This window comes from Pelophylax lessonae (assembly GCF_965119305.1).
Source record: "Pelophylax lessonae genome assembly, chromosome: 4".
In the NCBI taxonomy this organism is placed as follows: domain Eukaryota; kingdom Metazoa; phylum Chordata; class Amphibia; order Anura; family Ranidae; genus Pelophylax; species Pelophylax lessonae.
The window spans coordinates 141,990,359-142,062,447 of NC_138771.1; the positions used below are offsets into that span (position 1 = coordinate 141,990,359).

General features: G+C 41.2%; 1 protein-coding gene across 2 annotated transcripts; it reads left to right on the top strand.

Moving 5' to 3' along the window:
- The first annotated feature begins 811 nt into the window (after positions 1-811).
- CHRNB4 (cholinergic receptor nicotinic beta 4 subunit) lies at positions 812-56,209 on the top strand. 2 transcript variants are annotated; one of them, XM_082256592.1, is made up of 6 exons: positions 812-1,008; positions 19,362-19,507; positions 29,405-29,449; positions 29,958-30,067; positions 33,698-34,663; positions 55,855-56,209. In XM_082256592.1, exons 1-6 carry the CDS (start codon positions 957-959, stop codon positions 56,201-56,203), a joined length of 1,668 nt encoding a protein of 555 aa, XP_082112718.1. In that variant the 5' UTR covers positions 812-956; the 3' UTR covers positions 56,204-56,209. The 2 variants fall into 2 exon arrangements, with proteins under 2 accessions (XP_082112718.1, XP_082112719.1); XM_082256593.1 differs by having other exon boundaries at positions 33,698-34,652; positions 55,845-56,091.
- Positions 56,210-72,089: the final 15,880 nt, after the last annotated feature.

The following is a 72,089-nucleotide window of genomic DNA, read 5'->3' on the forward strand; positions in this document are numbered from 1 at the left end:
CCTCCTCGCCTTCCCCCCCGCTTCTGAGCGCTGCATTCCCCGCTCCAGGCAAACTTTACCAGCTCTTCTATTATCCACACTCAGGCTGCGTGTTGTTGGATGAGCATCCTCTGCCTTTCACCTGTCCCCGATCCTTCCAGCTCCTTGTCCACGACCCAGCCCTGAGCCCTGTCCCATACCCAGCCCTGTCCCAGACCCAGCCCTAAACCCTGTCCCAGACCCAGCCCTGAGCCCTGTCCCCAATCCATTCCAGCGCTCTGTCCCCGACCCATTCCAGTGCCCTGTCCCGACCCATTCCAGCGCCCTGTCCCCGACCCAGCCCTGAGCCCTGTCCCCAATCCATTCCAGCGCTCTGTCCCCAATCCATTCCAGCGCTCTGTCCCCGACCCATTTCAGCGCTCTGTCCCCAACCCATTCCAGCGCTCTGTCCCTGACCCATTCAAGCGTCCTGTCCTATACCCAGCCCTGAGCTCTGTCCCCGACCTATTCCAGTGCCTTGTTCCCGACCCGGCCCTGAGCCCTGTCCCCGACCCATTCCAGCGCCCTGTCCCAGACCCAGCCCTGAGCCCTGTCCCCAAACCTTTCCAGCGTCCTGTCCCCGACCTGTTCAAGCACCCTGTCCCCGACCCGTTTCAGTGTCCTGTCCCCGACATATTCTAGTGTCCCCGACCCATTCCAGAGCTCTGTCCCCAACCCATTCCCCGACTTGTTCCAGCGTCCTGCCCCTAACCCATTCCAGCGCCCTGTCCCCGGACCTGTACAGGAGCCTTGTCCCCAACGTGTACAGGAGCCTTGTCCCCAACCCATTCCAGCGCCCTGTCCCTAACCTGTAGTGAAGCCCTGTCCCCAACCCATTCCAGCGCCCTGTCCCTGACCCAGCCCTGAGCCCTGTCCCCGAACCTGCCCCTAGCTCCTCCAGTACATGAAGAGCACCCAGCCATCGCACAAGACATACCATGGGGGACCTGAGCTGTCTGCTTCTCCTCTCTGCCCTCTTCCTATGGGACTGTGAGTAAACCCTTCCTATATTCCATGTTCTGATTGTCGCACTGTGTAGGATATCATCTTGTATATATTCCTAAGTGCGTGGACAACGCTGGTTATACAGATCCCACACACACTCACACTGATACTTTTTATGTCTTTGAAATTTTATGACAAATGCATCATTTGTTGGTTTATATGCATGATCAGTTCAATTAGTTCAGCTTCATTTACAAAAATATAGACATATTATCTCCAGAGAAGTACAGACAAGGCACCGGATGGGGGTCAGTCATGCAGGAGAATATATTACAGGGCTTCTATTTATTGTTCTGTATAGTTAAGGTCATCTCAGTGCAATACTTTCCTTACAGGATGCCAAGAAAATGAATGTTGTGCTGTTGTATGTGGGTATTAAAGGATAAACACTTTATTTGCCACAATTATGTAATTAAAAAGAGCTATAATCTGATTATAAAAAAAAAAAAAAAAATCACACTGCTCTGTTATGACTGTAGTAATGTGTATCAATGTGCTGTGATGGGTTAAAAATGTTTTTTAGAAAATCTTTTGTTCAGTAGATTTACAAGTCAATGCCATCACAGAAGGTGTACTTATATGAATTTTCTATATGATCCAGATTCTGCTGTTTATAAACTGTATGTGTACACAAGTTTGCTGCTTGTCATAATGCATTGTCAGGTATATACAATATAGATGTCCATTTTCTATCATATACACCATGAAAGGTAATTTTGTGGATTTAATACACGTCCCTTACATGAAAGGTGTGATAATTACTTGACGTTATACACATACATATGTCATATAGTCAATTTAGACTTTAGGTTTGGTATCTGACAGATGCCAAATTTTAAGATTTATAGTCAGCTATGTCTGGAGCAAAGTCTTATGTAAATCAATCTGTATAAATTAGCATATAAATACAGTATACGCAATGTCAGACTTTAGTAAACTTTCTTATATAGAGGAATCCTTAAAAAATATTCAGGTCTTGGGGATCTTTTGCTAATACTTACTATATGTACAGCTCTCAAGACATTTGTGTGCACAGAAATTTGTAGTTCTAAGAATAAGGAATCAGGTGTACGTGGCGTATTTGATTCCCAGAGCTGTTGGACAATGGACATGACAAAAACATTTTTTAGTAGCAATAATTAAACAAGTAATAATGATGGTCAGAAAAGCTGATAGTGAAAGCTGCAGTGCTCCCTGACATTGGTGGTCAGTGAAGAAGTATCCCCCCCCCCCCCAATGGCTGTCAGTGGGAGGAATATTTATGTGGAAAGTGGAAATAATGCTCCTTATATTGGTGGCTATTGGAAATAATGTTCCTTACATTGGTGGTCAGCAGAAAGAATGTACCTTGCATTGGTGGTCAGTGAAAAGAATGTTCCTTACATTGGTGGATTGGTCAACTGAAAAAATGCTCCTTACATTGGTGGTCAACTGAAAGAAAGCTCCTTACATTGATGGTCAACCGAAAGAATGCTCCTTGCATTGACGATCAACTGAAAGAATGCTCTTCACATTGGTGGTCAGTGGAAAGAATGTTCCTTACATTGATGGTTAGTGGAAAGAATGTTCCCTACATTTGTGGTCAGTTGAAAGAATGTTCCTTACATTAGTGGTTAGTGGGAGGAATGTTCCTTACATTGGTAGTCAACGGAAAGAATGCTCCTTACATTGGTAGTCAACGGAAAGAATGCTCCTTACATTGGTGGTCAGTGGAAAGAATGTTTCTTACATTAGTGATCAGTGGAAAGAATGTTTCTTACATTGGTAGTTAGTGGAAAGAATGTTCTCTACATTTGTGGTCAGTTGAAAGAATGTTCCTTACATTAGTGGTCAGTGGGTGAAATGTTCCTTACATTGGTAGTCAACGGAATGAATGCTCTTTACACTGGTGGTCAGTGGAAAGAATGTTTCTTACATTAGTTGTCAGTGGAAAGAATGTTCATTGCATTAACCACTTAAGCCCCGGAGGATTTGGCTGCTCAAAGACCAGAGCCTATTTTGCGATTCGGCACTGCGTGATTTTAACGGACAATCGCGCGGTCGTGCGACGCTGTACCCAAATAAAATTGACTTCCTTTTTACCCCACAAACAGAGCTTTCTTTTGGTGGTATTTGATCACCTGTGCGATTTTTACCTTTTGCGCTATAAACAAAAAAAGAGCGAAACTTTTGAAAAAATAACAATATTTTTCACATTTTTTTTTATATTAAATTCCCCCCCAAAAAAATGTAAAAATCAAATTTTTTTTAACATTTTAGGCTAATTTGTGTTCTGCTACATATTGTTGGTAAAAAAAAATCACAATAAGCGTATTTTGATTGGTTTGCGCAAAAGCTATTGCGTTTACTAACTAGGGGAAAGATTTATGTCATTTTTATTGGGTTTTTTTAACGAGAAATGGCGGCGATCTGCGATTTTTTTGTGGGACTGCAACATTGCGGGGGACAGATCGGACCCTTGACTGACATTTTTGACACTTTTGGGGTACCAGTGACATTACTACAGTAATCAGTGCTATAAATATGCACTGTTACTGTAAAAATGACACTGGCAGGGAAGGGGGTTAACTTTATTAGAGATGCGGGAGTTAAGTGTGTTCCTAGGGGCATGCTTCTAACTGTAAAGGGGTGTGGCTTTTCATGTAACCACAGAGACATACGATTCTACATAGCAGGATCGTATGATCTCTGCTGTTACTCCAGGGAGAATGACAGGCGGCTTTGTTTACATCAGTCGCCTGCCTTTTTTCCCTCTCCACCGGGAGATCAGGAGTGACCGGCAGACATCGGACCCACCGGTCACGCGCGCGGGGATGCAAGGGAACGAGCGTGGGTAGGAGTGCGCCTCCGGCGGCGCGCGCTCGCCCCTTACAGGCTCCTGGGCTAGCGACGTAGTACTACGTCACTTTGCCCAGGAGGCGCTGACCGCCGCATTAAATGTACTTGCGGCGGTCGGCAAGTGGTTAATGGTCAGTGAGAGTAATGTCCCTTACATGGGTAGTCAGTGGAAAGAATGTTCCTTACAATAGTGGTTAGTGGAAAGGATATTCCTTACATTTATAGTCAGTGGCAGTAATGTCCCTTACCTGGGTAGTCAGTGGCAATAATGTCCCTTACCTGGGTAGTCAGTGCCAGTAATGTCCCTTACCTGGGTAGTCAGTGCCAGTAATGTCCCTTACCTGGGTAGTCAGTGGAAAGAATGTTTCTTACATTAGTGGTCAGTGGAAAGAATGTTCATTGCATTAATGGTCAGTGAGAGTAATGTCCCTTACATGGTTAGTCAGTGGAAAGAATGTTCCTTACAGTAGTGGTCAGTGGAAAGGATATTCCTTACATTTGTAGTCAGTGAGAGTAATGTCCCTTACCTGGGTAGTCAGTGGAAAGAATGTTTCTGACATTGATGGTACAATTAAAGGAGAAGTATGGCTCGTTTGGCTGTACTTCTCCTGTGGATCACAGGAGTGCAGTTCATTCTGCACTCTTGTGACCCCTTTTTAGCAGACAGCAGGCTAAAGTCCACTGTCGGCTGACGTCACAGAGCCGGTTCAGGCTCACGCAGCAGCACTCTGCTCGGAGAGCTGGGAGAATTAAAGGCGCCAGGGGACAGATGCAGCATCGCAATGATGCTGCATCCAGCTAGGTAAGTATGATTCTGGAAAAAAAGTTAACCCCATACTTCTCTTTTAAAGAATAAAGTACCTTTAATTTAAATATGATGTTATATGTTTATTGTTATAGGACTAACAAGCCTACCCATTATATATCTTTACTGTTTTTCAGTATTGTGTTGGTAAATATGAGAAGGTTAATATTGTGGTGTTTACCAACATAAGAGAGGACTCTTGCTTTAGAGCCCATTCACACTGCCGCGACTTGTCAGGCGACTTGTCAGCCTGACAAGTCGCGGTCGGTCGCGTTCCATTGAGTAATACAGGACCCGTTCTAATAGGAGCGACACAAGTCGCTCCGACTTAGAAAAAGGGTCCTGTACTACTTTGGGGCGCCCTCGGAGCGACTTGCATAGACTTCCATTATGTCAAGTCCCTGCAAGTCGTGCCGAAGTCGCGGTGCACAGCAGTGCACGCGACTTCACAGGTCGCCCCCCCGAAGTCGTGTCGCCTCAGTGTGAACAGGCTCTTACAGTCTACAAGACTAAACATAATAATAAAGTATAAGGTCCATTGATTAGGTCCATTGATTGCTCGGTCGCGGTCCATTGATTAGCACAGGACCCGTTCTAATAGGAGCGACACAAGTCGCTCCGACTTAGAAAAAGGGTCCTGTACTACTTTGGGGCGACCTGGAGGCGACTTGCATAGACTTCCATTATGTGAAGTCTCTGCAATTCGCGCTGAAGTCACGGTGCACAGCGGTGCACACGACTTCACAGGTCGCCACCCCAAAGAATGTTCTCTACATTTGTGGTCAGTTGAAAGAATGTTCCTTACATTAGTGGTCAGTGGGTGAAATGTTCCTTACATTGGTAGTCAACGGAATGAATGCTCTTTACACTGGTGGTCAGTGGAAAGAATGTTTCTTACATTAGTTGTCAGTGGAAAGAATGTTCATTGCATTAACCACTTAAGCCCCGGAGGATTTGGCTGCTCAAAGACCAGAGCCTATTTTGCGATTCGGCACTGCGTGATTTTAACGGACAATCGCGCGGTCGTGCGACGCTGTACCCAAATAAAATTGACTTCCTTTTTACCCCACAAACAGAGCTTTCTTTTGGTGGTATTTGATCACCTGTGCGATTTTTACCTTTTGCGCTATAAACAAAAAAAGAGCGAAACTTTTGAAAAAATAACAATATTTTTCACATTTTTTTTATATTAAATTCCCCCCCAAAAAAATGTAAAAATCTAATTTTTTTTAACATTTTAGGCTAATTTGTGTTCTGCTACATATTGTTGGTAAAAAAAAATCACAATAAGCGTATTTTGATTGGTTTGCGCAAAAGCTATTGCGTTTACTAACTAGGGGAAAGATTTATGTCATTTTTATTGGGTTTTTTTAACGAGAAATGGCGGCGATCTGCGATTTTTTTGTGGGACTGCAACATTGCGGGGGACAGATCGGACCCTTGACTGACATTTTTGACACTTTTGGGGTACCAGTGACATTACTACAGTAATCAGTGCTATAAATATGCACTGTTACTGTAAAAATGACACTGGCAGGGAAGGGGGTTAACTTTATTAGAGATGCGGGAGTTAAGTGTGTTCCTAGGGGCATGCTTCTAACTGTAAAGGGGTGTGGCTTTTCATGTAACCACAGAGACATACGATTCTACATAGCAGGATCGTATGATCTCTGCTGTTACTCCAGGGAGAATGACAGGCGGCTTTGTTTACATCAGTCGCCTGCCTTTTTTCCCTCTCCACCGGGAGATCAGGAGTGACCGGCAGACATCGGACCCACCGGTCACACGCGCGGGGATGCAAGGGAACGAGCGTGGGTAGGAGTGCGCCTCCGGCGGCGCGCGCTCGCCCCTTACAGGCTCCTGGGCTAGCGACGTAGTACTACGTCACTTTGCCCAGGAGGCGCTGACCGCCGCATTAAATGTACTTGCGGCGGTCGGCAAGTGGTTAATGGTCAGTGAGAGTAATGTCCCTTACATGGGTAGTCAGTGGAAAGAATGTTCCTTACAATAGTGGTTAGTGGAAAGGATATTCCTTACATTTATAGTCAGTGGCAGTAATGTCCCTTACCTGGGTAGTCAGTGGCAATAATGTCCCTTACCTGGGTAGTCAGTGCCAGTAATGTCCCTTACCTGGGTAGTCAGTGCCAGTAATGTCCCTTACCTGGGTAGTCAGTGGAAAGAATGTTTCTTACATTAGTGGTCAGTGGAAAGAATGTTCATTGCATTAATGGTCAGTGAGAGTAATGTCCCTTACATGGTTAGTCAGTGGAAAGAATGTTCCTTACAGTAGTGGTCAGTGGAAAGGATATTCCTTACATTTGTAGTCAGTGAGAGTAATGTCCCTTACCTGGGTAGTCAGTGGAAAGAATGTTTCTGACATTGATGGTACAATTAAAGGAGAAGTATGGCTCGTTTGGCTGTACTTCTCCTGTGGATCACAGGAGTGCAGTTCATTCTGCACTCTTGTGACCCCTTTTTAGCAGACAGCAGGCTAAAGTCCACTGTCGGCTGACGTCACAGAGCCGGTTCAGGCTCACGCAGCAGCACTCTGCTCGGAGAGCTGGGAGAATTAAAGGCGCCAGGGGACAGATGCAGCATCGCAATGATGCTGCATCCAGCTAGGTAAGTATGATTCTGGAAAAAAAGTTAACCCCATACTTCTCTTTTAAAGAATAAAGTACCTTTAATTTAAATATGATGTTATATGTTTATTGTTATAGGACTAACAAGCCTACCCATTATATATCTTTACTGTTTTTCAGTATTGTGTTGGTAAATATGAGAAGGTTAATATTGTGGTGTTTACCAACATAAGAGAGGACTCTTGCTTTAGAGCCCATTCACACTGCCGCGACTTGTCAGGCGACTTGTCAGCCTGACAAGTCGCGGTCGGTCGCGTTCCATTGAGTAATACAGGACCCGTTCTAATAGGAGCGACACAAGTCGCTCCGACTTAGAAAAAGGGTCCTGTACTACTTTGGGGCGCCCTCGGAGCGACTTGCATAGACTTCCATTATGTCAAGTCCCTGCAAGTCGTGCCGAAGTCGCGGTGCACAGCAGTGCACGCGACTTCACAGGTCGCCCCCCCGAAGTCGTGTCGCCTCAGTGTGAACAGGCTCTTACAGTCTACAAGACTAAACATAATAATAAAGTATAAGGTCCATTGATTAGGTCCATTGATTGCTCGGTCGCGGTCCATTGATTAGCACAGGACCCGTTCTAATAGGAGCGACACAAGTCGCTCCGACTTAGAAAAAGGGTCCTGTACTACTTTGGGGCGACCTGGAGGCGACTTGCATAGACTTCCATTATGTGAAGTCTCTGCAAGTCGCGCTGAAGTCGCGGTGCACAGCGGTGCACACGACTTCACAGGTCGCCCCCCCAAAGTCGTGTCGTGCTAGTCTGAATGGGCTCTTAACACACGTTTACCAACATGTAACAAAACACTTATCTGGGGTGAATTGCTTTCACTGGTCCATTCAGGGCTGACTAATTATGTTGCTAGATCAATCATGAAGAAAAGTTGGCACTAAAGCCCGCACCATCCTTCTGGCCGGCCCGCACAATCGCTGCGATCCGCCCCCCCCCCCCTGTGCCGCTGTGTCAGAAGGAGCCGATGGCTCCGTTCTGACACTGTGAATCTCCGAAAAGGGTGGACCCGAGGTGCAGAGCAGTGCGCCTCGAGCCCGCCCATTTGTGTGACAATAGCGAATGAAAATTCGCTACTGTCTCACGGATCCGCCTCCTCCTCGGCCAATGTCATTGGCCAAGGAGGAGGCGGGAGGCGGGACGCGGTAGGACTCGAAGAGACGAAGAGAGGAAGCTGCCCGCCGCTACAACAGGTAAGTCAAGTGCACTGGGGCTTGGCACGCTGTTCACTCTGCATTGTGGTCAATCCCTCCGCATTGAAAGGGGGCACACTGTGGGCACTCCGCATTGAAAGGGGGCATGCTCTGGGCACTCCGCATTGAAAGGCGGCACGCTCTGGGCACTCCGCATTGAAAGGGGGCCCACTCTGGGCACTCCGCATTGAAAGGGGGCACACTGTGGGCACTCCGCATTGAAAGGGGGCACGCTGTGGGCACTCTGCATTGAAAGGGGGCACGCTGTGGGCACTCCGCATTGAAAGGGGGCACGCTGTGGGCACTCCGCATTGAAAGGGGGCACGCTCTGGGCACTCTGCATTGAAAGGGGGCACGCTCTGGGCACTCCGCATTGAAAAGGGGTACGCTGTGGGCACTCCGCATTGAAAGGGGGCACGCTGTGGGCACTCCGCATTGAAAGGGGGCACGCTCTGGGCACTCCGCATTGAAAGGGGGCACGCTCTGGGCACTCCGCATTGAAAGGGGGCACGCTCCGGGCACTCCGCATTGAAAGGGGGCACGCTCTGGGCACTCCGCATTGAGGGGGGCACGCTCTGGGCACTCCGCATTGAAAGGGGGCACGCTCTGGGCACTCTGCATTGAAAGGGGGCACGCTCTGGGCACTCCGCATTGAAAGGGGGCACTCCGCATTGAAAGGGGGCACGCTGTGGGCACTCCGCATCGAAAGGGGGCACGCTGTGGGAACTCCGCATTGAAAGGGGGCACGCTCTGGGCACTCCGCATTGAAAGGGGGCACGTTGTGGTCACTCCGCATTGAAAGGGGGCACGCTGTGGTCACTCCGCATTGAAAGGGGGCACGCTGTGGTCACTCCGCATTGAAAGGGGGGCACGCTGTGGTCACTCCGCATTGAAAGGGGGCACGCTGTGGTCACTCCGCATTGAAAGGGGGCACGCTGTGGGCACTCCGCATTGAAAGGGGGCACGCTCTGGGCACTCCGCATTGAAAGGGGGCACGCTCTGGGCACTCCGCATTGAAAGGGGGCACGCTGTGGGCACTCCGCATTGAAAAGGGGTACGCTGTGGGCACTCCGCATTGAAAGGGGGCACGCTGTGGGCACTCCGCATTGAAAGGGGGCACGCTCTGGGCACTCCGCATTGAAAGGGGGCACGCTCTGGGCACTCCGCATTGAAAAGGGGCACGCTCTGGGCACTCCGCATTGAAAGGGGGCACGCTCTGGGCACTCCGCATTGAGGGGGGCACGCTCTGGGCACTCCGCATTGAAAGGGGGCACGCTCTGGGCACTCTGCATTGAAAGGGGGCACGCTCTGGGCACTCCGCATTGAAAGGGGGCACTCCGCATTGAAAGGGGGCACGCTGTGGGCACTCCGCATCGAAAGGGGGCACGCTGTGGGCACTCCGCATTGAAAGGGGGCACGCTCTGGGCACTCCGCATTAAAAGGGGGCACGTTGTGGTCACTCCGCATTGAAAGGGGGCACGCTGTGGTCACTCCGCATTGAAAGGGGGCACGCTGTGGTCACTCCGCATTGAAAGGGGGGCACGCTGTGGTCACTCCGCATTGAAAGGGGGCACGCTGTGGTCACTCCGCATTGAAAGGGGGCACTCTGTGGGCACTCCGCATTGAAAGGGGGCACGCTGTGGGCACTCCGCATTGAAAGGGGGCACGCTCTGGGCACTCCGCATTGAAAGGGGGCACGCTCTGGGCACTCCGCATTGAAAGGGGGCACGCTGTGGGCACTCCGCATTGAAAGGGGGCACGCTGTGGTCACTCCACATTGAAAGGGGGCACGCTGGGGTCACTCCGCATTGAAAGGGGGCACGCTGTGGTCACTCCACCATTGAAAGGGGGGCCCGCTGTGGTCACTCCGCATTGAAAGGGGGCACGCTGCGGGCACTCCGCATTGAAAGGGGGCACGCTCTGGGCACTCCGCATTGAAAGGGGGCACGCTGGGGTCACTCCGCATTGAAAGGGGGCACGCTGTGGTCACTCCGCATTGAAAGGGGGGCACGCTGTGGTCAGTCTGCATTGAAAGGGGGCATGCTGTGGTCTCTCTGCATTGAAAGGGGGGCACGCTGTGGTCAGTCTGCATTGAAAGGGGGCACACTATACCTTGATTACTGAAGGCCCCTTTCACACTTTTGTGACCTCAAAGTCACGCAATTTTTTACAGCGTTTTTTGCCGCAAAGCAATGCCTATTACATTTATGCATACATTTTGTACGGCCCCCGAATGATGTTACAAAAATCCAAATGGCCCTTGGCAGAAAAAAGGTTCCCCACCCCTGCACTAAAGGAACAGGAGGCTTTGTGTACAAAGTGATAGTCTAAAGAAAATTATAGTTTTTCATTTTTTTTTTTTAAATAGTACTGAAAATGTATAAAGTTCTTAGATTGTAAGCATCCTGAGGAAGTTTTCAAACCAAGGTGCCATGCTCACATTTTATTTATTTATGATAATTATTATATTATATAGTGCCAACAATTTACACAGTGCTTTACATATATTGTACATTGATATCAACCCCTTTCTTCAAGGAGCTTACAATCTAAGGTCTCTACACCACATGCATACATACACATACTAGGGCCAATTTACCCTCCAGAATGTCATTGGAGAGTGGGAGGAAGCATGGAAAACCTTAAGTATAACCGGGGACAAAACCTTTTTTTAAGTTTTGGATAGGAGGGAATGGGATTATAATGCCTGTGAGGTTTTCCTTGCTGTCTGTGATTCACCCTCTCTATTTGTCCTGTTTATCATTATCACTGAGAGTGAAAGTAAAAGAAAATCCTCAAGTTTTGGGTTGCCTCTAGAACAAAGGGGACACTAGTTTTGGTGATGCAGAGATTCCTTCTTTTTGCAGGGGATCACTCCTACTTCCTGTTATGGCCATGGGACAGGAAGTGAACGGAAACCTCCTCAAAGAGAAACAGATGGCAAAAAAAAAAAACCTGACAGTTATAACCCTTCTATACTCTAACCAAAATGAAAACAACAACAACTCCCATATGGAAGAAAAATATATTTCCAATATATTTAGGGAAATTTTTTTTAGAAATATATTGAATATGGCCAAAATTGTAGCATTTCAAATATATTTCCAATATATTTGGGGAAAATAAAAAAAATGTTTTTTTAAAATATATTTTAAATATATTTTTCTTCCATGTGGGCTTTGCCTTTAATTCTATTTTAATGCAGGTAGTGTTCTAGTTGAGATGTGAACTGATGACTCGAATGTGGCAAGGTAGAAGGGCTAACTACTAAACCACATATTAGCCATGTATATCAGTCCATGTCTTCAAGGAACTTACAATAAAAAGTTCTCACCTCATGCGTGAGGAAATAAAAAAATGTATTGGGTTTTCAATGTGAACAAATCTACATTTTACTAAGATTCATATAGCAAAAGTGAATTCCATTTATTCCTTTAGTAAATGAACCCCAGTATCTTGCTTCCATGTTCTCACGTGCCTAGGAAAGGGGGAAAATGACGGACTGCTAGAAAATAAATAAATAAAATGTTCTGCAGTCAGCCATTTATACTCATATTGGGGTCCCCTGCCCCTATGGTCTATCTACTGCCAACATCCCACAACTGGCCCTGCCTGTACAGCACACTTTCTTACTCAGTATCACAGCTCCACTCCAATATTCCTGGTTCCTCATTATGCAAACACTTTTATAGGACATGATCTCAGCGATAGGAAAGAGGTGGATAAGTGTAGATCATCATTGGGATGAAGTGGCATCATTTCCTTGGAAGGTTGAACTCAGGGCCATTTTAATAGCATCATGGGCCCCTGGGCAAAGTAATGCAAATTGGCCCCTACCATCCTGCCCCAATTTTTGCACCTACTCCTAAGGCATTAGGTATAAATAGTTAATATAATTAAATATACATATATTAGTACTTTCAATAGAATACATTTTTAACAATAAGAAAACATGCCATAAATCAAAATCTAATCAACACAAAGGGCACAATACAGAGGGAGATGTAGGTGGGTACAGTGCTGGGGGGGGGGGGGGGCAGTCCGGTGAGGGGCAGGAGAGAACCATTTAGAGGGTCAGGAAGGCACAGTACATGGGGGCAGGAGGGCACAGTACAGGGAATTATAAGGGCACAGTATGGGAGGGCAGGAGGGCATAGTATGGGGGAGGAGACCACAATATGAGGGAGGAGGGGGCAGGAAGCACAGTACAAGGGGCAGGAGAGCACAGTAGGAGGAGGTAGGATGATGCAGTATGGGAGGGGGGCAGGAGGGCACAATATAGGGGGCTGTAATGTATAATACAGTTACAATCGCCTCAAGCAGAGCAGCACAGGGAAGCTGCTGTCACAGATGTCAAGCATGATTTAATGCATGAATGTTATAGAGCCCCCATTCACATGGGGCCCCGGGGCAGTGCCCAGGGGTGCTCATGTATTAAGACAACCCTGGTTGGACATAATACTGTATATCCAATAATCTGCACGATGTATGGAAATTAAGGTGCTAATCTGCAGCATCAGAGCCCTAGCTCTTAAATACTTTGACTTTTAGATGTATTTATAGCTAGTATAATGAGCCTCACCGGACAGTGTCAGAGGATACTAGGGAAACACAGGGGAAAAACCACAAAAGCCATAAATATAGAGAGCAGCCAATGTACAGCACTCAATAGGATAAAAAGTCATGGAGAGTAAATCAATGTGTGAGATCAACAAATTATGGACGTCATTTATCATCTGATGGTGACGACTGTTTTATGTTGTGCCATGAGATTCAGCGTTCATTTCCTGTTCACGCTAGTGCAGATACTCCTGCATCTGCCATCAGGCTGCAATGCACAGCAATGGAAATCACACATCAGTTTTTTAAGAGTGCACTCCACTGCAGCACTAAGATGGGACTTTAGCACATTGCAACACATGCATCAAAACACAACAGTGTACATAGGCCCTCAGAATTGCGCCCCTACCCCCAAGATGTATTAGCATTGTGTCTCCCCTCAAATAAATTGAGCCATAACCTTCATGCCCACCCCCTAAAAATTCCCCCTCCTCCCTGTACAATCCCCCTCTTCCAACACAAATCCCCCCCGACAAATTTCTTCTCCTATCACAAATACCCCCCCAATCTTCCCTACTAGCACAAATCCCCTCACCCACAAAAAAATATTTCCCCTCTACCATATTACTTTTATAGCAAAAAAACACCAAATCCCCCCTCCTAGCACAAATCCTCTTCCCCCCCATCCCCCCTCCCAATACTACCCCCCCTCAAAATCCCCACTTCTTACCCCTTGCCACCCCCCTCCAAATTTCCCTTCTCAACACAAATCCCCTCCCCTCAATCTCCTTTTTGTTCCCCCCCCCCGCATTTCACATGATACCACAGTGCCCAGGGCAGCTGCCTCTCCTACCCACCTCTTGTCCCAGCCCTGGGTGGATGCAAACCACATACATTCCTTTTTCAAGACAAAATAATTAGGACTGATATATGGTTTAACATTAGGCAATTTATCAAAGTAGTTCACACAACAAATAAAATATAAGCAGAAATGAGCCGAGGTGAGTACAATTGAAATGTGAACCTGCAGTAAGCAACATCTGTGCTCCATACTTGCCCCATACCTGAAAGTACTGGGTATTTGTAGGGAGCCTGGCTCACAATCCTGGCAACAGGGAAGTGACATAAGGTTTAGGAAGGCACTTAATGATGCCTGCTGCTGGGCACTGTAATGCTTTGTTTGTTTTCTACATGACTACTTCAAAATAAATATGTCACCAAGAGTAGAGTGTGTAAAATCAGTATTAACTTTTTGTACTAAACTCATTTCAGGCACAGCCATTTTGAGCAACTATCTATTATTAATTATAAGTACCGTATATACTCGAGTATAAGCCGAGTTTTTCAGCATGTTTTTTCATGCTGAAAATGCACCCCTCGGCTTATACTCGAGTCACTGACTAGAGTGTCTTTTTAAAAATGGCGCCGCTCGGCGCCGACGTGTCACTGCGCATGTGCCGCATGCCCGGCAATAGCCGAACGTGTTCGGCTTTTCCCGAGCATCGGCGGCGCATTTGCGGTGACGTATGGCGGCGCCGGGTGGCGCGATTTTTAAATCGAAGACGGCGCCTCACCGACAGGTAAGTGAGACGCCTCCGCAGCCCCTGCATTTCCTCATGCAGTGCTGCGGGCATGGTACAGGACATTCTCCTGTACCATGCCCGCAGCACTGCATCTCCTGTGCCATGACTGTACATACTGTGCCATGCCTGTAATTACTGTGCCATGCCCATACCTACTGTGCCATGCCTATACCTACTGTGCCATGCCTGTACATACTGTGCCATGCCTGTACTTACTGTGCCATGCCTATGCCATCACCTGTGTTATGCCTGTACTTACTGTGCCATGCCTATACCATCACCTGTGCTATGCCTATACCATCACCTGTGCCATGCCTATACAATGCCTGTACCATGACCTGTGCCATTCCTGTACCATGACCTGTGACATGCCTGTTCCATGACCTGTGACATGCCTGTACCATGACCTGTGCCATGCCTATACCATCACCTGTGCCATGCCTGTACCATCACCAGTGCCCTGACCTGTGCCATGCCCTTACCATGACCTGTGCAATGCCTGTACTATGACCTGCGCCATCTCCTGCACCATGCCCACAGCCCCTGTTTTGTGTCTCATGGTGGTCCAGTTGGGTTCAGTAGCTGCTGCATTTCCCACCCTAGGCTTATACTTGAGTCAATAAGTTTTCCCACTTTTTTGTGCTAAAAGTAGGGGTTTCGGCTTATATTCGGGTCGGCTTATACTCGAGTATATACGGTAATCATTTATATTAGGATTTCAATCGGAGTGATTCTGAAAGCTGTTGGCTCTGTAGAGTTTGGGCTCTAAAGGCAAGAATTTAAACATTGGGTAGAACTGATTTTTCCACTGCATATTACTCAACATGAATTTAAAAGGTACATGTGATTTCTACTTTGCTTAAATCTGCCATACATGATTGATCAATTTTAATCTGAATCCTTACTATAGGCGTAACTAGAACCTTCAGAGGCCCGGTGCAAGAAACCATTAAGGGCCTCCCTAAACCCCGTTCGGGGACCTTCCCTCTGTGGCAGAACACAAGGGCCCAGTTGCAAGTGCGACCTTTGGGACCCTAGTGGTTCCGCCATTAATGTCGGTAGTTTTTTATTTTAGTTATTTAATTTTTGTATTTTTTTTTACCATTTTATTTATTTATTTATTTATTTTTTTTATTTCTTATTTTTTTTTACAGTTTTGTAGGGGCCCCTTTGAGGGGATTTGGTGAGATATCAGGGGTCTAAATAGACCTCTGATGTTTCACCTTTAAGACAGAGAATGGAGATTGAGGACGAAGCCCACAATCTCCATCTCTGAATGAATGAATGGACAGGAATTGTACAGAGCTTCCCCTCCATTCACAAACTGAAGCATACAAATACAGTTTATGCTGTGCCATTCAGAGACATCCCCCCTTTCACAGGGGGGACTGGAGAGCACATGGGGGGGGGGCACCAGGACCTGGACTGGAGGGGTGGCATGTAGAGAGACCAAGGGAGCAAGAGGAGGAGAAGAAGCAGTCTTTCAGCAGCTGCCAGAAGAAAATGAAGGGAATCAGTTTCTATATAGGCCACCCCTGCCAGCCCTCTGATCCAGGTGTACAGGGGAACCGCACAGGCCCCATGGAGCATGGGACCGGATCACAATTACCCATGGGATCCCTGTAGTTAGGCCCTTAATCCTCACCCTATGCAAATTATTTGTCTGTATGTTTGTGTGTATGGAGGACCACCCCTGAAATATATTGCAGTTTCTATATGCTATTTACTATATACTGTTCAGTCCATAAAGCAGCATTTTAAATAACAATGTGATTGTAAGCAGTTGGATTAATGGTGGCCATACACGCTTTGATAAAAGATCAATTTCATTTTTGATCCATCTCTCAATTTATAGCTGACAGCCCATTCAATGGATATAACACATACAGGGAGGTAGATTTAGATCAATAATTGGAAGACACAATTTTAAGATATTGATCACATGTTTTTTTTTCATCGGGCAATCTTCTAATCAATTGAAATCATGAACAAAGCATCTCAGTGCTGCTGAACAACGCAACACGATCGATAGTTTTCTGCCTATCTAATAGAGTCTAAATAGATCAGAAGGGAAGGTATGCCAGGTCGAATGTATACCAAATTGGACATTTTGATCAGATCATACATTAATCGGATAGTAAATCCAAAGTGTGTATCTTCTCAGTAGTTGGTTGCAGTAGTCTTATATATCTGTGTGTTACTGTAAAAATTGTAATTTATACTGTAATGTTGTAAGAAATGGTGATAAAAGTTTTTGTGTTAAACTCACAAGAATGTATGCTGGATTTATTGACATACATAAACACTGTAATAAAGTTAGAAAAGCATGTGACATTCATCACAATACTGACATCTAGTGGTATGTTTGATTTGGAAATGAATCTATTAGCTACGAATAACTGGAAGTCACAAGCTGCATTATCCAAACATACAGGCTAAATTTGGCATAGTCACTCTAGACAGCCAATTTTACTAAATGGAACTCTGGAAAATTTGTATAGCAGTCTTCCTTTTTCTTTTTTTATCATGGAAAAAACCTTGAAATAACTTGTAAGTGTTTAGGAAGCCCTTGCTAAAATTGTTTAGATCTATAGGTTACAGTACAATAAATGTTGTACTTCTTTTTGTTAAAAAAAATGATAAATGTGGAGTACACATTTTGTATTTGACACCCAGAGAGAATTTCTAACAATTCTCTACCTTATATGACATATAAGCTGTTTTTTTAGTATTTATTTTGACATAGAAGAATATTAATAATATCCAGTAAATGAAACACAGAGAGTGAAAACTGTAGCGTCCCATTAAGTTAGTATGAAAAAGAAAGGCGTGGATGCCATGTTCTTACATCGGTGGTCACTGTAGATGTACTGTAACACCCTTACATCCTGGTCATTCGAAAAGTGCTATATTACATAGTTGGTTGCTGTAGAAGTGCCACCCTTACTTTGAGGTCAGTGGAAAAGTATCATCTTATATTGTTGGATAGTGCAGAAGTACCACCCTTACTTTGGGTAAGTGGAAAAGTACAATCTTACATTGGTGATCAGTGTAGCGCTGCCACCCTTATTTTAGGGTTGATGGAAAAGAGCCATCTTATACTGGTGGTGTCACAGTCTAGGATCAGGCTTGAAGCCAATTGCTGTAACATTAGAGAGGTTCACAAGTAGTCAGCAGGAAATATACCAACAGATCCTCCTAGCAGATGACGCTGGTTCACCCAAGGTGCGGGTTCTAAGTATAAACCAGTATTTACCACAGCTCCTGATGGTGGAAATGGGTTTTGCTACATGCTAGTACCAGGTTGCAATGCTCAGGATCGGCCCACCAGGAGGTGAGCAAGCCAGGGTCCAGTAATAGATATAGCAGGCGGGGATTAAGCAGAAGTGTAGCCAGTAAACAAGTGAAAGGACAGTAAGTAGTAGCTGGATGGGTTTGACAGAAGCCTAGTCGATGAACAAGGGTCGATAACGAGTGGTAGTGAAGATAAAGACAGCAGCAGGTATGCAAGGAGCTAGATATCGGTTGGATAGAGCACAGTAGTCTGTCAAAAAGAGAGTGTAGAGGCATGGCCTAAATCAGCAAGTTCAAGGGAAGAGCAAAGGGTTCAAGGTTCACTAGAAACAAGAAACAAAGCAAGGCTGTCCAAGGAATCAGGCAGGGAGCTGTCCAGCATCCCTGGGGGCACAGCAAGCTGAGTCACAGCCAGACACTGCAGAGGACAGTGTAGAAGTGCCACCCTTACTTTGGGGTTGGCGTAAAGAAACCATTTTACATTGTTGGACAGTGTGTAGAAGTGCCAACCTTACTTTGGGGTCAGTTGAAAGTACCATATTACATTGGTGGTCAGTGTGGAATTTCCACCCTTTCTTTGGGGTCAGTGTAAAAGTGCACCTCTTGCACTGGTGGCCACTGCTTACTGCTCAAGGAACCCTAAGCAACCTCATGGAACCCTGGTTGAGAAAGGCTGCTCTTGAGGCATCCACTCCATTTTTAACCCCATACATTATCAGTGCTATAAACAGGGAGGTAAGGTCTGATCATTATCCTCTATAAGCCAGTCTGCTATAGTCACCCTACCTCAGTACAAGGCCCTGCTACTGTTAAGAGATATCTATTTCTGAAGTAAACACTGCACTGGAAGAAAAGAAACTGCAGAGGGTGCACCAGCCTAGGGCATTATCCCAGGAGTACTTTATTAAATGAGGGTTAAAAACATACCCATACGGAATCCAAAAATGGCATACATGTTTCAAGGTAATAACCCTCTTCCTCAGAGCCAAGTTTTTGGCTCTGATGAAGAGGATTTACCCTTGAATCACGTAAGCCATTTTTGGATCCTGGATGGCATCTCCTTGGTGTAAGACTACCCTGGGTTCCACTATCTACTGTGCGCCGAGATGGTGGCATAAACTATGTTTATAGTAAGTCACTGACCCAGAACCTTATATGTGTAGCAGATGTCCAATTACCTGATAAAAGGTTGTCCCAGAACAGTGCCCCCTCCTGGATAGTGGAGGAGAGACAGGGATGACAGGTCTGGAGCTTGCATTGTCAAGTAAATCCTAACAAGTTCCTTATAGACTAATAACTGGAAATGGTAAATTTTCTCATAAGATAAGCCTGCATAAGAGAACCATTTAATTTGGAGCTGTTATTTTTCATGACGTGACTGATATAATGTTTATGGCATGCACTCTCATTATCTAGATAGCAGAGCAGCAGATTCAGAAGAGAGACTGATGAACACCCTTTTGAGGGAAGACAGATATAATAAACTCATCCGTCCTGCTTATAACAATACACAGCTGGTCGTCATCCATCTCCAGTTGTCTCTGGCTCAGCTGATAAGTGTGGTAAGATGATTTTCAATTGTTAAAGAGCCACTTAAAATACATGTTGGTTTATGGAAAATCCTTTTTCACAGTATTCATGGATAAATGATAATTTAAAATATTCTGCATCCTAACAAAATGTAATCCCATACTTACAGCTGACAATTTTAATCCACAGAAAAAAGTCTCTTAGCTGGGCTTTGCTTGCCCCCAAGTCTCTCACTAGTTGTATGTATCACCAATGCAAAATCAGGTAAAAATAAATAAAAAGACTTAAAGCTGAACTCCAGGCACATTTATTTTAAATATATTCTTTAGTAGCTGCAAAGGATAAAAATCCACTTTGTTTTCACCAAATACCTTTACAAACCTAGTCATGATCTTGTATAAATAGCAGTGACACCATTACTGTACTGTACATAGCCTGTGCAGGGAGAAGAGCTGTAGGAGGGGCCTAGGGGGTCCACCTACTACAGGCTGCCTGCAGATAAGTACAGGAGGGGGTGGAGAAAAGACCAGTCATCCTGCATGAGAGAGCAGCACTGACCAGTCTTTATTGCAGGAAGCTCTTGAGGCAAAGTTTCACACTGGATTACTGCACAGATCTAGAATGAACAAAGTACACAAAGATTTAAGTAGGAATACAAACAGGTCTTGTATAAAAACAATATTTTCTTATAAGCTTTAATTGTCAAGTCTGTAGAAGGTGTATACCACCTTTAAGGAAACACGGGCAGTAATACTGCCAATGGGGGATATATCCCTCAATTTTAGAGACTAATATAGGAGTATGATAGAAAAATAGTCTTTTCCAGTGGTGATCAATATATGTGAATAAAATAAATGTAAAATTCAATAAATAAAGTCTTTTCAAGTGGTGATCAGGTGCAAAGTGCTTCATGCTCAATAAATAAAAGTTTGTGACTTTCGTGACGTAGATTCCTCTTTTCCTGTGGCTTGTGGTAGAAATAAATGACTTACCAGAATTGTTGGGTCCTATGTGCTGTATAGCACTAGGACCTACAGCGCTTGGAGGCGTTCAGGCCGCATTGGGGATCCCCTTTGTGGATGATCCTGGTGGGATACAGGTTAGGTTTCTCCCTACCCGATCTCGATCCTCAGGATATGGGGTTAAAAGAAAGGCTCCAGATAGTGTATAATCGTTTTAAAAGTTTATTCATCAAATATTCATAAAAATCGGAGGGAAGAAAGACTCAAACTCCAAGTTTGCAAGCAAAGAAACCGCTTACAAACACCTCCTAGCAGAGTGGCAAGCGGAGTGTTTCGGCTTGCGTTCCACGTGGTGCATAGCGTGCTGATGTGCGTTCCACAACCTTGACGCGTTTCGTCACTTCCTGTGATGTTTTCAAAAGGTAGGAAGGCACTGTGCACTGGCTAGTATTTATACAGAAGACACTGCTCATCACTCATCCCTACAATCCTACAATCATCCAATTAATCGTATGCAAATACGTTGTTATAGTAATGAGGACGCTATTTGAGCCAGATACTAGCAGTTGTTATTATTCATATTATATATCTATCGGTATATAATATGAATGATAACAACTGCTAGTATCTGGCTCAAATAGCGTCCTCATTACTATAACAATGTATTTTTATTGCTTTCTGTGCCCAGCTAGAAAGTATCAGCCTCTCTGTCTTGGAGACCATTCATTCTCCAATAGGGAAATCTGTTCCCCTTAAAACTACATTTCCATATTTTTGAAGAAATGTTGTCTTTCCATTGTGTCTCTGGAACAGGAAGTCAAGGGAACTTTCCCCAATGGAACATAGACAGCAATAAATAAGTAATCTGATAGTGGTTTTCCCCATTCCCTCTTCTATCCAAAACAATCTTGGTTTTAGATCTTGCATACTGCATACTTTAGGAGCACCTAAATCTCCATAGAATATTTTACCTTTGTTTGTTAACTAAAGATTTGATGTGGATAATTAAAGTGAACCTGTGCCCAAACTATGGCCATTAAAGTATTTGCATAATATTAACATGCAGTAAAAGAGCTTTTAGACAAGTACATCCCAAAATGAAAAAACTGTTTCTGTAACTTTTTAAAAAAAGTGTTATTTGGAGTTAGGCTTTAATTTGTTAGTCCAAATTAATGTTGGGTGAGCAGTTCGGACTTAGCATAAGTTTGGCAGGATGCACCTTGCATTCTAAGCCCTGGTTTGCTGAAGGACACAGTGAATAGCTGATTGTTAAGGAGCAGGCCAGGAAGCCAGCTGCTGTGTCCTTACCAACAGATGAGTCATCAGCTGTCAACGGGCTACCCCGCTGACTGCTAAATGAAAAAAAATAAAAAAAATGCGGCAAAACAAAAATGTTGAAAAAAAGTAGTGTGGTCCCCCAATCCATACCGGGCCCTTTGGGACCAGATAAGGGTCTGGTATGGATATTGGGGGGGACCCCATTCCAAAATGTAAAAAAAAAACCTCATAGGGTCCCCCCCAATATCTTTACCAGACCCTTATCTGGTCCCAAAAGGCCAGTATCGATTGGGGGGACCCCATGCCGTTTTTCTCAACATTTTTGTATTGCCGCATTTTTTTTCCTCTTAAAATCCACACCATACCCAAAGAGCATGGTATGGATTGGGGGGCAAACCATTTTTTAAAATATTTTTGCATTGCTGGCAATGACTTGCAGCCGGAAAAATCAATTTATATGTAATTTTCCTTCTTTATATATATGTCAGTTTTGCTACAGCAGGTTCTATACATGGTACAGATGCGCCACTTTACAGGCACACTAAGGGGACCCCCCCAGGCACTATATTTAAAGGAATTTTTAATTTTTATTTATTTATTTACATCAAGCATCATTAAAATCACTGCTCCTTTAAAAAAGTTCTTTTAAAAAAATAAATAAATAAATAAATTACATTGATACATGTCCCACAGGGTAGTACCCGGGGCCCCATACCCTTTTTAAGACCAATAACTTGCATATAAGCCTTCAAAATGGATTTTTAAAGTTTGGGTCCCATAGACTTTAATAGGGTTCGCAGCTCGGGTCCAAACGTTTTCATGTGCAGGAGTGCTGGTGCGAACCGAACCGGAGGGGCCCAACTCCAGTAAAATCTGTCTACGTTTACTAGTCCATTTATCCTCTCCTCAGGTTAAAAATTCAGCTTTGCAAGGGTGGCTTTGCAGCTCCTCCATAGATACAGTTGAGGAGTAGGTGTAGTCCTCCTAAAACAGAAAGTGTATTATTGGCCAGATCACTGGATAACAATAAAGGAAAAAAAAAGCCTGATAAAGTATAGAAAAGGAATGCAGCCACAAGATTTAAGGATTAACAAACTGCAACATATGACATTTTTGTTTATGGGCTTAGATACACGTGAATTTCTTCACAGTGTTTATAGATACAGAGATAAATGAGGGCTTATTTTTGTGATTTTACTGATTCTTTCGAAATAATTAAATGCTTTATTGTGCACAATCTAGGGACAGGTTAACTTCAAAGTAAGGGCAAATAATTCAGTATTCCAATGGTAACCAGTAAATGCTCTTCAAGTACCAGCAAAAGGGAAGAAGTCTAGAAAGCAGCAGAAGCTTTCCATTGGTATAGACTTCATTGGATCACACTGATCCAAGCGTAGTACCCATGATAAAAGAACTACTATAGGCAAAAGCAATGAAAGAGGTTGAAATGTAATTGAAATTATCACCCACTTATCTATGAATAGTTATTACTTACATCCTGAGACGGGCACTCTTTTACTAGTCCTACTAAGGTTTGAAAGTATGGCACCCTGAACTGTTGGGAGAGCACTGTATGAAGACTTTATGTCCTTGAACAGCATTGCCATTATGTTATTTAAATGGTTTTTATCTGGGAACAGACCTGAACTGATGTTATAATGCAATTGTGAGTTAACCTGGTTATGTTGGCTTCTAGTAAATGCTCCTCTCTGTGACAGATCATATCTGTTTGCTGCCATGTTTTCTGTTCTGCTGTTCTTTGTTGGCTGTCACTGATTGTTACATTCTTGGCTTCACAAGTGACAGAAATCATTTGGTAACTACATGAAGAATGCTTAAAATAGAGTTTCTGTGTCACTGAGACAAAACCCCTGCAGCTTTCTTATACAAAGTAACGGTTTCTGACATTTTCACCCAATTGGATGAAATTATCTGAAGGATGGGTTGAAGTGTATCGACTTTCTGAAAACTTACTTCTGTACGTCATTTTTATTCTCCTGTAATCATATACTCTCCAAAAATTACTAAATGCCCTTCATAATCTTGTATTCATTATGAGAGGATATTTCAGTTAAAAGAGAACTCTGCCTCCAGCAGGATAATGTTTTAAAGTAGAGCCAATACCTTTACCTCCATTGCTTGCAATAGAAGAAAAGGAATATGTATCCAAGTGCCATCCCTAAAACAGAAGTATGGCCAAAGCTTTTTTAGCAATACGTCTCTTCCGGGGCATAGGAGTGCACTTACTTAGGCTCTCTTGGGATCCAGAATTAGCTGACAGCGGGCTAAAGCCTTCATATCCTGTTCTGTTTGACACCTTTCATCTATAGGGACACAGACAGCTGGAAAAACTTAACACACATTATCATTCATTTATGGTTCTGTCTGAAACCTGCCAAATAGACAGGGAGGAGAGATCTCCCCAACAGGCACACAGACAATAAGAAGTCAACAGAGGTTCTGACCCAAAACTATAAAAAAAATTGTCTGTAGATGGTCTTTAAAGCTGTTTAGCTAAAAAAAAAAAAAATCCCTACAGCTTTATGCAAATCCCTCACCTGTAATGAAGGATGTCCCAGGTTGTGCAGGCAGCTGGATCCTGGATAATTCTCCATTGCGGGAATTTCGGTCCTCATCCTGTCTTTGAACTTCCGGCACTGCAATGGTTAACAGCTTCAGGTCTTTAGACAGAACAGCAGTAAAGATGGAGAGGTGTCCCCTCCTCCCTTCTCATCCATTGAGAAAACTTCATTCATTGATTGCTCTGCTTATAGCATTATCTGTGAATGGGTGTGATTCTGATCAGTCACAGGATTGTCTATAAACTGTGTAAGCAACAAAAGGACTTAGTGGAGGTGAAGAAATAAGGAGGCGTATTCCTGTTAACCACTTGCTCTCTGAAAGGTTTACCCCCCTTCATGACCAGTCCATTTTGTTTGCAATACGGCACTGCATTACTTTAACTGACAATTGCGTGGTCGTGCAATGCTGTACCCAAATAAAATGTATGTCCTTTTTTCCCACAAATGGAGCTTTCTTTTGGTGGTATTTAATCACCTCTGCTTTTCTTTATCTTTTGCATGATAAACAAAAAAGACTGAAAATTATAAAGAAAAAAAAACCAATATTTCTTAATTTCTGCTATAAAACATATCCAATAAAAAAAATGTAAAAAATCTATTTAGATGTATTTAAATCCTATTTAAATATTCATCAATTTAGGCCAATATATATATTCTGCTACATATTTTTGGTAAAAAAAATCCCCAATAAGTGTATATTGATTGGTTTGCACAAAAGTTATAGCGTCTACAAACTATGGAATAGATTTATGGAACTTTTATTTTTTTTTACTAGTAATGGTGGCATGGAAGGAGTTAACATCAGGGGCGATCAAAGGGTTAAATGCGTTCCTAGGGAGTGCTTGCTAACTGTGTGGGAGGTGGTTTTACTGTGGGAAGGCAGAGATCTGTGTTCCTGCTTTGTAGAAACACAGGATCACAGCATTTCCTTCTCACAGATCGGCGGTCTTGTTTACAAACGTAGATCGCCAGTCTGCCTGTCTCCCGAATGATCAGCGTGTCACGGTGGACATAGCATCCGCAGGACCTGTTGATTGGCTCCTGCTGTGTTCAATCACAGCGGGAGTGGGGTCGCTAGCGGCGTGCGTGCGTTCCCCAGACCCAGAAGTGCAGGATCACGTACAGGTATGTGATCCTGCTTAGGGGAGCCGCCTTGCCGATATATATATATATATATACTGTATATATATATATATATATATATATATATATATATACACAGTAAAAGGTCGGCAAGCAGTTTAACCATGTTTACTGCAGCTCTGCCTGAAGACCTAAAGTTTTTAATCATTGCAATGCCAGAGATTCAGAACAGAAAGAGGACAGGCATCCCCAGGATCCAGCTGCCTGCACAATGTGGGATACACTGCATTACAGGTAAATGATGCGACTAAAGCTGGTAAAAGGTAAAAAAAAAAAAAAGTCTCCTATTGGTATAACAATTAGTGTTGTCAAAAGTTATACAGATACATAATCTGCACAATCTGCAAACTTTCCATAGGAGGACTATGAATCCATTTATTGATTGGGGCGGCACAGTGGTGTCATTAGCACTTTTGCCAGCAGCAAAAGGGTCGTTGGTTCGAATCCCAACCACGACACTAGCTGCCTGGAGTTTGCATGTTCTCCCTGTGCCTGTATTGGTTTCCTCTGGGTCCTCCGCTTTCCTCCCACCCTCCAAAGACATGCTGCTAGGTTAATTGGATCCCATCTAAATTGGCCCTAGTATGTGTATGAATGTGAGTTAGGGACCTTAGATTGTAAGCTCCTTGAGGGTAGCGACTGATGTGAATGTACAATATATATGTAAATCGTTGCGTAAAATGACAGCGCTATATAAGTACCTGGAATAAAAAAGTAAATCCTTGATTACTGCACTGCTCTCAAACACAGATTACAGTATAGTGACTCCATTACAGGATACATGCATTAGGTTATCATTGCATCATTGTTACTTCTGTAACGATATCCACTGATTTATGTTCCCACTAATAAGAGAGCAGAGAGAGAACACTGTTAGTATAATGTAGAGATTTACAAGGTAGTCGGGGGAAATGTGCACTTCATAAAAACGGTGACGTGCTTTCAAATGTAATTATGAGGTCTATTTGATTCTGTGTGCATTACAGTCATTATTGAATTAAAGCACACAATGTTCTCTGGTTCTGCTCCGGCTACATGCAGCAGTGTAACGCTAAATCAGAATATTTTTGTACTACTGGTTTCTGTATAAGTGATATGGATACCATACCCAAATGTTATAGACCTTTCAGGAGAGTAGAAAATTATATTTAAAAAATTGTGTTTCGGAACTTTTGTGATAGCAAGTTAAAATTATGATTTTGATCCTTTAAAAAAATTAAAAATATATTCTGGCAAATGTGAGGAAATTAGAAATTTACGAAAAACAAGCACAATAATGGTATTATAAGGGGTTGATTTAATGTTCACTTTGCATGGGTATTTTCCCTTAGCTAGGTAATTGAGGTAAAGCTCTACTGACTACATCCAAATCACGGGAAAGCAAAAGACTTGATTGGAAAATTAAAAATTGAATTTTTACCACGTTCACTAAGCTAAGGGAACATTTTCTTGCACAGTGAACAGCCTGGTTGCCTCTAGTAAATCAACCTTTAAATGTGCTGGTGAAGATGTATCAAGCAACAGAATGAGGTGTCAATCTATCATGAATCCAGCTACCCCTTATTTATCATGATTGTGCCTGTAATTCTGGCCATATCTTGTAAATTTGTAACAGAATATCCAAATTGTAAGTCCCTGCCAGGCTGACACCTTTAGCTGGCAGAATACCTAAAGAGTCCTTGCATCACATTGGATGCAGATGCTGGTAGGTCAGCAATTTTTGAATGGGCTTCTTCAACAAAAGTGAATTGAACAAATTACTTTTGTCAAATGGGGTGCTACACTGCTTGAGTTTGGCTTAAATTTGAGCTGTTGTAAGGCCAGCTGCATTACGTGTTACTAAACCCAGGAGCCTGCATTCACTATATCTGGACTCCCACAGTACACAGAACATGGAAATACAAATGTTTTAGTAAATTCTGCTAAATACCTTTTCTCATCAGAAGTATATAGCAGTCTTGTGTCTTTTATTAGTGTCGGGTAAAGCCTGTAAGAGGAGTTTTCATTTTCCCCTAATGTCTTATGAGGCTACAGGACCCCTGACCCTCTGTCTGGATAGTGCTGATTGGCTCTATGCTGATCACATGCACTCTCCCAAGAAAAAACAAACTCTCTAGAAAAACACACCAAACTGAGCATGTGCAGAGTGTCCCCTAGCTGCTGTTCTATCAGGAGATGGTCTGGGGACTGTGGAAGAAGGGGGGGGGGGGATCAGAGAAGACAGGATTGGCCTTTATACTCAATGCGAAGGATTAACCCCTTCGGTTTCACAGTGAGTATAACAAGCATGCTTTACTGCATATACAGACTGATTTTACTGTTGTGGGTTTAGTAACATATTAAAGCCTCATTCACATGGGGGTACCTAACCATATGCCTGTACCTAACTGCACACCTATGCAAAGGACTGTCTTTGCCTGCACAGGATGCACAGGCACTCCTATTCATGTCTGTTGGGATGAATAGGCTGCATGGACACAGCTGCTGGTCCCAGGCTGACAGCTGTGAGGACATGCTCCTGCCAAACTGTCAAATAGGGAGCAGCAGCTGTGTCTGTGCAGCCACTTGTGTACCAACAGACATGAATAGGACTGCATGCACACAGATGCATGGAACACCTATGCATTTCACATGGGCAAAGACAGCCCTTTGCACCGGTGCAGGTAGGTACACCTATGTGAATGAGGCCTATAAGGACAATGTTTTATATTGGAACCACACACGGAACATTAGCACAGTCAGAGGTATGTGGAGCTCTAGCTCACTGTAAAAGCCTGTGTACATCTAGACTACATTCAAGCATGAGAGGTGTGGGGAGTTTTTGTTGCATTTTAGGTATGTTTTTGATGCATTAGCAGTCATTCCTATTAACAATGCTTTTTGTTCAAATCCATCCCAGAGATGCAGAAAGCAGCAACACACTAAACCACTAAGAGGTGTGATGACACCATTAATCAGCCCCAACCCATGAATGTTACTTCCTCAATATTATGAGGACAGCTATACACTAATGGCGTTTTAAAACTGGAAATGAGTAGGGTCCTACTTGCCCCTATGGTTATTAGTAATTATGGCTATGCTTTTTACAGCTGACTATTGTGCACTTAATACAAATCAATTTTTAGTGTACATTTCTAAATTTTTTTGCTCTATTGAAGGCGATTTACTAAAGGATTGTAGGCAGTAAAGTGAACTTTTACTGTGCAAGAGAATTTTCACATAGCCAGTGAATGTAGTAAAGTTCAGCTGATATCAGTCATCCAATTTTGTGCAAGCAGAAATCCTGTGGCCCCATTAACTTGAATATGCAAGCAGTATTGCTTCTGTACGCAATGGGAGGATAATTTTAGCCTGTGACATGCGAACCCCCCCTTGCTGAATTTGCAGCCTAATGGGGGAGTAGTTTGGGGGCCGTAAAAATGCACCTCAACTGTCTATTTTTACTGCCCCCCAACTGCAAGTGTAAACAAAGCCTTAGGCCCCTTTCACACTGTCCGTTCCGTCGGCGGACTCCGTTTTTCTCAGCGGGGGATCGATCCGCCAATCCCCCGCTGAGCAGGCAGATGGCAGCTCGGTCTCTGCTCTGTGTGCAGAGACGGAGCTGTCAGGTCCCCGTTGTCCTCTATGGGGGAATCGGATGAGATCTCATCTGATCCCAATCCGGGGAAAATAGGGTTTCCATCCGTCCCGATTTGACGGACAGGATCGGATCGGATGGCAGCGGGTGTCAGCGGAGATGTCTCCGCTGACATCCACTGCCCCATAGGGATGCATGGGGCATCCGTTCAGATCCGCCTAAAAAACTGACAGGCGGATCTGAACGGTCCGCATGTGTGAAAGGGGACTTAGTAGTAAAACTACCCCACTGTTCTGGTAATCATATAAATTACTGATTAACAAACATACAAGATGCAGCTTTTAATACCTGATGATGTATTTAGTTTGTGTATCTGCTTTGTTGTAGAATGAACGGGAACAAATTATGACAACTAATGTGTGGCTCAATCAGGCAAGTACAATTGATTTTCACATCGCACAGTATTTATATTTAGTTTATAAAAATTCATTCATCGGTTAACTCGATTTTAAAAACTTGCTTAACTGTTCTGCTTCTCGTAAATTGTGCCTATTTAAAGACAAAGGGAGATTTTTATTTTATTGTAAATACATCTAAATTAAAAGCACTTCTGACAGGTAAACTTCAAATGTGGCCATGCATGAAGAAACATAACATTTAATTCTTATTTTTGAACATAGGAAAGAAATATGTATAAAAACACAACATTCCTATGTAACATGTTTCAAATGTAAAAAGAGAAACTGATTGTGTCCAGAAAGTCCATGAGGAACATGGCTTGTTTGCGCTATTAATAGGGGCGTTAAGAAACAAAACTAAAAATTTAATGAAATGATTTCATTTTTTTTTTTTAAGAATAATGAATAGATTATTTTTCACACTGCTCAATACTCTTTAATCTCCATTTAAAAGTAAAATGCATTCTGTATTACATCTGAAGGAGTGGGTGGACTACCGACTGACCTGGAACCCAGCAGAATACGATGGCATAAGGAAACTTCGTATCCCATCACGAAAGATTTGGCTACCTGACCTCGTACTCTATAATAAGTAATTAATTTATTTTCTTTACTCATTTTATAAATGTGTCCAGTATGTATGATGATAAAGACCAATCTGCAATATGGTGTTTCTCCAAATGTTGGGACACGTTTCACTTAGAAACTAATGACAATCTTTAACACTACAGAATCTTACAGGTCACACCTTACACACTACAGAAGACACTAAAGTAACCAAGACCTTTGTTTTGATTTTTTAATTTTTTGTAGTAGAAGTTTATTAGGAAGTTTTTAGGTAGTGGGGTATAGTTTCTGGGAGAGAGATCTTACCTGCATGGTGGGCATTTGGGAAGGTCTACTGAGGTTATCTGTAAAAAAAGCTTCTAAACCAAAACGCTCATAAATTCCGCTAAACACGGCATTTAAAATGCTGACTACAAAGTAGTTTTTTTTTAGATTACAAGATTTCCAAGCAGGGAAGGCAGGCCATCGACAGGATACAACAAATCAAATAGAATCACTTTAAGGCTGGATACACACTATACAACTTTTGTTGTTTGATTTCCTTTAGATTTGCCTTCAACTATGTAGTGCAAGGGCCTCCATTATTGCATACAAATTGAAAGTGTTTAGGTGTGACCTCATAGTATATTGTTTTGGTAAATCTAAAGGAAAAAAATCTAAAGAAAATTGTATGGTGTGTATCCAGCTTAAGGGAAGGGAATGTTTCATAACTGTGGAGCAAGAATATATTTTGGGTGGGCATGAGAAATAGATAATGACTCATCACATTTCACAAATGCAACTTTCCAAACTGTAGCCTCTTAACTGGACAGTGATAAGCCAGAGAGAAGCTGAGCTATTAGGATGTTTGTACTACGTGTAGCAGTTTATTTTTTCAAGATCAGATTAAAGCAGTATTAAATGTTGCTAAATTTACGCAACAGTTTATCAATCCTTAAATGTGGTGGTTGCATTCATTTTTTTTTTAGGCTTTTTAAACTTTAATTTTATATGGTGATCCAGCCAATAACACATTTCCTGTCTTAAGGTGTCCCCATTCTGGATAGAGGGGCAATGGAAACACTATTTGGGCATTAGCATTGTCAGTCTGGGGAGAGGGTAGTTTATGATGTGCAAGCAGATTTAGATGGACTTAACTAACAAAGTGAAGCCAAACTCCAGTTAACACTTTTTGTATTTCAATCCTTTAACCTCCCTGGCGGTAACCCCGAGCGTGACTCGGGGTTGATTTTTCATACCAGGATCGGTAACCCCGAGTCACGCTCGGGGTGGATGTGCAGAGAGCGCAGCGGTGTTCTCTTATCTTCTCCTGGCGATCCAGCGATGATCTCTCATTGCTGTGACCGCCAGCCGAGATCCCCGCCGCTCTCCGTCGGTCTCCGTCGGTGTGATCACTTCCTAGTTCCGTTCCCTGCAGCAGCAATGCTGCATGGGAGCGGAACTAGGGAGGGAAATTCAAGGGAGGGAAATTCAAAAAAAAAAAAAAAAAAGTTGCACAAAACACAAACACATTACACATTTTATATTATATATATTATATGCATATATATATGCATATATATATATGCATATATATATATATATATATATATATATATATATATATATATATATATATATGCATATATATATATATGCATATATGTATATATATATATGTATATATGTGTATATATATATATGCTCACACACACATATATATATATATATATATATAAATACCTATATACACATATATATATATATATATATATATATATATAAAATTATATTATTGATTCGATCATAATTCATGCGTTATATATATATTATATATATATATATATATACACACATATATTTATATAATATATAACCCATGAATTATAATCTAATCAATAATATAATTTTATTATATATATTATATATTATATAATAAAATTATATTATTGATTCGATTATAATTCATGCGTTTGTGTTTCAAATTTATCACATCTGGGATGTCTACTAGAGTCTTGTTTTGGTCAGATTTAAGTCAGTAATTACTAAGAATTGTAGGCCTATAATACATAACGCCAAATTTCCATGAAAAGAATTGTACCGCTTTTAGTATGTAATTCACGACAGAATCATACCGCCAGGGAGGTTAAAGCAGTTGTTTTTTTTGGACCTACAAGGTAAAGGCATAATGTGCTAGCATGCATCGCATATTAGCAAATTATGTGAAACTTACCTGAAAACAAAATCCTCCAGTGATGTGATGTAATCGCTGGAGGCAGTGCAATCTTCTCCCAGTCTTAATTTATGGTCTGCGTGCTTCAGCTGTGTGACAGACCAGAGCTGTCCTGCTGTTCCTTCAGATACCTGTGCCGTGATTGATGGCTCTCAGTGCATGCGCAGGAGTGACGTCATCATGGCACAGGTATCTGAAGGAACAGAATGAGTGGCCGTTCCTTTAGAGCGCATACGCTGCTGACATCATTGGCTGCATGCAATGTAAATATCTGCTAAACAGTACATGTTTAGGAGATATTTACAGTGCCTATAGGAAAGCCTTATTATGGCTTACCTATAGATACAAATTATTGCATAGAGTTGACTTCCTCTTTAAGGTTTCAAGTAACAAACAGGCTCACTTAGCAATTGAAAAATAACAAAATAACAGAGTAGGCACTTGGAATATGAGTACGGTCAAGACACATAATATCAATATGAAAAAATCTTGAGTCGAATCCCTCTGGGGGTGCACACCCCAGGATCGAGAGGCAGTTTAGCATGAAAATTACATATAGGGTCAAGTAATAGTGAATTAAAGGTATAAAGATGTTTCCACAGTCAACAGTGTAAATATACCAAGTGACCACAAGAAAATGTAAGTACAGATAATAGGAGAATAGATGACAATTTATCATTGCTCATTATCCAGTTCAGTTTATGCTTGGCACATTTAAAGGATATTGTCGGTGGATTCCAACATTTAGCTATGGCAATCCTGGCTGCCAAAATCATGTAGGTTATCAATTTTTATTTATATTTAGATAATTCTACATCACATTTTCAGAACAGGGCTATTTCAGGAGTCCTGGAGACATTAACTTCACCTAACAAATTTGAAACAGTCACAAAAACAGTTTCTTTTTACTTTTGGGATAATGGTTTTACATAAATAATTAAAAAAGTTGATCATTATAAGCACCCCTGTCAATGGTAAATGGTTTGTCTCTAAGGAAGTTGAAAAATAGCAGAGTTACTGGCTGGATTTACTAGGTGAAAAGGAGAAAAAAAGAAAAAAAAAATCAACACTGTTGCAGTCACTATATATATGATATGATAAGCTGCAATATAATACAATTTTTGTTTCTGGGTTTATTACTACTTTAAATTTAAGAATGTCTCACTGGTTTGAAAAAAATTGAATTTGCCTCCTTGTTTTTTTAAAAAAAACATCTTTTAAACAAACTAGTAAACACAGAGAGGGAAATCAGTGCAACCATTATTAATGAATTATATATATCATATTTGTAATAATAATACTTCAGTGTATTATCAGTGTTATTATTTGTGGTCTGGCTCTCATATATATGAATATTTCATTATGTAATAATCCATGCTCATCAGAGATTTGCCTGTTTTGTGTTTATCATTTTCTCTGATGTGTGTTATTCATTTTTGTCAGTGCTGACGGTACATATGAAGTCTCCCTGTTCACCAATGCAATCGTACAAAACAATGGCAGCATCTATTGGCTGCCTCCTGCCATTTACAAGAGTGCATGCAAGATAGAAGTCAAACATTTCCCATTCGACCAACAGAACTGCACTTTGAAATTCCGTTCGTGGACTTATGATTACACAGAGATTGACCTCGTTCTTAGTACAGACTCGGCCAGTATGGATGACTTTACTCCAAGTGGTGAATGGGATATTATAAAATTGCCAGGAAGGAGAACAGTCAACCCACTTGATCCAAAATATGTTGATGTAACCTATGATTTCATCATCAAAAGAAAGCCTCTCTTCTATACCATCAACTTGATCATACCTTGCATTCTTATTACTTCATTGGCAATACTTGTGTTTTATCTTCCATCAGACTGCGGACAGAAGATGACCTTGTGTATTTCGGTGTTACTAGCCCTGACTGTATTTTTGCTTTTAATTTCTAAGATTGTTCCACCAACTTCCCTTGATGTCCCGCTTATTGGAAAGTACCTGATGTTCACCATGGTTCTGGTGACATTTTCTATTGTCACTAGTGTCTGCGTCCTTAATGTCCACCATAGGTCTCCTAGTACACACACAATGCCGATTTGGGTAAAAAATTGTTTTCTGGAAAAACTCCCAGCATGCCTTTTCATGAAACGTCCAGAAAATAACACATGTAATCAGAAACTCCGCGGTTACCAGAGGAATACCCAGCTTGAGTCATGTAGAAACTCTGGCTACTTTGTAAATGCTGCTACTGCAAAGACATGTGATCAGAGACTTAATGATCAACCTTCTAATGAACAACATAGAAACCAAGATATCAGAAACAGGCACTCAAAAAAGTTCTCTCCACAAGTTCAAGAAGCAATGGAGGGTGTAAGCTTCATAGCCGATCATATGAAGAGTGATGATGAAGACCAAAGTGTAAGTGCCGTGTTCATGTGTGTGAAGCCATTTTCGCATTTGTATAGTATGCTTGTGTTGTTGTAGCAAAGGACAGGAGTTGATCTATGGCAGCCCTCAAAAATGCCAGGATAGGCTACTGACCAGATTAAAGTGAACTTGTCAACCATTTTAAATTTTGAAAAGTAAATATTCTGCGCAATAGAAGGTTCCACAAGTACCCTAAACAGAAATATTTTGTGGTAGAAGGTACCACATCCAGAATGCTAACATCATATACTAACCAAAAGGAAATAGAGATTTTTAAGGCATCACACAGAGAGGTTCATATTTCTTTAAAAACATTCATCATTTATTTAAATACCCATTAAAATAAATTACTTTTGACAAAACACAAAAACCCATAAGAACAAAGGGTCTTGATGTGGTTTTACATCAGCTTTTTCACTTTATGGTTTATATGGAGTGAAAAAGCTGATTTAAAACCACAATAACAAGACCACAAGTACTTATGGGTTTTTGTTCTTTGTTCAAAGTAAACCATGGAGTGAAAAGACTCATGTAAAAACCACAAAAATAAGACTCCGCATTCTTACAGGATTTTGTGATTTGTCCGGGGTAAAATATATTATTGGCTATTTAAAAAAATTATGAATATTTTTAAAGAAATTAGAATCTCTCTATGTGGTGTCTTAAAAATTCATGTTTCCCCTTGATAAGTATATGATGATATGTTCCAAAAGTAGTGTGCTGTTAGGTTTATTGATCAGAAAACCCTCTCATGTACACCTCAGATTTAGTTTCTCATGGTTACTAGAATCCTGACTTCCCTGACATCTAGGTTAAAGTGATACTAAACTCTGCTTTAAAAAAACAAAATCTATTCTAGTATGCTTTCTTAAAGCATATGTAAACTCTTACCTTGTAAAGCAACCCATTTGATTTAATATAGATATGTAAAGGAAGAGCATTTGTGTGTATATGTAGCACAGTATACGTATACGTACTGTATATGTAGCACAGACCCGAGACTGGTCTGGCTGTTTCCTTTGGTTGATAGGCACACGGCAGCCAGACACTCGGTAGTTCACAGTCACTTGAGTGAGAGAACAGGCTGTACATGTCTTTTTACAGTTTATTTGCCTACAAAAACTGGGATAGGGTGAGGGTGAGCTTTGGAATACTGCAATAAACGACAAAAAAACTGTAGTGGAGGACACTAAATCTGAACTACTCAGGCACACCCTTTAAAGTGAAAGAAAACTGGTACTAAACAGGGACTCCCCAATAGGAGTATAGTCCTGGATCTTCTGAGAAAAAGCTCTCCCAAATGCAGCAAAAGAAAGTCTCCAGTTTTTGTACCTAAATTGCCTGTGTCCTGGATCCTTAGCTGAGCTTTCTGCAAATATTCAGGAGGCTAGGCCAGAGGTCCCCCAACCAAAGCAAAAGCTGGGACCCCAAAGAAGGATTCTAGCAGCTGCAGGTAGTCTGCCAGGGATGCCACAGCCCTCAGGCTGGGTCTTTCTCCCCCAGGAACAAGAGGCCTCTCTTCTGGGTCCCAGACAATTTATACCCCTCTCAGCCCCCTGCTGGTCACTCTCTCCCAAGACTAGGAATTGGCTGAAAAGCCATTCATATGCAGACCTGGGTCTAATTTTATAAGTGATCACAACCTTGTTTCTCAGCTGCATAAGGAGCTTAGAGAGGTGTGGGTGGAGACTGCAGCGGGAGGGAGGAGCATGTCAGCAAGAGGGAGAGAAAGAGCATTACACCGATCTTCCCAGTGAAGGGCTGTGTAGGGGACATGTAAGCACAAGTATGATCATTGGAGGACAGGCAGACTGTGCTCCCAGCGCAGCCAGAAGGATGTGCTTCTATGCTTGGCATGACCAATTTAAAATAGGAAAGAAGGGGGACTGGCATGGTCACCAGGTATTTCACACAAGGTAAGTAATACAAAGACAACAGGGTACTTTTTAATGCAAGTGCATGGTACCACAGACTCATATCAGGAATATGAAACGTTGGGGTATCATGATCTTTAAAATAGAAGTAACTTTTTTGACCATAATTCTCTTCTGGGTCACAGGGGTGCACTTTCTTTTGCTCTTCTGTGACCCAGAAACAGCCAAAAGCAGGCTAAAGCCCACTGTTGGCCGTCATCACAGAGCTGTTCCAGACTATGGAAGGATCCTGACCATACTGTTGGACTCACCTAGCTGCACCCGTCCCCCTTCAGCCCGGCGCTCTAGTTAGTGCTAGAGGTGGGACACTTACTGCTCTCCACCTCAAGACTTTCTGTTAGAGCAGAGGTCTTTAAACTTTCTAAACAAAGGGCCAGTTTGCTGTCCTTCAAACTCTAGGGGGGCTGGACTGTAGCCAGTGGGAAAAGAAAATGTTCTGGCATCAGTGGGAATAAACAATGCCCCATCATTGGTATTTGGGAAGTAATAATGCCCCATCATTGGTATCAATGGGAGGAATAGTGCCCCATTGTTGGTATCAGTGGGATAAATAGTGCCCCATCATTGTCAGTGGGAGGAATAGTGCCCCATTGTCAGTATCAGTGGCAAACACTGTTGTTGACATAATGTACAAATCACAAAACAGTCCAGTGCACTACAAGTCTCAACTTTCAGTGTCCAAAATCCAATGCATCAACAAGGTATAGGATTAATGGCTTGGGTTCACACTGAGAAGAATCCTGCAGCTACCAGTAGAGATCCAAGAAGATCTAGTGCAGCTCAAAGACAATAGAACAGTAGTGCAAGATCATTAGCATAGTAGTATGAATTTATTAAATAAAACAAAATAGTATACTCACATTGAAAATTCTTGACATTCGGCATGGAAAACAGTAGATCCGCCAAGGGCAAGATCCCATCATGCTGTACTAAGCATCAGTTAGTCCTGCTTACCTGCTGGCTGTCAGATCTGAGCTCCCTTCCATGCCGGTGGGTAAGCGGGTCTAACTAATGCTTACTACAGCCTGATGGAATCTCTCCTCTTGTGGATCTACTGTTTTCCATGTCAATAATGTTTAATGTGAGTATACTATTTTGTTTTATTTAAAAAATGCATACTACTAAGCTAATGAAGATCCCACGCTGCTGTTCTATTGTCTTTGAGCTGCACTGTTACTGACAGTGGGGGAAATAATGCCCCAAGGGTGAGGTAAAAGCAAGCAAAGGGCGGCAGTTTGGAGACCACTGTGTGAGTGTGGCTGTATTCATTCTCCATGGTGCTACTGCATATAGGAACGTAGTCATCCTTTCTTGCTCAGTATAGATAGGTTATGGACTCTTGGATTTGTAGTGTACATGGAGCAATACACATGACAGCAATTAAAATGCACTGTTTTAAAAAAAATAAAAATAAAAGTGAGGGGGGTAAAGACAGGTTTCAGAGCTAGCAGAAGATGTTACAAGGAGGCCCAAAAAACACAGTAAGAAACAATTTCATGAAAAATAGATTGCAGGGTCATTAAGCAGTGGATGTGAATGAATTATTTTTGGAAATAAGGATATCATTTAGTGTCACTTCAATGGCAGTTGTGGGCAGGACTTACTTCTGAAGTCAGAAACTTATAATAAAGTGGTTGTAAAGGCAGCAGTACAGTAAGGTAAAAAAACCTTCTACACGCAGCTTCCCCAGCAGTCCCCCTGAATACATACCTGAGCCGGATTTCAATCCAGCGATGTTCTTGAGAGTCAAGGCTTTCTCTGCTCCCACTCCTCATTGGCTCAGATGCAGCAGTAGGAGCAATAGCAAAGTAGTCCCAAGATCACTACACTGCACTCTTTAAATGCGAAGTATGCCTTTTTTTTTTTTTTTTAAAGAATCATACTTACCTAGCTGGATGCATTCCGATGCTGCATCCATCCCCCGCCGGCTCTAACACTGGAAACCAAGTGATCAAACACCACCGATCACTCGGTTCTCACAGCTCCTTGAGCAGAGAGCTGACTGTTGGTCACTGCTCTCTGCTCTGACCCCCCCCCCCCACTCACTGGAGCGCTGGACTGTGGAGGGGGCGGGAGCAGCCGACTCAGACTCTCAGTGTTGGTGCCCTCCAGGCATGTGTACTTCTCCTTTAATATATCATGCTCTAAATTCGCTACCTGTGAGTTCATAGCAAGCATTACTTACTGTTTCCTGAACCCATGCAAGCTCTTCTGCTTTTAGGCACTTAGCGATGACATCTCATAACAGAGACTTGTTTCTCTTTGTGGTTATTGGGGATACCATTAACATTGAACTGATGGATACAGGCAGCACAGTAATTACACCTTAAATACCTTTTTCACTTTAACCACTTCTCCTCTAGAGTAACTTTTTCAATTTTCATGCACATGGTAAAATCTGCATTTTTGGCTTTAAAATTACGTAAAACTCCCAGCACAATTTAAACTGTATACTGTATATTCTGAAAACAGAGGCCCTGTAGAATAAAAAGATGGTAGTTGCAATTTTTTTTCACAATATTTGCGTAACTGTTTATCAAAATTATTTTTCTTTCAGAAAAAAACATTTTATAAATTTGATTGCACACAAACACAATTTAATCCCCATTTTTCTGTTTTAAATAAAAGATAAAGAAGAATAGAGTAATAGATAACAAATATGTCATGCCTCAAAACTCTGTGCGCTTGGTGAAAAATGATGGCACTCCAAATTAGTAATAGGTGAAGCTTTGGAGCTCATTTACATGGGCAGAAAAAACACTATATTTGGATGCTTAAAAGGTAACTCCACTTTCGTGGGGGAATAAAATCATCAAATAAAGAAAAAACAATATAGCGTATTTCCTTTCCAATCTGCAGCTGTTGTAATATTCTGAAAACGCAATGAAATATGGCTACCTGGAGTTGTTCTGTACACAGAATGTGCACTGACCACACCCCAAAAACATAATTTCCTACTTGTGTGATTGGCTCACCAATTTTCCCAGAAGTCTGCCTAAGATACAAGTCAGATTTCTGGCATCCCCTGCAACAAAAATCTAATTTTTGGTGGGATACTCCCAATAAGAATACGTCTAAAGGGATGCAGGCCCAGTAGCTTTCTTCATTAGAGCCCTGCAGCTGCCACAGCTGATAGATCATTATGAAACCACAGAGGCACAGAGGAACAAACAATAATTTCTTCAGAATACCAAAAGGTAGGAATCTGTAACAAAGTTTGTTTAAATCCCTGCAATGTACAGAGATCCCCCAGAGGGGAATGTTTTTTTTTTCCTCAACAAAAGCAGATAGTTTTATACTCATCTAAATGCAGCACTATTGAAGCCCATAAAAACAGCTGCATCTACAAAAATGTGTGCTGCGTTTAGCTGCGCACAGACAAAAATAGGGTACAGCTGTGGATTTTACATGAGTAGATCTCCAGATTTAATGTGCAGAAAATATTTGTATGCCTTAGTGAGTAAGCCTTAATTGCCTTTAAAACTTAATTGCATTTTCAACTTTGCATTTGTGGATGTGCACAGGATGATATTTTTTATCTAACTTTATTTCTATAACAAGGGGGCTAGCAAGCAGTAAGTGATAGTATTGGGCAGGTGACAGATGCTTTTTATGAAGACATAATGTCTCCCCTATCCTCTGCTCCATTCAACCAAGCATTGAAATGGCTTTTTAGCTGGGATTTTGACAGCTTTGAACCAGAAGTGCTCAGAACTGAGCACTTCAGGTTCACAGTACTGCAAAGGGGATTGGGTAGCTGATGTTTCTTTTTATCCTGACTTAAACTATTGTGGCCTCTGGCTCCTAGGAGTAGTGGGAAAGCCCAAGAACCACTGGGAATGGGCAACAGGCAGTCAGCACTCGCTGGTCAGGTAAAAGTAATCAGGCAGCGTCACAGCCATTTAGATGACTTTTACCTAAAAGCCCAGAGCCTGCTGATAAAAAATAAAACAGGCTCAGGGCTGCTACTGCACACAGTAACTTGTTTTAAACAGTTCAATCTTTGTATGCACATGTCCAAAGAGGCAAACCAGTTTAGCACGTTTGTAGTGTTCACCCCTTAACCACTTGCCTACAGTGCACTTTCACCCCCTTCCTGCCCAGACTGATTTTCAGCTTTCAGCGCTCTCACAATTTGAATGACAATTACTCAGTCATGCAACACTGTACCCATAAAAAAATTGTGTCCTTTTTTTTCACACAAATAGAGCTTTCTTTTGATGGTATTTAATCACTACTGGGTTTTTTATTTTTTGTGCTATAAATAAAAAAAGACTGAAAATATTGAGAAAAATCGCATTTTTCTTTGTTTCTGTCATAACATTTTGCAAATGAGTAATTTTTCTTCACAAATTTTGGCCAAAATTTATACTGCTACTTATCTTTGGTAAAAATAACCCAAATAAGTATATATTATTTGGTCTTTGTGAAAGTTATAGAGTCCACAAGTTATGGTGCTAATCATTGAAAATTTATCACACTTGATCACACCTGATGTACTGAAGGCCTATCTCATTTCTTGAGACACTAAAAAGTCAGGAAAGTACAAATACCCCCCAAATGACCCCTTTTTGGAAAGTAGACATTCCAAGGTATTTAATAAGGGGCATGGGGAGTTTTTTGAAGTTGTAATTTTTTCCCACAACTCTTTGCAAAATGAAGATTTTTTTTTTTATTTTTTTTTTTTTTACAAATTGACGTATTAACAGGTTATTTCTCTCACACAGCATATGTATACTTGCAACTACACCCCAAAACACATTCTACTACTCCTCCTGAGTATGTCGATACCACATGTGTGAGACTTTTTCACAGCCTGGCCACATACAGAGGCCTAACATCCAAGTAGCACCGTCCGGCATTCTAGGAGCACAAATTACACATATAATTTCCTGACAACCTATCGCACTTTTGAAGGCCCTGGAGCACCAGGACAATGGAAACCCCCATAAAATGACCCCATTTTGGAAAGCAAACAGTCCAACGTATAATTTTTGAGGCATAATGAGTCTTTTGAATATGTCATTTTTTTCCACAAGTTTTTGGAAAATGTGGAAAGAAAATGAAAACGCATTTTTTTTACACAAAGCTGTCCATTTATGCAATATTTCTAACACATAGCATGTACATAGCAAAAATTGCACCCCAAAATAGATTCTGCTATTCCTCCTGAGTATGGCGATACCACATGTGTAACACTTTTACACAGCCTAGCCACATATAGAGGCCTAACATCCAAGTAGCACTTTTCACAAAGTTGTCCATTTATCCACTTTAAGACTGGGCCTATTTTTGACACTTGGTGTTTACAAGCTAAAATCATTTTTTTTGCTAGAAAACTACTTAGAACCCCCAAACATTATATATTTTTTTTTAGCAGAGACCCTAGAGAATAAAATGGAGATCGTTGCAATATTTTTTATCACACCATATTTGCGCAGCAGTCTTCCAAATGCAATTTTTTTCAAAAAAATTCACTTTTTTTAATTGAAAAAAAGAAAACAGTAAATTTAGCCCAATCTTTTTCCATAATGTGAAAGATAATGTTACGCTGAGTAATTAGATACCCAACATGTCATGCTTCAAAATTGCGCATGCTCACAGAATGGCGCCAAACATTGGTACTTAAAAACCCCCATAGGCAACATTTTAAAAATATCTGCAGGTTACCAGCTTAGAGTTACAGAGGAGGTCTAGGGCTCAAATTATTGCTCTCGCTCTAACGATCACGGAGATACCTCACATGTATGGTTTGAACACCGTTTACATATGTGGGCGGGACTTGCGTATGCCTTTGCTTCTGCGCGCGAGCTAACGGGGACAGGGCGCTTTAATTTTTTTTTTTCCTATTTATTTTATTTATTATTTTTTTATTTTTACACAGTTTAAAAAAAAATGTTTTGATCATTTTTATTCCTATTACAAGGAATGTAAACATCCCTTGTAATAGAAATAGGCATGACAGGTCCTCTTTATTGTGAGATCTGGGGTCAAAAAGACCTCACAACTACACTAAAAAAGAAAAAAAAATTGTTGAAAAAGGAAAAAAAAAAAAAAAAAAGCGTCCCTTTAAACCTGGGAAAATGTCTGGGACGCTGCGGGAGGGGGGGGGGCACCTCTTCCCCTGCACCGTAAGGGTAATTCCGCGGCGAATCCGCCACTGGGACCACCCTCATCTGAAAGCCGACCGCTTTCAGATGAGGGAAACTGTGTGAGGGGAGAAGAGCTAGTAACAGTGAGTTACTGCTCTGTGTTTACATTTTGTGATCGGCTGTGAATGGATTCACAGCCGATCACATAGTAAACAGTCACTGTCAGTGACTGTTTACTACTGCCGGTGACTAGCTGTGTTCCGCCCAAAAAAGGTACAAGAGCTTCTTTGGGGTGTCATGCGTTGTTTGCGCGATGTTACTGCGATTCGGCAGGTGGAAATCGCGGCAACATCGCACAGCGTTTGCGGTGCTATTGCAAATCACGGGCAACGCACAGGCGCCCCGCGATTTGCAATGATTTCTGGATCGTGGGCAGAATCGCAGTGATTCTGCCCGCGATCGCTACGCTCACATGTGAACGTAGCCTAAAGTTCACTGGTCACCAGAGACTGCCATCAGTACCGCCGTGCACCATCGCCCGTCACCTGTCACCCATCGGTGACCATCGTCTGTCACCTGTCACCCCATCAATCACCGTCACCTGTCACCCCATCAATCACCGTCACCTGTCACCCCATCAGTCATCGTCATCTGTCACCCTATCAATCATCGTCACTTGTCACCCCATCAGTGATCGTCACTTGTCACCCCATCAATCATCGTCACTTGTCACCCCGTCAGTGATTGTCATCTGTCACCCCATCAATCATCGTCACTTGTCACCTCATCAATCATCGTCATCTGTCACCTCATCAATCATCGTCACCTGTCACCCCATCAGTCATCGTCACCTGTCACCCCATCAGTCATTGTCACCTGTCACCCCATCAGTCATCGTCACCTGTCACCCCATCAGTCATCGTCACCTGTTTGCCATATACATGCAACCACTTACCGACCACCTAACGACTATATGCGTCGGCCATTAAAAGCTAAATACTTTTTTTTTTTATGAACTTTTTTCAGATGAACTGTCTTGATAAACTTATGAACATTTTATATGTTTTTTTTATCTCCATTCATCTTTACCCTTTTTTTAATTCTTTTTGTTGTTCTCTGCCATTTTTTACCTCTACTTATTCATTTTTTACTTCCCTTTTGGGTTGTATTCATTTTTTCTTGGCTTTTCTACCACTGATTTTATTTATATTGTGCACTTTTATCACTGATATTGTGATCAGTCCATTCCTTATTGGATCTGCTTTTCACTACTCACTGTCTCTTCAGTGATTTTTTTTGTCACTATTACCATTTGTGCTTATATTATTTATGCACCTTTATGCACTGTGCACTTTACCACAGTCTTTTGTATCTATTTAGCAATGCATTTATGATATATATGTGCTTTTATCTATCATTTATTGATATTTATTGTGGTTTTTTTGACAGCATTGTCACTGTGCACATCACCACACCACTTTTATTTTTATGCATTCTGTCGTTACTCAGCTTAGTACTCCATTTATATGTATTATATTATATATTGTTTGATTTATTATTTATTGGGGTTGATTTAGTGCCGGTTCTATATATTATTTTTCTATACATAGAAAATGTTTTTTTTTATGATCACACATTGATAAATGTTTTTACCACTTACTTATCATTTACTCATCTAAAAAGCTTTGAAGAGAATATGCATTCGTAATGTACAGTGCATCCGGAAAGTTTTAACAGCGCTTAATTTTTTCCACATTTTGTTATGTTACAGCCTTATTCCAAAATAAATTAAATTCATTATTTTCTTCAAAATTCTACAAACAACACCCCATAATGACAATGTGAAAGACGTTTGTTTGAAATCTTTACAAATTTATTAAAAATAAAGAAAACGAAAAAAATCCCATGTACGTAAGTGTCACATCCTTCGCTCAATACTTTGTTGAATCACTTTTGGCACCAGTTACAGCCTCCAGTCTTTTTGAGTATGATACTACAAGCTTGGCACACCTATTTTTGGGCAGTTTCTCCGATTCTTTGCAGGACCTCTCACGCTCCATCAGGTTGACTGGTGAGTGTCAGCGCACAGCCATTTTCAGATCTCTCTAGAGATGTTTAATCAGGTTCAAGTCTGGACTCTGGCTGGGCCACTCCTTGCCTATGTGCTTAGGGTTGTTGTCCTGTTGGAAGATGAACCTTTGCCCCAGACTGAGGTCCAGAGTGCTCTGGAGCAGGTTTTCATCAAGGATCACTCTACACATCTGCACATGCTGCATTCATCTTTCCCTCGATCTTTCCCTCGATCCTAACTACTCTCCCAGTTCCTGCCGCTGAAAAACTTCCCCATAGCTTGATGCTACCATCACCATGCTTCACTGTAGGGATGGTACTGGCCAGGTGATGAGCAGTGCCTGGCTTCCTCCATTCAGGCCATTCACTTGTCATTCAGGCCAAAGAGTTCAATCTTTGTTTCATCAGACTAGAGAATTATGTTTTTCATGGTTTGAGAGTCCTTCAGGTGCTTTCTGGCAAACTCCAGACGGGCTGTCATCTCTTTTACATTCCTCGAGGCGTGTCTTCCGCCTTACCACACTACCAGACAGGTCTGATTGGTGGAGTGCTGCAGAGATGGTTGTTCTTCTGAAAGGTTCTCCTCTCTCCACAGAGAAATGCTGGAGCTCTGTCAGAGTGACCATCGGGTTCTTGATCACCTCTCTGACTAAGGCCCTTCTCCCCTGATTGCTCAGTTTGGCCGGGTGGCCCACTCTAAGAAGAGCCCTGGTGGCTCCAAACGTCTTCCATTTACAGATGATGGAGGCCACTGTGCTCATTGAGACTTTCAATTCTGCAGAAATATTTCTGTACCCTTCCCCAGATCTGTGCCTCGATACAAGCCTGTTTAGGAGATCTACAGGCAATTCCTTGGACTTTATGGCTTGGTTTGTGCACTGACATGCAGTGTTAACTGTGGGACCTTATATAGACAGGTTGCACCTGAGCTCAACTTTGAGTGTCATGACAAAGGCTGTGAATAATTATGTACATGTGATTTTTTTGTTTTTTCATTTTTAATAAATTTGCAAAGATTTCAAACAAACTTCTTTCACATTGTCATTATGGGGTATTGTTTGTAGAATTTTGAGGGAAATAATGAATTTAATCCATTTTGGAAAAAGGTTGTAACATAACAAAATGTGGAAAAAGTGAAGCTCTGTCAATACTTTCCGAATGCACTGTATCTAATCATCTTGACATCTGTGTTAACCACAGTGAAAATCTCTCTATAGGGACACATCGGCCAATGTGTGTTGAGGGTAAGCATAAAGTAGGCGCGCTCAGTCAGGGGTGTATGCAATAAAGAAAGCCTGTGAAAACTAGCCCAAATTAGGACTTACATCCCTTTCTTTCTTTAGTGAGATACAGAGCTGCCTCCGCTTACCCTTTTCCTGCTTCACTGCACAGCTATTGCAGTTGTTAATATTATAAATGTAATTTATTAGTGCTCCCCATGTAGCATTAAATACATTTTATAGATCCATAAAAAGTTTTCCAATATATGCATATTTTAGATTTCCTAGTTACTTGATGCCAAGTCTTAGGGCTACATTGGATGGAGGATTTTATTCCTATGCAACTGAGCTACTTAAAGTGGTAGTAAACCACAAAAAAAAAAACATTGTGCAAATTAATGTCATAATGTACTAGTATGCATCGCATACTTGAATAACTTATATATAATTTAAATAAATAAATAAAGTGCAGATAAAGAAGTGGAAAACTTGATCCAGGTGTACCATGATTCCAAACATTTTGGGTAGTGTTCATAGAGGCAGGCAACAAGCTCTTCTTTTCTCATAATGTGGTTATGTTCTGCCACCGACTGTTTAGCTCAAATTTTTATTGAAACAAATCTATACTTAAAATGTTCATTTACAGAAACGTTAGCACTCTTTCTAGGATTGATAAACAGGGAGAGATAGAAGGGTTGAAATACTTTAGAGAACGACTACTCCAAGTGTTCCCGGGCCAGGTAGGCTCCAAGTTAGACAAAGTTCTGCCCACCCCCCAGGAGCAATCCTGTATGTAACAACCCGAAGCTCCACAGAGCATGGGGGAAAACTGTCCATTTGCCACTTGGCAATTCTGGCTGTAGGGATACAACATGCTTATATATATATATGTACATACACACTGTTCACTTTGCTTTGAAGGTTGAAGGTTGACAATGACAAATACTATACAACCTGATTGCACCATATCTATTAGATTTACCAATAGTTATGTAGTTCAAGGGTCTACATGATTGCATTACATTTAAAATACTTAGATAAGCCCTACCACTTCATAGTTGTTGGATAATCAAAGAAAGAATCAGAAGCTTTCTAAACTGGATCAATCCTTTGCTTTATCACAGATCACAAAATTAGGCCATACCAATTAGGGGGCTTTCAGATGTCCATGCATGATCCAGCTGCCCTCATACTTGTCTTTCAAGTCACTGTGATATATGTACACGTCACATGCATATTTATGCTATGGAGGGGAAGATTACTAGATTATCAAAGTTAACGGAATTACATTAATTCCAAAAGGTACAACTGCTATTTCTTGTATGTTCCTTCAGCTTGTCTGAGAGTATTGGCTGCTTCCCATAAACACGAGATTTGCCCACTTTAGCTAAAAAAAGCCAGGGTGTTATCTCTGAATTGAATGTTTGTGTACGTAGGAGTTTTCAGAGGTAGGCAGCCTTTCATTGTAACAATATAATGAGATAAAATGGAATTAGCCTGGGTTCCTTGTGTCTTTTATGTCAGAAATATCCAGGGGACAATGCATCCCAACTCCGGGCACCCCCCCCCCTGCAAAAATGTCAAAATAATATTTTCAGAAAAAATACATGAAAATCATGATTAGTGAACACAAACATTCCGTCATACATAAAAAACATAAATTCCATCTTCAAGTCAAAATTCTTCCCAAACAATAATGCACATATTCCACTAACTCCTAGTTCCAATCCCCCCTGCCAGCACAAATGTTTTCCCCCACCCCAAATCCCGCCCCCCAGCTCAAATCCCACCTCAGTCAAATCCCCACTCCTTGGGTATTTATAAAACCATTCGGGGCCGTACAAAATTATCACCTTAAAAATTTGCCTGTTATATTTGGTCAAACATTTAATTAACTCACGGTTAATGTGGTGGCTGCAACTGCTTCTCTTTGGTGAGGTGTGTGATGTTAGCTGGTATTGATGATGTTGCTACTCGCAACAGGTTTTCCAGGTTTGCGTCGGTCAGTCTGAAGCGCAGTCGACTTTTTTGTGGTGGTAAGTTTTGAAAAGAACTGCTGGTGGGTATAGCTGGCTGGTACTGCTGGTGGGTACAGCTGGCTGGTACTGCTGTGGGTACTGCTGGCTTATACTGTGCTATAAGTACTGCTGGATGGTACTTCTGGCTCAGGCTGATACTGCTGTGGGTACTGCTGGCTGGTACTGCTGTGGGTACTGCTGACTCAGGCTGGTACTGATGGCTGGTACTGTGCTGTGGGTACTGCTGGCTGGTACTGCTGGCTCAGGTGGGTACTGCTGTGGGTACTGCTGGCTCAGACTGGTACTGCTGGCTTGTACTGCTGGCTGGTATTGCTGTGGGTACTGCTGGCTGGTACTGTGCTGTAGGTACTGTTGGCTGGTACTGTTGTAGGTACTGCTGACTCTGGCTGGTACTGCTGGCTCTGCTGTGGGTACTGCTGGCTCTGGCTGATACTGCTGTGTGTGCTGCTGGCGGGAAATGCTGGCTAGGAGAAGTGTAGCAGCGCAACGCTGGAGGAAGAGGTGATGTTTCCTGTATTGGTCACAGGCGGAGTGCATTTGATATCACTCCGCCTGTGACTCACTCAGACTGTCATAACGGAGCAGGAACTATACAGGAAGCATTGGCTCCATTCTGACAGATCAGCTGAGAGACACAGACTCAGCTGCATGGGGGGCCGGACCAGATGACTTTGGGGGCTGCATACGGCCCCCGAACCGTAGGTTCCCCACCCCTGCTCTAGAGCTTCCTCCAAGCAGCGAGCCAAGAACAGGGCTTTGCTCTCTTTCTCCCGAGCCTCTGCGTTTGCACGGTCACGTTCTTCTGCATATTTTGCAGACACAGTCTTCTCCTCACCAAGCATCTGATCAAACTTCTTTTGCTTCTTCTTCAGGTTGAACACAATCTGATTCTGGTGATCCAGATCCACACTCAGTTCATCCAATTCCTGCTGAAGTCTTGTCTTGGTCTTCTCAAGCTTGTCATAAGCAGCTGTTTTTTCTCATAGCGTTGATTAGCAGCTTCAAGGTCTTTCTGCAATTTCTTTTTCACATCTTCAACACTCTCTAATGAAAAAATGCTTTCTTCCATTCGTTTATTCATATCTGCTATCTGAGCTTGCAGTGTTGCGACTTGCTCTGATAGGTTTTTCTTTGCTTCCTCCTCCTCTTTTAATTGTTCCAGGACGCCATTTTTCTCATCTTCCATTCATTTGAGTTTTGTGCTCAAACTCAGCCTTTGACATCTCTCTTCCTGCAAGAGCAGCTGCGATTCCAAGATAGAGAAATCTTTGGCAATTTCTCTAGATTTGCTGTCTGTTTGAGAAAGCTGATTTGTGACATTGTCCAACTCAACCTGCAGTCGGTTTGTCTTCTTAACTTGCGATTCCTACAGCTGTGCCTCTATTTTTTTCCTCTTGTGTTCAGAATCTCCTTTTCCCTGCATAAGAGCCTTCAACTCATTGGCTAGTTTCTGGGAATGAGAATGTAATTCTGCCACACAGGCTTCTTTCTTCTTTAACTGCTGCTGGACACGTTGGGCTTCAGCTTTCCAATTTTCACAGTCTATACGTAATTTAGCCTCTCTCTCATTTTTCTCCTTGTAGCTGAGAGACAAGGTAGTTTTCAGAGAGACATTCTGTTCCTGTAAAGTCTGAATTTCCATTTCCTTTTCCATGAGGATGATATCTTTCTCTATTATAGTCTCTCTACGGCTTTTCAACTCGGAAAAAAGAAGAGCAGTGGTTTCTTCCCACTGTAAGTGTACCTCCAGGGCTTGTTCCTTTTCCTCCATTCTCTGTTGCAAGCTCACATACTCGGTTTCCTCCAAACCGAGGGCCTCCATCTGCTGCCGGTATCTCTGTTTCCAGTCTGTCATGCTCTCTTGGTGAGCTGCCATGCTCTCTTGGTGAGCCTGTTGTTGAGCTGCAACGCTCCGCTGAAAATCCGCATTTGCCCCAGTATTGCTAGGGACAACAACCTTTCTCTTTAGCAGACTCCGTTCAGGCATGGATGGGGCTCGTTCAGGCGGTAACACCCCCTCCATCCATAGAATTCGGTCTCTCATTTCAGCTATCTTTGCTGCTTTCAGGCGTTTTGAGCGCCCCATCTTCAGTCATTTTTACCCTCCTCAGCGCACATCGCTCCAGGAGGCATACGCCTGACTGCTCTCCTATCCCCAGCTCACACAGCTTCAGGAGACAGCCCTCAATAGACTTTCTCTGGACAAATTATAGAGGCCTTGATTTCCTCATTCTGAATAGCAGGATGTTTTTCAACTTCCTCAAACCTCCCTGGCTACCTTTGCAGCCGACACCCTATAGTAATTGGTGAATTGTCTAAACCAAGCAGAAGCGTATCTCCCATCTGTGACAACACTCACAGATTTACCTGACTTCCTTTCACATTTTTCTGACGTCCTGTCACAATATATATATATATATATATATATATATATATATATATATATATATATATGTATATACATAAAAAGTACAGTAAAACTGCCTGCAGGAAAGGGCACTGGGGGGCAATCTAATGTGAATTTTTTTATTTTGCAATGTATCAGTGTGTTTGGTGTGTTTTACTTTTGAATTTGCCGCCGGTTCCACCCCCCTGCGAGCGTCACGTCGCAGGAGATGGAAGCCAGGGCACAGAGAGCATCGGGAGGAAGATCCGCCGCCGCACACCGCCCGCATACATCGCTGGATCCCGGTGACAAGGTAAGTAACCCCTCTACCAGGATCCAGCGATGCCTCTGGCGGTACCCCGAGTGTGGCTCGGGGTTACTGCTTTTGGCACTGAAATTTAACCCCGAGCCACACTCGGGAATACCGCTAGGAAGGTTAAATGTAAAAGTAAAGGAAAATCCCAAAGTTTGTGATGTTCCCAGAATAGTAATTAGGAGGAAACGGGGAAACAAATTCTGGGGACCCTGGTGACAACAAGGAATTTCCTCACTTTGGAAGGATTTCCACACACTTCCTGCAGTGGCTATGAGAAGAGAAGTGATATCACCCCAATGGGGCACTTGTGGCAAAAAAAACCTACAGGGGTTATGACCAAACCCCCCCCCCCCAAAAAAAAAAAACAAAAAAACATACATACTCATCTCCATGATGCAACAGCGACCTGATGCTGCAGCTGTCCTCCTCTGGCTCTAAGAATAAGAACTGAGCGATCACACGACCACTCTTTTCTCAGTCCACTCTGAGAAGAGAGCAGTGACTGTCAGATACTCAATCCTATCAGAACCTGGAGTGGTTCTGTGATGTCAGCCAGCAGTGGACTTTAGCCTGCTGTCTGTTGATTCTGGGTCATAGGAGAGCACAGGTAAATGCACTTCTATGACCCACAAGAACATTATGGACAAAAAAGCTTCTCTTTAAAAATAACTACTTGTACCAAAGGTGCATTTGTCCTTTAGAATATTAGCCAGCTACCATCAACCACCGAAGTATATCTTAAGGTAATATAATTTAATCTCTCCTGCATGGTTATCTAAAATACTTTTTTTTATTTAGTTTGCAAAGTAACTAAGAAACATTCAGAGTTGGGGATTTATATTGTGCAGATGCCTTAACTACTTCTAATCCGTGCCTTTTCTGGCACTTTTTGTTCACATGTACCAATCAGTATTTTTTGATAGAAAATTACTTAGAACCCCCAAACATTATATATATATATATATATATATATATATTTTTTTTTTTTTTTTAAAGCAGAGGCCCTAGAGAAAAAATTGGTGGGTTTTGCAATTTTTTATGTCACGCTATTTGCACAGTGGTTTTTTCAAACTTTTTGGTAGAAAATATACTTTTTTTAAACTGGATGCAATACAACACAATACATAACCCAATTTGTAAATTTAAAAAGATGAATTTATGCTGAGTAAATAGATACCAAAGATACCAAACATGTTAGGCTTTAAAATTGCAACAAACAATGTACATTTTACTATCAATAGGGGACGATTAAAAGCCTTTACATGTTACCATTTTAGAATCATTTGGTGGAGGGGGGAATTATGGTGTGGGGTTTTTTTTTTTCAGGGGTTGGTCTAGGCCCCTTAGTTCCAGTGAAAGGAACTCTTAAGGGGTCAGCATACCAAGACATTTTGGACAATTTCATGCTCCCAACTTTGTGGGAACAGTTTGGGGATGGCCCCTTCCTGTTCCAACATGACTGTGTACCAGTGCACAAAGCAAGGTCCATAAAGACTTGGATGAGCCAGTTTGGGGTGGAGGAATTTGACTGGTCTGCATTGAGTCCTGGCCTCAACCCGACAAAACACCTTTGAGATGCATTAGTGCGAAGATAGTGAGCCAGGTCTTCTCGTTCAACATCAGTGCATGACCTCATAAATGTGCTTCTGGAGGAATGGTCAAACGTTCCCATTGACACATTCCTAAACCTTGTGGACAGCCTTCCCAGAAGAGTTGAAGCTGTTATAGCTGCAAAGGTTGGGCCAACTCAATATTGAACCCTACAGACTACTGGGATGCCATTAAAGTTCATGTGTGTGTAAAGGCAGGTGTCCCAATACTTTGACAATATAGTTTATGGTAAAAACAGGGGATTGTATGCGATTAACTGTAAACAAGGAAGAACCGAGCAAGATGACTGTTCTGTTAAAAATTATATGGTCTCACTATAAATACGTAAATACCAGATAAAATACTATACTTTAATTAAAAATAATCCATACACTTAAACTTTCATAAAGACACGAGCAGGACAAATTTCCACGGTTGTGCATTCCAGCATTGACATTGTTGTAGCACACTGCATTCAGTTCATATCATCTCAGAACTACAAAGTAGAAAAACTTTGTTGATGGTAAACCTACCTTTGTCATCACAAGTCTGAACATGGCGCATGTAGCTATATATTGTCTAGCAACTGTAACTTACTGCAGGTCCTGTTCTGAATGTGGCAGTATGTCCACCCAGGAGGATCACCAGTCCAATATTTACTACAGTATTTGTACTGTCCTGGGTAGCCCAGTCAACTCCTGTATTTTCCATTCCTACACTTGTGACAGGGTAGCATGAGCTTGGTTAAATTCTTTGCTAAACTGATTCAGCTTATTCTGGGACAAACATGATGTGATTTTCATTTAAAAACCAGCAGTGTGCCAGAACTTCTTTTATGATATATTCCTAATTTGATCATCATGGAGTATGTATAAAACTTACAACCTCTAGCAAATAACCTCATAGGTTTTAAAATTGTGATAAATATAGCCACCTAAATACTTCAACTTAGGAGCATCTATAAAAATGCTTAATGAATTTCATTAGTGCTTAATAATTAGATACCTGCATATGAATGCAAAGTAATAGCTGACCTTTGGGCAATACTGTTTCTGATTGACTGAAGCATAGCAATTTGTTGGGGGTAATTATGTGTATGTCTGTGTGTATGTATTATATCATTGAAATGGTTAATGTTGACAGATTTTTACAGTACAATAGCCAGGGTGCACCTGTCATTAAAAATATGGAAACGTTTTTGAACTTCTTCTGAAAATGCCTGGAGGTTTTTGTATGACCCAATGGCTTTTCAACTTTGAATCATTGGCTCAGGTTTTAGAACTGGTTTGTTCTTTGAAAACAAGTTTATATATGTATTTAAATGGGGGCTTATTGGTTTGCAAGAGCAATTTAAATATGCATGGTGAATTGTTTATTTTGCTCATAACATAGCAATGACAACCTTGAAAGTGAATGCTTATTGGTTAGGTTACTACACAGTTCCAATTATTAAAGAGAAGTAAAGCTTGAGCTACTGAGCTCAGTAAACAGTATGATTTTTTTCAAAAGATGTAACTTAAAATAGACAAGTACATTTGTGAAAAGGGAGCTAGAGTTTGGCTTGCTAGAAATTAAAATACAAAATATGCAATGGTTCACTTTTGCCTGTCTACAAGGAATTGTATCTGTTATTTCCGATAATATTAAATAAAAACAACTCTGTAGTACCCAGAAAGACAAAAACTGTTACTAAAATGAATATTATGCAACTATGTTAATAATATTAGTAAATATGAATAAGGGTTGTGCAAACCAAAAGTAAAAACTGACACTTTAAACTATTAACCTCAAATGGTTTGTGATAAAATATATATACAATCATCAAACAGATCAATTCATACAACAGTGCATTAAAGTAATTACTTTAAAGTAAAATGCACATCTGCTAAAAATACATAATAGTCTGTATCCAATGATAACTAATGTGCCCAGTTCTCTTTCTTCAGTGTAGGCAGCTTCAGTGTAACAACATAAAAAAAAATGGTGTACTTCCACCCGATCGTGACACCTCAGTGCTCCCAGTATTCTCACCTCAATGAGTAATTAAATACAATTTTGATTACATATAGAAATCATCCTCCATCGATGCTAGCCCACTTGTAGTCTTTTTTCAGTTGATTTGGATATCCCGTGGTGGTGGTCCCTTTAAGGCTCCCCCACATGCTATTATCCATATGTTAGGGTAAAAACAAAGTGACCTCCCATAGTGTAATATTGGCAGTAAAAAAATTTTATTAAAGGAATAACTCTTGCATCAAAAAAGCAAAAAAAAATTTTGTTTTTTGTTACCTTTGGTACCATATACTCAGTTTTGGTCTGAGATGCCTTACGCATTACGTCATGCCCGCATGACTTCATCAAGGAAAGGTGAGAAGACTGGGAGCACTAAGGCGTCACGATCGGGTGGAAGTACACCATTTGTTTTTATGTTGTCACACTGAATCTGCCTACACTGAAGGAAGAGAACTGGGCACCTTAGTTATCATTGGATACAGACTATTATGCACTTTTAGCACATGTGCACTTTACTTTAACTTTCCTAGCGGTATTCCCGAGTGTGGCTCGGGGTTACATTTCAGTGCCAAAAGCGGTAACCCCTAGCCACACTCGGGGTACCACCAGAAGCATCGCTGGATCCTGGTAGAGGGGATACTTACCTTGTCACCGGGATCCAGCGATGTATCCCGGCGGTGTGCGGCAGGGGATCTTCCTCCTGATGCTCTCTGTGCCCCGGCTTCCGTCTCCTGCAACGTGACGCTCGCAGGGGGGTGGAACCGGCGGCAAATTCAAAAGTAAAACACACCAAACACACTGATACATTGCAAAATAAAATAAAAATACATTAGATTGCCCCCCAGTGCCCTTTCCTGCAGTTTTACTGTACTTTTTATGTGTACGTATATATATATATATATATATATATATATATATATATATATATATATATATAAATACATACTTTAACTTATTTATAGTCATTTATTATATTATAATTTATGATTTTGTGTTTCAAACTTTATCATACCCGAGGTGTTATAAAGAAGAACGCACAGTAAAAAAAAAATCATATGTAAATAGTTGGTTTGGGCTGCTCATTCTTAAGAATTACAGCAAAATAATTGTACCGCTTTCAGCACCTAAAATCGGAAAGAATCATACCACCAGGGAGGTTAAATTATTTACTTTAATGCATTGTTGTGAATTGATCTGTTTGATGATTTGATTTTTTTTTTTTCACAAACCATTCGAGGTATTAGTTTGAAGTATCAGTTATTACTTTTGGTTTGCTCAACACTTTTTCATATTTACTATTTCATTATTGGTGGGAACACAGTGTGGTGTTTGCAGTAACCACACCTGGCAATTTTTTTGAGCACTTCTTATTTTTATTATATACATTATTTGGTTCACACACTACAGATTGTTTTAATTTTTTTGCACAGAGGTAGCACAGAGGTATTATTTTTCATGTATTATTATTATAATTATTCAGATCACTTTGGTGAACGTCACTTGTGTCATATTATTTTTTTCAGATAATTGAAGATTGGAAGTATGTTGCCATGGTTGTGGACAGACTCTTTCTATGGATATTTATCATTGTTTGCGTCGTGGGAACAGTTGGACTCTTCATGCAGCCACTACTACAAAACCATATTCCATCTGGAAGTCATTAGTGAAAAGAAAGCTGCAGAACATTACTGTAATGTTGACAATGCTTCCTAATTTGTATCTTTACTGGAGTCCAAAGGATAACAGATTTTTTAATATATTTTGTTTTATAAGTGCATTTATGGAAAGGTCAGGTAACTGCTTTTCTTTACAGCTTATTCAGGAATGCTTGGACTTACTTTGCATTTTTAGCCAATATCCAACTTTTTATGATAAAGTATAATGACTAGCTCAGTAAACTAAATTAAAAAACAGTTTTTCAGTAAATTGTACATTTAATGAGTTAAAGATGAACTATAGCGAAATAAAAAAGCTTTATGCCTATTGTACACATTGTTTGGAGCATGCACATTCTGGAGAGTCATGTAATGGAAGTGTGGTTATTATAAAATTAACATCATTCTTTCACACATTTATTTTACATTAGCTATCTAAAAGTCTTGCGTACAGTTCACCTATCATTATATACATCAGTATGTATCAGTACATAGGTTGTGGTCGCTGACAATTGATGCTGCTTGCTTCAGTGGCTTCCAAGCCACTGACAGGGCAAACATGTGGCTAGTAAAATCTGTAGAAAAGTTTGATTGAGAGTTTTTAAGTTACAATGAAATCTAAAAGACAAATCGTCAAACGATCGTATCACAAATCATATACAGTGTACAAAGAATGTCTTAGACATTACTTGTACAAGCCTCACAGAGACCGTTATAAAAATCACGTGGGTTGAATGTTAGTTTAGCTGACAACAGCAGCAGTCTAAACATATCAAACATTTGAGAAAGAAAGGAGAGGGAAGGGGAGAAGAAGAGGAGGTGATCAAGTGGGAATCTATCCATGCCCACCAAATTTTGTCATATTTGGCAGGGAAGCCTCAACTCATATTTGTTAACTGGAACATAAAAAGTGGGGAGTTAATCACCAAATACCAAACCTTATAGAATGGCAGGTAGGAGAGTTTCTACTTAAAGAGAATTTCTCCTCTAGCATAGTAAGATGCATATGAGAGTAGTAATTTCAAATGTTTTTGAATAGGAAGAGCATCATAAATATCCAGCAATTGAACAAGGGGATCAAGTAATACAGGTGGATGAAGTTCTTTTTGCATTCTTTTCATGATTGGAACCCAATAAGCAAGAATTAAGGGAAACATTCATACTATATGATTAAAGGTGCCAGTAGCACTCTGGTATTAGTGGCAAACTGGGAAGAGTGTTGAGTAAATGCAATGCAACTGTTGGAGTGTATAATAGATTCTATGTAAAAATGTCAGTTGAATACGTTTGTCCTTTGAGAAAACCATCTATATAGCATACTGGGCCACCACATCTTCCTAATTGTTTTCTGAAAGAATGGGGATATCATTCTGCAACTTCTGCAACAAAGAAGAGGTCTTAGATTTCTGATAAGTTATAAGATGGGTGTAAACCGAACAGAGGAGTTTAAGTCAGAAGCTCTCAATAGAGCATAGGCGTGCGCACAGGGTGTGCCGGGTGTGCCTGGGCACACCCTAATCACCTAGGGCACATTAGCATTATCGCTCTGTTTGCCAGTGAGGAGATGGGAAAGATCTCCCTCGGACCTGCTCTGCCATAAGAGAAGTGCCACACACTTCTATTTCACTTTGCCAGCAGGGAGAGTAATGTACCGGGGCCATATACATGTAGGCAGACACATGCATGTGTATTTAAACTTTGGGGTGCACACCCTAATGCAATAGGCTGCGCACACCTATGCAATAGAGAATCTAAAGAATATCGCTAAAAGGTGGGTTTCTATGGAAACTGGGCCCCAATAGCGTGCCTAAGTCGGAGATATCTGAGAAAATACCAATTGGGGAGGTCATATTCTTCCTTCAATAAATCAAAGGTGCAGAATTTTCCTGCCAGAAAAAAAGGCGATTGAGCATCTGAATGCCCGCTGTACTCAAGGCAACAGGATCAGGAACACTAATAAGATAAGGGAGCATATGATTATCCCAAAGAGGGTATGTGGGGACTGGAGCTCAAGTAAAATCAGATTTTGGTCAGAACTCCTGATCTGTGTAGTAGTTGTTATGAAACAGTGACTCAGAAAGTGTTTTAGCCATTGGTTGATCTTGACAGGCACCTAGTAGTTCTCGCATAGCAGGTTTTGCTAAAGAATGGATTGCACAAAGTGTCTGCTATTATCTTCAATAAAACGTTTTGCTGTGCTCCTGTTCCATGCAGGTTTCTCCCTGCTAGAAAGAACAAAACCTTCCCAATGACAAATCCCTTAATATCAACTGATTTGGAATCTGTGGCCCTTCCATGGTAATTATATGTATTGGCTAAATAAAGTGTACAACACAAAATGTGCCATGGTACAACAATGACTGGGGGGCATTAAGAAAGGTGGGTGTTCCTAAAGAACACGGTTTACCATGACACACCTTTTCACGTCTTCCAGCATCAGCATCCTTTGTGGTTCTTGGCCTTCAGTGATATGACATCCCTAGGATACAAGTGTTCCCATTCTCGGTGATATCTGAACAGTGAAACATATCCATTCAGGGCCACCAGCCCAACACATCATATTTGTACTGGAGCAGGCAAGTCAACTCCTGGTATAAACAAAGTTGCTCTGTATTAAAAACTAAACTAAAACAAACAACAGTAATACATACTAAGCTGCTGTGCTACATTTCAATGTATATATGGTAAATATTAAATAAATTGTTTTATAATTGGTGTATTGTTTTTTAAATATTTACAGTCCACCACTAGCTTGGTGATTGTGGCTTAGCTTTGAAGGTATAGCTTAGCCCCAGTCAGGAAAGTTGAAGCCATGATAACAGAGTCAACCCAGCATCACCCTCTTGCAAAGATTTTCTGGTTACTAAATGCAAGAGATGCTATCTAATTGTGTTGGGCTTTAAAAGGAAACTCCAAACAGTATGCAAAACCAACCAGTAAACAACTGGAACATGCCTACATATAAAATTAGATATTACCCTCAATCAACCCTATAATTACAGTCTACCACTAAATTAGTGGATGTGACTTAGCATTGAGGGTACAGTATATCTTAGCCCCAGTCAGGAAAGTTGAAACCATACTAACTAAAATACCGGTAAATATTACTCACGCATAATTGGAACACTCTGTAATTCTTTATATCCACAAAACACACATGCTGCTTCACAGGGTCAGTAGGACAGTAGAAATGTACTTCCTGAATCCTGTGCTGTGTAACTATCCCTCTCGCCACTTCTTCGCCACCGGTCTCATTCAAACTTGCAGGTTAGGTTTGAGGCTTACTGTTCGCTTTGAGAAATATGTTAGTATGATTTTTTTTTCATTAATTCTTGTGGGAGAGGAAGAAAGAAAGGTGCGTTCCAAGATCACAAGATTACCATTAAAAGGGATTGAGCTGGATGGATGCACCATAGCAATGCCAGAACTTAAGACTGGGGCACTAAACAGATAGGTTGGCTCCTTGTACGCATTGTAAAGTTTAAGATTTGGATGGGGTGATGAGGAATTCAAACGACTGCCTTTTGTTTTTGTTTTTTGTTTGTCCCTATTAGACAAAAACACTTTTTCAATTTGTCCTGTTAACCACTGTCACCAGGGAAATTAAATTACAAATATGGCACACTAATCCTTTTTATTTAGTTGGCAGAATTACCTCTTAAGAACTGCCCAGATATCTTTACTTTTCCCCCTATTCTTCCCTAAGAAGTGTTTGGATAGAATAGAAACCAATATATTTTCTTTTATCTGGCACGGTACCCACCCACACTTTCTAACTCTGCTCTGCAAACTGCAATTGATATGGGTGGCCTATCCTTTCCCAACAACTTTAACTAATTGCTTCTCAGTTCACTTTAATGCACAACTAGTTTATTAAGATAATGCTGCTACTCAGGCTACAGCCACAAAAGATCCATCGTTCTTCCCTTCATACATAAACAAACCTTCCCAGTAGATGTTCAGTCTTCTCTTGGCACAAAGCCAGGTTACTACAATTTAGACCATGTCTCATTCAAATCCCTTATGGGATTCAATCCCAATATTACGTGCAATTTATAATCCCCCAAATACCTGCTGGTGGGATGCCAATAAGATAAAGTACTTGACACATCTTTTATTACAATGATATGCTTATGGATTTTCAGATGCTCAAAATTGAGAAACATATATCGAAGAAAATGTTCTAAAAATATTTTTTGCTTAGGCATGCTGTAAAGATGCAATTTAGTTATTTTAAAATATCGGTAAATCAGGTAAAGGTTGATTGAGATGTCACAATTTTGTACAACCAGACATTAAAAGTATATGTAGTTCACATCAGAGATCAATTCAGCATACCAGTATTGTAATTCAGGTCATGGGAATGCTTTAAGGGCCCTTTAGAGCCGTATCTAGGGCCATGCATAACCGGGACGCTAGGGTCACCATAAAGCAGGTAGATAAGCATTAAACATCTGGAAAGCAAGGGCATTCAAATTTCAGCCTAGCATTACCAGCTAAATCAAACAAATCCATTTTTGTGATAACATATTTCACAACAACAACCTGTCCATTACTAAAACGGCTGGGTCCAAACCAGGAGTAGCCAACCAGCTGCCCCATACCTTCACAAATTTCTTAAATTTGCAAAAGCTGCCCCTATACTGATATATTAGCTTTTCTAACCTCATTGTTGTGCCCATCTGTGTAAGCACGTTTGAGGCGAAGGGGGAGTACTTGAAGTCAAATGAAGTAAAATTACACTGCGAGCCTGAAACAATGCTCTGGATGCGGCCTCTTTAACAAATCTATCTGGTATTACAGCATCAAGAAAACCTAGTATACAATATTTAGGATCCATGTCTATGGACATCTGAAATATGGAGTTCACTGTGGTAACAACAGCATTCCAGTAGCGATGAAGCTTCGGGCACCTCCATGGCAAATGTATTAAGTCTCCTACATCCCTGTTACATCTAGCGCATATGGGGGTCAGGGCATAAGCCCATGGAATGTAGCCTGAGTCGGGTACGGTGGACTCTCAACAGAATGTAAAATTGTGACAGTCTCTGTGAGAGGCAAAGTATCATTTGTAAAGATTTATTAGATGATTTTCTCCATGACTCCACCCAACTAAAAGTTGTAACCAATATCTACAGTCTCTTGCAAACAACTAGCTCTCAGCCTTCTGATAACTCCTTCAAGAAGTGGATTTTCTATATTCCTATGCTATCCTCAGACATGTTGGACAAAATCATCGGCTGTTGGCTATGTGGCATCAATACAACTGATAAATTGATTATATCTATATTTATCCACTGAATATATTATACATTCCATAACCTCTTAAAATAGGCTTACTGCCTCACACAGAATGCCTAAGATCTCATCTCTATCATCTTAGGTAATATGTTCTATTTTCTCTGCTCATGCCCCATTTTGGCACATTACTGGACTGACACTCACAAAATTGTCAGACTGCCTAGGAATGTTACCACCTGGAGTTTTTTTTTACCTTGGGATTGCCTCTTCTGCTAGAACATGCTTTTCACTGTCTACTTTTATGCTAGCAAAGCTATTTTACTGCAGTGAAGGGACCCAATCCCCCCTACAAAGCCACTTTTTTTCAACCTAGTAAATGTAGTTCTATAAATGTACAAATTAACATACCAGACTAGATTAAGTCCTGCTAAATTCATAAAAATGTTTGGTCCATGGATGAACCAGTTGAATTGGGTCTCTCTTCCTGGCTCTTCAAAGATCCAGCCACCAACTTTTTTGTATGAACTGTCATTTTTCTCACTGGAAGGTTCCTGATATAGAGCTGAACAAACTGCATTTGGCTACTGCCAAATATTTCACATTTTGTTTAATCAATCTAGAGTGATTGCTGGCATTTTTCTGCACCCAGTTCCTATGTTTTGTGCATAGTTGAGTCTCTTAGCCTTGTTTCCATATCCTAGGAACTGGGGTGCAGAAAAATGGCAGCAGGTGCTCTGGACTGATGGTCATAATTTCAAATCTTTGGCTGCAGCAGCTGCCATTATTGATTTGATTTTAAATTCTCTTCTGTACATTTACTTTCCATTTTGTTAATTGATAAAAAATAGACTATTAACACTTCTATCTCTGAAAGTATTCCTAATTTACAGCGTTTTTTCATAACTGCCTAAAACTTTTGCACAATACTGTATATATATATATATATATATATATATATATATATATATATATATATATATAAATATATATGCCAAAAGAGATATCTGCACTCACAGGGGGGGTCTTGAGAGATGAACGTACAGTGAAGATTTTATTTTGATGTTTTGACGAGGCACAAGCTTGTCTTCCTCAGCTCCTGAGAAAGACAAGTTTTTGCCTCGTGAAAACATCAAAATAAAATCTTCACTATGCGTTCACCTCTCAAGACTCGTAAGTGCCGCTCTCCCTTTTATATTTTATATATATATATATATATATATATATATATATATATACTGTGTATTGCAGCTTTCCATTCCTTAGATGTATCAACTCTGCTGACTTCATCTGCCTTGTGTGCCCTTGGTCTTTCCCAGTTCTAACAACACCCCTATCAATAGCTGTATTGTTTTTTCACACAGGTCCCATTTGTTTCAATTAATTACTATTTTGTTTTAATTATGATAAGCTACATTATAGCTATATTAGAGTACAGTATACTAATATACCAGATATGTAGTTACAGTCATCTTTTCATGCTTCCAAGGTGACTCTGCAACTAATTTGAATTTACCATTGCTCTTTTCCCCTTGGCTGCTTTAGGTTACTGTCATGGAACAGATGGGGTGGGTCTGCATAATATATAGGTGTAATCTGTGGAATTGGTATATGATACAAAACAGCCCCCACAGGAGACATTTGAATACATCTGTTGAATAATTACCGGTTCCATAAAAAGTCTTATGTTATAAAGCAAAACACTACGTCTGAATGTACAGTAGATCCTTCTTAAAGTCAGAATTATTTTTAACTGTCATTGATGAACCAACTATGCAACTAAAAACCATCTGTTTATACAGTGGAACATTTACTTGCTGTTTGTAGCTCCCACATTCCATTGTCTAGTCCTTTCCCAGAAACAGCTTATTAACTTAAGTGTCAAAAATGATGCCAGGGTATTCATCTAATTTTTTTGTCAAAATGAAATTACATAAAAGTTATATGGATGTCACCCAAGCAGGTAAACACTGTACCCATTTTTAAATGAACGATACACAGAGCAACAAATATTATGTAAGAACTGTATAGCTACATCTGATTTATAATATAAAAACAAGACGCTAAAAGAAGACATGATACCTTTCCCATAGTGGGGAAACATACATTCACTTTCAGAATCACATAAAATTACAAACCAGACAAGCTGCAAAAGTATAACATTAGGTATAACAGGTAATTGCTAAAAGAGACCCCCTAAAATGTTTCCTCGCTTTGGGCAAACTCTCGTATCTTCTTTTAGCTTCTTATTTGAGAAATACAAGAAACCATTTTGGAAATGTCCAGCTGTGTGTTTTAACCATGAGTTTTATTTTCACACCCATATGTGCTTATATAAAAATATAATCCAATAGTATATGTGAACAAAAAATAGTGTATACAAATATCTCATAAAAACCATATGATTTAACATAAAAATGTGCAAATGTCTACACTGTGATATTACTCAGTGTCACCCATTTTACAACCAATACATGTATCAAAATAATCCATAAACTAATTTTTTTTTAATGCTTTTTCCTTTTATTTCCACCTGGTGATCTAGCCAGTAACACACCTCCAGTATTGGAGTACCCCCACTCTGGATGAAGGATCACAGGGGCACCCTTGGACAGCAGCATAGTCAGTCTGGGCAGAGGAGAGTGTTAGATGTACCAGCAAATTTAGACTTACTACCAAGTTGAAGCTGAATCCAGCTCACACTGCATTTACAAGCAGTAATAGTAAGAGTTTTTTTTTCCTTTGGGATACAGGTTTTATATTAATATGCAGTGCTACCCCAAAAGGGACCACTGGTATTTATTGGTTCACCCCCAACAACCAACAAGTACAGAGCCTAGCAGCCCCCCCAACAACAGTCCATTCATTCTGATTCCCTCAGTCTAGAAGTTGTCTTTTTTGTGACTTTTTTGTTGATACAATTGACAGGAGAGGGGTAGGGGTAGGGGTATGGGATACTCCAAAGCCCTTAGCAATAGCCAGTAATCAGAGGACAGTCTTTCTAGCAGTAATGGCTAATCATGAACAGTCTGAGGCCGCACAGCTGTAGACCAAAGGGCATTTGGTTACCCTGCGTCAGTGTGCAATGTTCGATGCCCAGTCCAGCACTCAGCCTCAAGGATCAACATAAAGTCACTACTTTAGGTGAGGTATCAAAACAACTTGAACACATCAAATAAATAAATAATTAATACAAGTGGAATAAATATATAGAAAGTGCTAAGTGCTAGTCCAATATAAATGAAGGTGATTTCCAGTAAAAATAAACAGTCTCTAAAGTGCCAAGAATTGTGCAGCACACTACTAAGACAGCTAAACACATTTTTCTTACTGCACATACTGCAAAGGGGAATCTGTGGCTGTTGACAATGAATCTGAAGTCACATAGTTACATAGTTAGTGAGGTCGAAAAAAGACATCAGTCCATCCAGTTCAACCTATGATGTGCGTGTGTGTTTGCTGTTAACCGTACATTGTATACCCCTGTATGTTGTGGTCTTTAAGGTGCCCATCGAATAGTTTTTTGAAACTATCAATGCTCCCTGCTGATACGACTGCTTGTGGAAGAGAATTCCACATCCTTACCGCTCTTACAGTGAAGAACCCCCTACGTATTTTAAGGTTAAACCGTTTTTACTCTAGTTTTAGTGAGTGCCCACGTGTCTTATTGTATTCCGTTTCTCTGAATAGTTTGTTCCTTATGCTTGGTCTCCTGTATGTCTGATGTCAGCTCTTCTTGATTGGAAATATCACAGGGGGTACATGGTCAGTGTCAACAGCAACCTCTGCCATCCTTAAATACACATTGATGGATATGTATTATCTTCCCATGCACACAGAGTTTTTAGTTCATGCAATTTTAACTTAAAGTGATTGTAATCATATTTTTTTTTAAATAATAAACATGTCATCTGTGCAATAGTTTTGCTATTTGAGGCTGCATACAGAGAATGCATTTGGGTAAAAAAAAACCTTCAGCCTTTAGAACCACCTTAATGTATTCAAGAGAAATAAGGCAAATATCATTAGCAACAGTAATGTTTAGAGCAAAAACGTCTATCAGCTTTACAGGAGTTAAGAGGAAGAGTTAAAAAACATATTTTTTTCTGCCTGTGCTCAGGTTGGGGGGGATTTTACTTCCTGTTCTGGAGACCCAATGACGCAAAAGAAATGAGAGGTAATCTTTGCAAAGTGAACCAAATTCCTATTTATGTCAATTGTCACAGGTACAGGTATCGCCATTGGAGGCTTTTCCATCACCTCCTGTTCTACAATTCTAAAATGTTGAATTCTTTCTCACTTTCTGTCTTGGTGACAGTGGTTACCAGAACACATAGAGTGATACATCTCTCCAGCAGGACACAGGCAACAATAAAAAGTTGACCAATGTCCAACGCTTCCCTATTTTATCTAAAACTCAACCCTGCTTTATCTAAAACTGAAAAAAAAAAAAAAATCAGCATCCATTTTGTTTTCCTAAAATTAATTTGAAGATAAGAAAAAAGAGAGAAGCAATCAATAAAGGGCTGGCCATTAGAACCTCTAAGAAAATGTAGTCTATGCTTTCTGCTTTATCATTCTAACTGTCACGTACCTGGGAGGGGACTGAAATTATGAGGTTGGTCTCTCTTGTATCTCGAGCCCAGGCCCCAATGAAAGTGAAACAGAGGTCACTGAGGGACAAGAGGAACACGAGTGCCTGCAGATGTAGATCGAGGGGCATGCAGCAGGAGATGCAAATCCAAGGGAACAGGAGAACCATCAGGTCAGGAACAGTAGCTGTGCACATTAGTCCAGCCGAGGTAAAGAAGCACTCCACTTGTACTGCAGGACCATGGCGTGTGGCTGGTCAGAGCTCTCAGCAGACTTGCAGCAGGAACACTCAGCGGGGCACAGAAATGCAACAGCAAACAACCAGGCAGACACTCGAATGGGTCGGGAAGCCAGGAGCAGATACAGAAGCGTGAACACAGGATTAGCCAGGGTCATCAACAGGCGGGCAATGAGGTACCAAATCAAGAGCAGAGAAAAAGTTAGGAACAAGCCAGCTCAGGAACAAGCGACAAGACAAAAGCAGTACCTGAGATGAGGTCAGAAGTAAGCCAGGTCAGCAACAAAGGGAACACACTGGAAGTACGCAAGACACAGGAAACAGCTGAAGACCAGTCAGAACTTAAACATAGGCAGGAGCATCCTTAAATAGTCCATCTGGCGCTAACATGCACTGTGCGTGTGCCCATGTGTATATTCCATGTGTATTCCTGCACATGTGTGTGCCTGGTTTCCATACTGGGGAGATTTATGCATACAGTGCCTTGCAAAAGTATTCGGCCCCGTTGAACATTTCGACCTTTTGCCACTTCAAACATAAAGATATAAAACTGTAATTTTTTTGTGAAGAATCAACAAGTGGGACACAATCATGAAGTGGAATGAAATTTATTGGATATTTCAACATTTTTTAACAAATAAAAAACTGAAAAATTGGGCGTGCAAAATTATTCAGCCCCCTTAAGTTAATACTTTGTAGCGCCACCTTTTGCTGCGATTACAGCTGTAAGTCGCTTGGGGTATGTCTCTATCAGTTTTGCACATAGAGAGACTGAAATTTTTGCCCATTCCTCCTTGCAAAACAGCTCGAGCTCAGTGAGGTTGGATAGAGAGCATTTGTGAACAGCAGTTTTCAGTTCTTTCCACAGATTCTCGATTGGATTCAGGTCTGGACTTTGACTTGGCCATTCTAACACCTGGATATGTTTATTTGTGAACCATTCCATTGTAGATTTTGCTTTATGTTTTGGATCATTGTCTTGTTGGAAGACAAATCTCCGTCCCAGTCTCAGGTCTTTTGCAGACTCCATCAGGTTTTCTTCCAGAATGGTCCTGTATTTGGCTCCATCCATCTTCCCATCAATTTTAACCATTTTCCCTGTCCCTGCTGAAGAAAAGCAGGCCCAAACCATGATGCTGCCACCACCATGTTTGACAGTGGGGATGGTGTGTTCAGGGTGATGAGCTGTGTTGCTTTTACGCCAAACATAACGTTTTGCATTGTTGCCAAAAAGTTTGATTTTGGTTTCATCTGACCAGAGCACCTTCTTCCACATGTTTGGTGTGTCTCCCAGGTGGCTTGGGGCAAACTTTAAACTACACTTTTTATGGATATCTTTAAGAAATGGCTTTCTTCTTGCCACCCTTCCATAAAGGCCAGATTTGTGCAGTATACGACTGATTGTTGTCCTATGGACAGAGTCTCCCACCTCAGCAGTAGATCTCTGCAGTTCATCCAGAGTGATCATGGGCCTCTTGGCTGCATCTCTGATCAGTCTTCTCCTTGTATGAGCTGAAAGTTTAGAGGGACAGCCAGGTCTTCATAGATTTGCAGTGGTCTGATACTCCTTCCATTTCAATATTATCACTCGCACAGTGCTCCTTGGGATGTTTAAAGCTTGGGAAATCTTTTTGTATCCAAATCCGGCTTTAAACTTCTCCACAACAGTATCTCGGACCTGCCTGGTGTGTTCCTTGTTCTTCATGATGCTCTCTGCGCTTTAAACGGACCTCTAAAGACTATCACAGTGCAGGTGCATTTATACGGAGACTTGATTACACACAGGTGGATTCTATTTATCATCATTAATCATTTAGGTCAACATTGGATCATTCAGAGATCCTCACTGAACTTCTGGAGAGAGTTTGCTGCACTGAAAGTAAAGGGGCTGAATAATTTTGCACGCCCAATTTTTCAGTTTTTTATTTGTTAAAAAAGTTTGAAATATCCAATAAATTTCGTTCCACTTCATGATTGTGTCCCACTTGTTGTTAATTCTTCACAAAAAATTACAGTTTTATATCTTTATGTTTGAAGCCTGAAATGTGGCAAAAGGTCGCAAAGTTCAAGGGGTCCGAATACTTTCGGAAGGCACTGTATGTGGGTGTAAAGATATCAGAGATCTCCTGCCACAGGCTACTGACTTTCCTTCTAATTTGTAGGCTTGTTCTGTTCTTCTACTGATGATAGAGGTTGTTTATTGTTTGTTGCACAATTTGGAAATGTTCCATCACCTTTTAACAGCAATAAAAGAGAGGGCCTTTGTGACTTTAAATTAGAGCTCTGCCATCAGTAACAGTTTTGCATTTGTGTTCCCCATTACTATCAATATATTTATCTTGTTTTACAAGATGGTCAATCATAAATTTTATTGGTCCACAAAATCTTTCCAAGTCTCTTCAAATAGTCAGTTCAAACAGTCCACACTAAGATTCCAAAGAGCAGGTGAGTATTCCCACTCTCAACCAGAAAGTGCTTTCGTGCAGTAGAAAAATTGCATGTTAAATTCATATATCAAATGGTGCAAATCCTCCATAACACTGCACTCACCGGAAGACTAATGGTAATTAGCCTGTGTGTATAATCCACCCTTTCAGAGCAATCTGTGGTGATTTAAAGGCAGATTAATTATGCTGACCTTTGTGAGAGCAAGCCCTGCATATTTGTTGTTGTATGACTGTTATTCTCTTAGAAAAGCTGGGAAATTTATCCTTGGGCTGGATCACGGATGGCATGTGCTTTATTACCTTCATTAAATAAAAGGTCAGAAAGATCCTGTAGCCATTGAAACTGTGTCCGTCCTTCATGTAAAATGCATTTTTCTCTGTATGTCATAGTCTGTGCGGTATCTGGATATAAATGCTATTATAATTGTAGCACAATCCTAGAAAGGTGCTAGAGAGTGAGTATAGTTTTGGCACTGTCTGCCTATCAGAGGAGCAGCAGGTACATTCTATATTGCACTCTGCTTAACCTCCCTGGCGGTATGATTATGTCAGGAATAACATACCAAAAGCGGTACAATTCTTTTCATGGAAATTTGGCGTTATGTATTATAGGCCTACAATTCTTAGTAATTACTGACTTAAACCTGACCAAAATAAGACTCTAGTAGACATCCCAGATGTGATAAATTTGAAACACAAACGCGTGAATTATAATCGAATCAATAATAAAATTATATTATTGATTAGATTTTAATTCATGCATTATATATTATATATAGATATATGTGTGTGTGTGTGTGTGTATATATATATATATATATATATATATATATATACACATATATATATATATATATAATATATAACGCATGAATTATAATTGAATCAATAATATAATTTTATATATGTGTGTGTGTGCATATATATATATATATATATATATATATATATACATATATATATATGCATATATATATATATATATATATATATATATATATATATATGCATATATATATATATATGCATATATCTATATGCATATATATATATGCATATATATATATATATATATATATATATATATATATATATATATATATATGCATATATATATATATATATATATATAATATAAAATGTGTTTTGTGTTTTGTGCAACGTTTTTTTTTTTTTTTTTTTTGAATTTCCCTCCCTAGTTCCGCTCCCATGCAGCATTGCTGCTGCAGGGAACGGAAATAGGAAGTGATCAGACCGACAGAGGACGGAGGAGCGGCGGGACTCTCGGCTGGCGATCTCAGCAATGAGAGATCATCGCTGGATCGCCAGGAGAAGGTAAGAGAACACCGCTGCGCTCTCTGCACATCCACCCCGAGCGTGACTCGGGGTTACCGATCCTGCAATGAAAAATCCACCCCGAGTCACGCTCGGGATTACCGCTAAGGTGGTTAACAGAGAGCAGGATCTGTGAGCTAGGTCTGCTCAGTGTGCCCAGTGTGTGATTCATCTGATCTGAGGGAGTGTCCCAAGCTGATCCAATGGGGAGGCACATTGGATAGTGGAGGAAACCTGGCCAATGACACACAGGCTTTTGATACAGCCCCTGGGATTGGCACAGACCATTGTCTCGGTGCATTGTGGGGCAGGGTATAAAAAGCCAGGGGCACATGAGGTAGAGGTTGTTGGTGGGAAGCAGAGTCCCAGAAGGAGGGTGGCGGCTGCCTCCTCTTCTGCAGCAGTTGGTGATGGTCACAGGCAGTTGGCCTGGTGAACCTACAGTGTGGAGCTGAGCCCAGAGGTCCAGGAGAGCTGACTGAGGAGTTGAGGCACTGCGAGAATCTGGAAAGCAGTATCGTGAGTACAGAGGATCTTGCCCAGGGGTCTGCCCAGGAAGGGGACCACTCCGGAGAGTGTAGTCAGTGGATGGGTGTCAGCCGGTATAGAGAAAGGGGGTACTGGGGGAGTTCCCTAAAGAGAAATACAAACAGGAACAGATACCTCGGCTTCATTCAAGTGGCAGGAAGAAGTAGCGGCCTTGCCGCATCCTCAAGTTAGAAGTCCTCAGAATTTTTTGAATAGTTCAAGGTTGGAGTATCCCACCCATCCCTTCTCCCATCTCAATATAAAATAAAAACAAGAAAAACATCTACCCCAAACTGATCATTGACTGAGCCAAGAATGTAAAGTGCTAAGAATTCTGCATGCAGTTGCTACGAGTAACCCAGGGGAATCCAAAAGTGTCAATCACCAGCAGTCCTCTAGGGGGCAGTGTTACATAAGTATACACTAAATAAACGTTATACTTTACAGTTGTGTCAGAACTTTCCTGTAAATTAGAACTCCAGCTAAAACTTATTTCTTCTAGTTTTGGTAGAATGGGCAAGGGTTTAATTATTTGGCAGACATTGTTTTTGTTCCGTGTTCCTGTTCATGTTCCCATTTATGTGAAAATATAAGTGTGCCCCATGGAAATTGTTGACCTTTTCATTATATTTGAACAGGCAAACATTAGATTTCATTCAAGCAGTTCCTACAGATAAGGTGATAGAATCGAAGAAAAACACAAGCAGATTATTACTTTTCAACCATTTTTTTCAGAAAAATATGAATAATTCTAATGGTGTACTGTGGGAAATGTGACTTGACCCCTGGCCTTTAGAAGCTGGTATTGACCACTTTAGCAGAAATTACTTCTTATAATAATTTTGTATAACTGTCCACCAGTCTCTGAATTTTTGACCACTCCTCCAATATCACGTCCCTACACATATACAAGCTGTTTACCCCTGTTCTTCACCTTTCACCATAGAACACCCCTCTCCTAGAGAAGCATTAAAGCAGTTGTAAAGTCTCAAGGTTTTTCACTTTAATGCATTCTATGCATTAAGGTGAAAAACCTTCTTGGTTGCAGCTGCCCCCAAGACTCCCCCCCCCCCAGTTATTCTTACCTGAACCCGATCATTCCAGCGAAGAGCACAAGCCCTGCAGCTCCAGCTGCTGTCTCGGGTCCTCATTGGATAGATTGATAGCAGTGGGAGCCATTGGCTCCCGCTTCTGTCAATCAAATCCAGTGACATGGGAGCAGGGGCAGGGCACGCCCACACGGGTGTCCCCATGGAAAGCGGTACTCTGTGGGGGCACCCGATGAAGAGAAGGAGCCAGCAGCACCGCGGGGCTCCCCAGAAGAGGAGGATCGGGGCTGCTCTGTTGCACCTTTACATTTACTTTAAGCCAAACAAAATAGGATAAAGAGCTCCTCCACAGCCAACGTTTTATGTTCACTTTATAACGTGCATTGTATGTCATTGTTTGGAATTTGGGAGGCTATGATTGTAGCTGTTCCTGGGTTGGATATAGAACAACAAAGGAACCCCCCCTAAGTGGGACTGTACTGGGCAGACAATTGGATTAAAATGTGTTTATAAAAGTAACAAAACTTTATTTATACAAAATTAGACAATGTATGAAGAAAGCTAAAAGCATTGGTGCGGTTCATACATATACACTATATTACCAAAAGCATTGGGACGCCTGCCTTTACACGCACATTAACTTTATTGGCATCCCAGTCTTATTTCATAGGGTTCAATATTTAGT

What these genes read in the sequence shown, in the direction of transcription:
- CHRNB4 (XM_082256592.1), top strand. Translation starts at nt 957, where the DNA reads ATGGGGGACCTGAGCTGTCTGCTTCTCCTCTCTGCCCTCTTCCTATGG. An exon ending in TGCCCTCTTCCTATGGGACT is followed by an intron (nt 1,009 to 19,361) that starts GTGAGTAAACCC and finishes CTCATTATCTAG; the next exon opens with ATAGCAGAGCAGCAGATTCA. An exon ending in TGGCTCAGCTGATAAGTGTG is followed by an intron (nt 19,508 to 29,404) that starts GTAAGATGATTT and finishes GCTTTGTTGTAG; the next exon opens with AATGAACGGGAACAAATTAT.